At 43.1% G+C, this 72,089-nt stretch overlaps 1 protein-coding gene and 1 long non-coding RNA gene across 2 annotated transcripts; one reads left to right on the top strand and one right to left on the bottom strand.

Moving 5' to 3' along the window:
• Positions 1–14,432: 14,432 nt before the first annotated feature.
• LOC143710590 (polyunsaturated fatty acid 5-lipoxygenase-like) lies at positions 14,433–32,547 on the bottom strand. Its single transcript, XM_077201557.1, has 11 exons — positions 32,439–32,547; positions 32,207–32,316; positions 31,889–32,061; positions 31,576–31,710; positions 31,253–31,456; positions 30,920–31,006; positions 30,378–30,547; positions 30,140–30,252; positions 24,627–24,718; positions 24,348–24,518; positions 14,433–15,311 (listed from the first exon to the last, which is right to left on the bottom strand). The coding sequence occupies exons 1-11, from the start codon at positions 32,510–32,512 to the stop codon at positions 15,132–15,134; spliced, it is 1,509 nt and encodes a 502-aa protein (XP_077057672.1). The 5' UTR covers positions 32,513–32,547; the 3' UTR covers positions 14,433–15,131.
• A 6,897-nt stretch (positions 32,548–39,444) lies between these two features.
• On the top strand, positions 39,445–47,674 carry LOC143710844 (uncharacterized). Its single transcript, XR_013194657.1, has 4 exons — positions 39,445–39,795; positions 40,304–40,408; positions 40,550–40,705; positions 47,388–47,674. It is a non-coding gene; the product is annotated as an uncharacterized LOC143710844 (long non-coding RNA).
• The last annotated feature ends 24,415 nt before the right edge of the window (positions 47,675–72,089 follow it).

Here is a 72,089-nt window from a genome sequence, read left to right as displayed (position 1 = left end):
GGGAGCGTTTTATTAATGCCCTGCGTTTTGTGATAACACTTAGTCTCGCGGGCAAAGCCCTGCGTTTTGTGATAACACTTAGACTCGCGTGCAGAGCCCGGGGGGAGGCTTGAATTCGCGAGCGTGAACGCTCTCTGGCGGGCACGAGACTCACATTCATAACCTGCTTTTTTGACCGTGTAACAGAGCGGGCAGAAAGTGGGCACAGACCTGTGGGCATATTTCTTACATATAACACTCGAGTGGCTTTTCTGCGCTTTATGAGAGTGTGCTCTGTGAATGACACCATATTTGAAGTGCTTGTGTGTAGGGGTGAACACTGGGGCGTGGGCACTTTTACTACACTTAAAACACCTGCGGCGTGAGCGGGACCAGACATTATAATTATACTCTTTTTGAGATTTTTCTGGGTCGCCGAGAAAACGGCGTTTGTGTGCAGGCGAGAGGGTGAATAAACCGGCTCGTTGGCTGCTAATTGAACCACTGTAGTAGCCTGTTTGAAGGGGACTGAAAGGGAAATAAACTTTGACGGCGGTCCGGCCGCAGCGGGACACGCGCGTCTTTTCTCTCTCTTTGTTAGGAGGGCTTCGCGTGCTCAGACTTCAGCGTAATTTTCTGCCGAGGCCCTCTCGGGGGCGGCGGTCTGTGACGGCTGTCTGAGCGCGATCTAGGGCGGCCTCCCTGACGTCGCTGCGAAGGCTGAGGTGTGACGGACGCTGGGCGCTGGCTCGCACAGGAGGCTGGCTTTGTCTTTCGCGAGAGCGGCCTGTAGCGGAGCTCGAGCGTTGCGGCAGGAAGAGATTCATGGCCTGCGTGGTCTTCTGTACCTCAGAAAAACGGTCAACGATCCCGTCCACCGCTGGGCCGAAGAGACCAGTGGGGGAGAGCGGCGCGTTCAGGAAGGTGGCTTGCTCAGATTCCCTCATATCTGCAAGCGTGAACCAGAGGTGTCTCTCTGTAACAGTTAACGCGGCCATGGCCCGTCCGATGGCTTGAGCTGTGGTTTTAGTGGCGCGGAGAGAGAGGTCCGTCGCACTTCTCAAGTCTGTAACCGCGGCCGGATCCCGGCCCTTCTCATCCCATTCGCGGAGGAGATCGGCTTGCAGGATCTGTAACACAGCCATGGAATGGAGAGCAGACGCGGCCTGGCCGGAGGCGGCATATGCGCGGCCGACCAAGGGAGGGCTGACCTTGACCGCCATCTCGCGGAGGGCGGACAAAGGTGCGCTGCGACCGCCTCTTCCACGAGGGGAATAGCCGTGTACCCTTTCTCGGCGAGGAGGCGGAGTGAAGCGACCATTCCTCACTGTCTGATGCCAGGATGGAGCAGCAATCTTTCGTGGCCTGCTCTTCGGCCTCATCCTCGGAAGCGACGGCAGTGAAGCGGCAGCAAAGGCTGCCCTTCAAATTGGTGATATCGTGGGGCAAGTACAGCATGGAAGAGGGGGTTTTGGGCTCAGTTTAGCTCCCCCAGCTCAAAGGAGGAAGCTCGTAGTCAACGAGGTGCAAAAGCAGGAGGAGAGGATGAGGTGTATAAAGGCCATTTCCCAGGCCAAGCAGGGAGAGTGGATGAGATGGGAGAGTGTGGAACAACGCAAGATGGGCTGGCAAGACCTTTGGTCAATGGAAGAGAGTAGGATCAGTTTCCTTATAAGGTCAACATATGATGTTCTCCCATCACCACAGAACCTAAACCTCTGGGTAGGAGAGGATCCCTCTTGTCCTTTGTGTTCATCACCTGCCACATTAAGGCACATTTTGACAGGACGTAAGGTGGCTCTTAGCCAAGGTCGGTTTACTTGGCGCCATGACCAAGTACTCCGATGTTTGGCTTTAGCATTGGAAGACAAGCGTAACATGACCAATAAGTTGCCACCTGTTCTAGCAAAACATTACACACAGAAGACAATATTCCTCCGCCCAGGCGAGCAACCACCAAGAAAAGGTATTAAAACCAATTCTCGCTCAGCACAACTGGAAGCTGCTAGGGACTGTGAAATGCTGGCTGATCTTGATTTTTCCACATGAGATTGCCACACTAACCTCCAACCAGATATTGTTTTGTGGTCTGGATCAGCACGCATTGTTCAACTGATAGAGTTAACAGTGCCATGGGAGGATGCTGTAGATGAGGCATATGAGAGGAAGAAACTGCGGTATGCTCATCTGGCCACTGAAGCAGAACAGCGAGGATGGAGAGTCCGGGTTTATCCAGTGGAAGTGGGTTGTCGAGGATTTGTGGCACACTCCACAACCCGGTTCCTCGGAGACGTCGGATTCAGTGGCAAAGAGTTGCGTCGCACAGTAAAGAATTTATCATAGTAATTACAGTTATTACGTTCCTGTGTATTTTGCGTGAATAAGGATTGGTGTTTGGACAGATATTGTGTTTTGCGGTAGTATGCCATACGGAACCGTTGCCACTGGCCGCTTTAATGTCCGCAGTTGGGCTCGACAGCCTTAGTCAAACGGGTTGGCGTGTATGGTCGGATTGTGGAGAGATTGTGGTTAGGTCAAAGGAGCAGCCTCAGCAGCAGGAGGGATGTAAAGGTCAGTAAGCTGGGCTGAGTTGAGTGGGGGACGGAGGGGGGTGACTCTGGGACGCCAGAGTCACTGTCGAGCCCTCTTGAGGTGTCGTGGGCTAGTCGACGAAACACTGAGGACGGAAGGTGCCCACTTGAAGACACTAGAGATGTCCCCTACTATGCTCAATCCATGAGGGGACCACACTGTGGTTGCAGCCGTTGTGTGTGCAAATACACTGCAGCTATTAACACCAGACAGAAGGAGATTCACATCACCATTTGGAAAGAAGCGTAAATGGATGGAGAAGCATAGGTTACTGTAAAGCTACGTCTTAGTTGGTGCTTATCTTGGCGAAAGCCGAGTACAAATCAGCATGAAGTTTTAACATCTACTCTCGTGTAATGGAAATCTATAGGAGAAATGTGTGTGTGGATTTCACAAATATAAAAAAACAAAAAACAAACAAACAAACAAACACACAAACAAACAAAAACAGAACACGCTGATTCAGATAATACCAGTTCTCTCATTTAGCATCCCGTAACATGAATTCAAATTATAAATCAGGCATGAAATTTGACTTTTATGATATATTTTGTAAGGCAAGGCAAGGCAAGGCAAGTTTATTTATATAGCACATTTCATACACAATGGTAATTCAAAGTGCTTTACATAGAAGAAATTAAAATAATCAAAAGAAATCAGAATAATTAAAACAGTTTAGAATAAAAGAAAAAATACAGAAATAATCAAATGAAATCAGAATAATTAAGATATAAAATAAAATACAGTACAAACAGTCGGACGAGCAGTGGTACAGTGCTCATTCAGTAAATGCACAGCTAAACAGATGTGTTTTTAGTTTGGATTTGAATGTGACTACTGTAGGAGCACATCTGATCTCTTCTGGAAGCTGGTTCCAGCTGCGACTGGCATAGTAGCTAAAAGCAGACTCACCATGCTAGAGTGAACCCTTGGTATTTCTAGCTGATGTGATCCTAATGATCTGAGTGATCTGTTGGGTTTATATTCAGTGAGCATATCTGCAATGTATTGAGGTCCTAGGCCATTTAATGATTTATATACCAGTAATAATAGTTTAAAATCAATCCCATATGTAACTGGCAGCCAGTGTAAAGACATGAGGACTGGTGTGATGTGTTCATATTTTCTGGTTCTGCTCAGAATCCTAGCAGCAGCGTTCTGTATGAGCTGCAACTGTCTTATGATCCTTTTTGGGAAGGCCAGTGAGGAGTCCATTACAATAATCCACAAATAGGATTTACTTGTATTGTAAATCCTATTATGTTAAAACAGATAAAACCTCTACTGTCTCTCCGCGCTCAAGTATGATGGTCATTTCATGCCATTGGTCATTTCTAATTAGTAACTGACTGTGTTATGACCATGTGTGTCTCTATTAAATCTCAAGTTCATTAGTCAGTGCTGAATTGTTCACTTCCTATAAATTCACACTACAGCTGCTACATATGTACAGTATAAGTCAATAGAAATGGAGGATGAACACATATTTTATGATGATACTGCATTTCAACAGCTAGAGTGAAGATGCATAAACAAACGTCTCGGGTTACGACTGTAACCCGAGTTCCCTGAGAAGGGAACAAGATGCTGCGTCGTATGACAACACTTTGGGGAAAGTCTGAAACACGTGTTAACACTAGTCTAATCTCGATTGGCGCTGCATCATGAATGTGACAGTTATAAAAGGAACACAAAGAGAGTAGCTTCTAAAAGATCAAAGCAAGTTACTCCCAAAGCATACATAGTCGTGGCAAAGAGAGTCACGTTCCCTTCGTACGACGACACTTTGGGGAATGAATACACACTAATCCACAACGACCAATGCCTGACCTAGTGTGAACTGTCTAGGCACAGATAGGATGAGAGCACCCGCACACCCGGCTTAGAAGGAAGGTGCAGACTGTAGAATCTCATAAACGTATGCGGGGAAGACCAGCCCAACGATCCAGTTGCTGATCGTTTGCTTAGAGGCTGGTATCCCTTTCTGGGTGACACAAAGCACTCTAATAGTTGGTCTGATTTCCTCCAACGAGAACAGTTTTGAAGATAAATCTCTAATGCTTGAACGGGTCAGAGCAAATTAAGTCACTTCTGTTCCGCCAACACAGGTAGTGGAGGATGGAAGGCCTGTAAAATTATAGACCATGCCACAATAGAAGGCACTTTAGGCACTGTGCCCGGTCTAGGGTGTACGATAACTTTCACCCTCCCGGGAGCAAATTCTAGGCTGGGAGGAGAAATAGACAGAGCTTGAAGGTCTCCGACTCTGTTAAGGGACGTAATAGCTAAAAGGAAAGCTACCTTGAGGGTTGGACATTTCTCAGAAGCTGACTCCAGTGGCTCGAAGGGGGCCAGAGTGAACCCTTCAAGAACCACTGCCAGGTCCGAGGTTGGAACTCTGGCATAAGTCGAAGGCCTCCTCCTCCATGCTATATGGAGGAACCGTACAACCAGCTGGTGCCACCCCAGGGATCCATCACATAATGGGGTGTGGAAAACTGCTATTGCTGCCACGTACACCTTAAGCATGGATGGGGTAAGACCAGCAGAGAAGCAATCTTTGAGGAACTCCAGCACTGAAGCCACCAGGCAGTTAACAGGGTCCAAACCACGCTCCCTACACCACACAATGAAAAGATTCCACTTTAGGCCATACAGTCTCCTTGTGGATGGAGCTCTAGAGTTGAGTATGGTCCAACCACTCCAGACCACTCCGGAAATGCATACAGGTGAAGCCTTGGCCACGTCTGTACCATGGCTTCCAGCCCCAGAAGATCTGAATACGTGGAGAACCAAAGTGGACAGTGGGTCGTCTGAAGAGATGGAAATAGATCCACTGCCGCTGGGCCGAAACTCTCCCATATTCAATTCAAATTTATTTGTATAGCGCTTTTCACAATACATATTGTTTCAAAGCAGCTTTACAGAAAGTGCATTTCAGAAATGTACATACAAAAATACAGTTAGTTAATCATGTATTAATTTAGGGCATAAGATATCGCCGGCGTTGAGTCGTCTCTTCACAGGGGTCGAGTCGTCTCTTCACAGGTGTTTAGTCATCTCATCACAGGTGTTGGGGCATCTGAAGTCTCCGTGAGAGGCTGGATACAAACTGGAGCTGACGAACGCTATTTACCTTGGGATTAGAGTCCCGAGATAACAGCAGAAAAGCAGATGGGAAATAATTAGCATAGCTGCTGTTCATAATATTAATGCATTCGATCTGATTCAACAGTATTATAAAAGGTAAGCATTCTGTGAATGCTTGGCTAAAGAGATGCTTCTTTAATCTAGTTTTAAACTGGGACAGCGAGTCTGAGCCTCGAACAATGTCAGGAAGGCTATTCCAGAGTTTAGGAGCTAAATGTGAGAACACCCTCCCTCCTTTCGTGCACTTAGATATCCTAGGAATGACCAGAAGCCTCGAATTTACTGATCTTAAAGAACGCGATGGATTGTAGGGCGATAGAAGGTCCATTAAATACACATGAGCTAAACCATTTAGGGCTTTATAGGTCAGTAGTAATACTTTGTAATTGATACGGAACTTAATAGGTAACCAGTGTAGAGATGATAAAATTGGTGTTATATGATCATATTTTCCTGACCTAGTAAGAACTCTAGCAGCTGCATTTTGCACTAACTGTAGCTTGTTTATTGAGGATGCAGGACAGCCAGCTAATAAAGCATTACAGTAATCTAGTCTCAAGGTCATGAATGCATGAACTAACTTTTCTGCATCAGAAACAGATAGCATGTTACGTAGCTTAGCAATGTTTCTAAGGTGGAAAAAGGCTGTTCTTGTAACATATGAAATATGTTTTTCGAAAGACAAGTTGTGGTCTAGTATAAAACCCAGGGGCCTCATGTATCAACACTGTATACCAACAAAAACACGGCGTACGCCAGCTTTCACGTTCACGGCCAGATGTACTAACAGTGAAATTAACGTAAGAATGTGCGTTCCTCCACGTAAACTTCATGCCTGGCGTACGTACATTTGTCGTGATTTTTTCCGTTGGCGACTCATAGAGGCAATAAAGTGGCAAACATTACACTACGAATTGTTCTATCACACCACCAGCTGTCAGATATTGCTTATAATTTGTAATTGATAAATTATTTGACATTATTGTCACACGAGCCTTATTAAAATATTCTATTAATTATGCAATTAAGTAAGAACATATATAACATACACATGTGCAAAGTGATACAACCCGTCTAGCAATGGCAGCGTTGGCTTTATTAGAGGATATTTTCAATGGACGAATCCGGAGAGAACGAGTTTTTAGGGACCACAATGATTTTCTGGGCCACGATGATGACTGGCTTATCAGCCGTTTCAGATTTCCAAGGGCTATACTCTGGGAGGGAGCTCTGAAGGGAAGGGAGCTCTGTTAACCCCCCTCACCAACCCACAAACTGACCGAGAGCGCAGATACAATCATGGCCATTCTCGCACAGAGCGGGCGATTGGGCAGCTGAAATGTCGGTGGCGCTGCCTTGACAGGACCGGGGGGGTTCTGTTTTACCGCCCTGACAAGGTTTGCCGCATCATACTGGCCTGTGGAGTGCTGCACAATGTCGCGCACCGGCATGACATACCCCTTGGTGAGGTGGGGGCACCGCCAGATGACCCTGACCCAGGACCAGTATATGTGCAGCACAATCAACAAGCCATTCAGGCCCGTCAATGTGTAATTGCGACAATATAAATTGTACTCCTTTAACAAATGGCTTATTTCTGTGGTTGCGTCAGTGACATTTTTCAGGTGACTGTTAATTTCTCCAATGGCCCTAACAATTTGCTGTTGTGACTCCAGAACAGCATGCGTCAAGAAGCGGCAAGATGGACGGGCTTCAGCACTGGGGGGACCATTAGAGACACCGGAGACGCTGGACTGAATGGGCTCCGGCTGCTCGGGTGGTACGGACTCTGAGTGCGTGCCAGTGGACGTTCCTGCTGTTGTTCCTGCGGTTCCTAAATCCAAATAAACACAGGCACATGTTAACAGTAATTTGAATCTGTTCCTTATTAATGGGTACACGCATTTGCAATAAAAGCAGTGGATACGTAAAATCTCTGGTGTACTTTTTGCTACATTGCATGCATTTTAAAATTAAATGGTGGCTGGTAGGCTATATCTATCAAAGTTAAGGAAATACATTTTAAATTAGTCACCTTGCTGGTAGTCCTGTAGTATATCCGAGTCTCCCACATCATAACAGATAACAGACACAAAATGCAATTAAAATGTCTTTCCAACATGAACAGGACCCTTACATGTGAACAAGATGCGTTTAGCAACTTAGCCATTGTTTAAATTCACCTAAATGGTGTTTTAGATGGCTAGATGTAGTCTCGCGCTGAAGTCCCGTGGGAACTCAGTTGTAGCCGGAAAAAGGTAAATAGCAGTGTGCAGGTGGGATTATATTATATATACAAATATAATTGAAGACATAGAAGCTAGTGAAATAATTAAAGTTTTTCAAATAAGACTACAAAAACATATTACTGCACATCTCTCCTCAAGCCGTGTGTGCCCAAATGGAAGGATAAATAAAGTTTACATTACCTCCACAGTGGTTGCACACGTCTTCGTCCACGGAATGGCTTTTTTCTTCAACCGGCCCCGCTGTGTTGTGTCTGTGTAGTCATCCTTGTCAAATTGTTCGCATGCAAATGCGGTAATCTTTAGCGCGTAGTACTTGTATGGGAGTTTGCACATCAAGTTGAAGCACAACTAGCACAACTACAGAATCTCGAGGTCATGGAAAGGAAGACGATGAAAATTTAAGTTCTTGTATTTTCGCATTCTGTTGCCACAATTCGGAACGGCACAAACGCGAACCATTACTTCTTCACTTGTGAGCAACTCCGATCATCACTCTTCACACACTAAGCTCCTCCCACGTGCACACTGTTTACTTTTTTCCGGCTACAACTGAGTTCCCACGGGACTTCAGCGCGAGACTACAGCTAGCCATCTAAAACACTATTTAGGTGAATTTAAACAATGGCTAAGTTGCTAAAAGCATCTTGTTCACATGTAAGGGCCCTGTTCATGTCAGACAGACATTTTAATTGCATTTTGTGTCTGTTATGAGGCACAAAGACACTCTTTATGTATATACCCCCATAACTGCCATTTTAGCTGGAAGTAGGGAAACAAGATTCTATGAGCTGGGCCAAGCAGTTTCCACAACTCCGGTTGAGGGTGATATGTGCCCCCTGCTTGGGACAATAGGTCCCTCCTGATCGGAATCTCCATCGGAGAGCCGTCGAGGAGGGACAGCAGGGGCCGGTTTCACAAAGATAGACTTTGACGCTTAGATATAGTAGATAGACTATCAGACTTCAGATATACATCTAAATCAGACCGTTGCACAAAGCACTTAAGATTCTGACCATCTTAAGAAGGACTACACTGCAATGCATTCTTGGTAAAATAAGACACTTTTCAAAACAAAAAACATGGCGGATTGAGAAAGTGCATTCAACCGCTCAGTGCAGTTTACCCCAGTAGAAAATACACTCACCTAAAGGATTATTAGGAACACCTGTTCAATTTCTCATTAATGCAATTATCTAATCAACCAATCACATGGCAGTTGCTTCAATGCATTTAGGGGTGTGGTCCTGGTCAAGACAATCTCCTGAACTCCAAACTGAATGTCAGAATGGGGAAAGAAAGGTGATTTAAGCAATTTTGAGCGCGGCATGGTTGTTGGTGCCAGACGGGCCGGTCTGAGTATTTCACAATCTGCTCAGTTACTGGGATTTTCACGCACAACCATTTCTAGGGTTTACAAAGAATGGTGTGAAAAGGGAAAAACATGCAGTATGCGGCAGTCCTGTGGGCAAAAATGCCTTGTTGATGCTAGAGGTCAGAGGAGAATGGGCCGACTGATTCAAGCTGATAGAAGAGCAACTTTGACTGAAATAACCACTCGTTACAACCGAGGTATGCAGCAAAGCATTTGTGAAGCCACAAAGCATTTGTGAAGCCTCCTCCTCATCCGCGCACTAACCCCCCAAATCCTTCTTATCGGTTATTGGCTGGAACAGTTTGTTATGTTTCGTGGTGCGGGTAAGCCCAGTTTGTTTTTGTTGCTGTTTGTGGAGCCTGGGGTGTCTGCAGAGACCGCGTTTTTTTTACAGTGTGTTCAGGGGACAGGCAGCTAGCGGATAGTGAGGAGATGTTTGCTGTATGTGACAAAAAATGTTTTGGCCTAAAAAACGTGTGACATCGCTTAGAGCACCTTTAATGGGGTTAATCCCGAGCCTTGGATACCGTGTGTAATCCTTAGCCACAAACCACTCATCCAGTTTATGGTGTTCTCTTGGATTACGACAGAGGTATGTGTGCGCTAGATTGTTAGGTTCGGTGCAAACCTTTTGTTTTGTGTTTATTTGGCAGATCCTCCTTTGTGAAGTCCTATGCACTTGGACCTCTGACGTAGCCTGGGAAAACCCAGACGAACTTCCGGCAAATTTAGATTTGCTCTGCAAGTTAGTCTGGCGAAGAGCCCATTCAAACTCATTTCCAATCTCTCCAAATCGAGGCATCAATCACAAACGTTGAGGCGGGCTTTACAAGATGACGATCGATCTGATTGGTTTTAAGGTCTATGCAATTGCTTACAGAGGCATTTGACCGACGTCCGTTGGTGACTCCCCTTTGGAAATGAGCTGTGAATGAACCTTCCCCGCACCCTAACTCAGTTACGACTGAGAAGGGTCTGGTTTTAACCAGGCTACCTCTGACGTCTAGGCCCTGCTGTTTTGTTTATGCTTTATTTGCATTGTAATAATCCTAAAGGTATATATTGATTTCTTGCTTAGTTTTATTTGGATTTATTATTTTTGTGTACTGAGTTTATTATTTGAGCTTTGTTTATGCCAGCCGCTGTACTTAACTGTGATCCGTAAAGTGGAGTGCTAATCTTTTATATATATATATATATATATATATATATATATATATATATATATATATATATATATATATATATATATATATTGTCGTAGGAGCCAGCCTGTGTGGGAGTGGTTCTTTTGGGGTGGTTTGGACCTTTCCTTCACTGCAGCTGGTGTGACATTTCCTGCACTGCATGCGTATGGATTTGAGAGTGTAGAGTGATTTGGATTATGCACTAGAATGCCTTTTTTAGAAATTATTTTATCATCTTGAGTATTGTACACGGGTGGTGTGTGTGCTCTTAGTGCGGCGGGTCCGTGACTACTAACTCTTTTCTACTTTCACACAGGTTTGGTTGCCTCTTCTTGTAAGACTGCTGGAGTATGTCATGTAATGATCAACCTTGTCTATGTTGATTACATTTTATTGCTTCTTTTTATAATAAATAACCAAAAACGATTATTTATTCTGAGGATTGCCGTTTAGTATTAATAAAAGGTATTTCAACTTGAAGGTCACGTCTTCGTTCCTTATTAAGTACTGTTTGTCTGAACTTGGGTTACTGTTATTTCCGTTACTGTTACTGTTATTTTTACTGTTATTTGGGTTACTTAGCCCCGGTGGTGTAGTCGGGACGAGTGTGGCGTTTCACCACGGTTACACTAGCATCATTCTATACCAGTTAAGGTTTCTATTTAAAAATGTACTATTTAAAATAAATATAAGAATAATATTAATACAATTCTTAGGTCAAAATTGAAAATAAATCTATTTATTTATTTATAAATTTTTTAAGAAGGTTTATTCATACAGTATACTAATGTGTCTTAATTATATTTAATATTAATTACTTTTAACTATAGTTTTTTTATTCTCTTTGGTACTATTTTCACAAGTAAGGTGTACATTTTTTAAAACTCTTAGTACAAAAATCCACACTTGTAACACAACTGGTCATTCTTTCAAACCCTGACCTCATGCTTTCATTACAGTTAAACACATTTCAGTCCACATAATCTTTGTTTCAAACACAAGATTATTGTAATATGTAATGAGAACATTTGGTTTAATCACCTAAAAAACAACAGTATGATCTTCTTTCAATTAAATAATTTTAACAATTCAACAGAAAACAATGCAATATACATATTTCAATTCACCCTTGTTGCTGAAATAATTACAGTAATACAGGCTACAGTTGCCACATTAGAAAATACACTTACATTGCCTAACTTATGAAATTTAATCCATCATGTTTGTAATAGTATCTAACTAGTGTGTTATCAAAAGGAGTGAAGTATGACACAGCAATGAGATTTTGTGCTAGAACAGTTTGCTGGCAATACAGTAAATATTTTCACTGTGCCAGATGACTGTATACTGTAGTTGACTTTTACAGATAAAGGGTGAGTTACAGTAATGTGGCAGTCTCTACAATGGTAATCAGTTTACAGTATAACATGGCATACATACTGTAATGTATTATATTTTATGCCAAAATAAAATGCCTCTCTTCTTCTGATGCATCTCTGATCAATCTGATGTTATACAGTCATTGCCTGTTCCCTCTTCTTTATACCCTATTTATGTTCACAAATTGCAAATGTCTCACATACACACACGTTGTGTTTTTGTCACGTAATGGGTAGCTGAAAAGGGTGCGAGGACTCAAGTGCAAAAACAATGGGTAAGTTTAATAATTAACAAACAAACACAAACTACAAACAAAACTCCCTCGTGGGGGGAAAACGAGAACATAAACAGGCAGGATCAGAAACACAAGGAACATGGACAACGAATCAGCACAGGACTGCAAACACAGGGAGATTAAATAGGGGAACAAACATAAGAGGGTAGCGAGGCAGGTAGGTAGGGGAAATTAAATAATAACGAGATAACAAGATGGGCGAGGTTTGACAATTGACAGGAGAGCACATGGCACGAGGAAATAACATGACAGTCATGTGCTCACAACAGACCAGACTAAACACAAACACATGACAAACCAGGAGTGTCACAGCTCTGTCACTAAACCAAGAGAAAACACAGACAAGAGTGACAGAACTGTGACAGTTTTCATGTTTTATGGGGACTCTCCATACACATAATGATTTTTATTCTGTACAAACTGCATAGGCCTATTCTATCCCCTACCACTAAATATACTCATCACAGAAAACTTTCTGTATTTTGACATTTTCAACAAACATCACTTACAGTAGTATGATTTATAAGCTGTTTTCCTCATGGGGACTTACAGTATACGCATGTCCCCACAAGGACAAGGATTTTGGATATTGCCATCTTTGTAGAGACATTTTGTTTCTCCAAAATGCAGGACACACACACACACACACACACACACACACACACACACACACACACACACACACACACACACACACACACACACACACACACACACACACACACACACACACACACACACACACACACACACTTTAGAAACTGCTAAGCTACGTAATATGCTATCAGTCTCTGATGCAGAAAAGTTAGTTCATGCATTCATGACCTCGAGACTAGATTACTGTAATGCTTTATTAGCTGGTTGTCCTGCATCCTCAATAAACAAGCTACAGTTAGTGCAAAATGCAGCCGCTAGAGTTCTTACTAGATCAAGAAAATATGATCATATAACACCTATTTTATCATCTCTACACTGGTTACCTATTAAGTTACGTATCCATTACAAGGTATTGCTTTTGACTTATAAAGCTCTAAATGGTTTAGCTCCAGTCTATTTAACGGATCTTCTATCGCCTTACAATCAGATCACTAAATTCGAGGCTTCTGGTCATTCCTAGGATATCCAGATCCACCAAAGGAGGCAGGGCATTTTCACATTTAGCTCCGAAGCTCTGGAATAGCCTTCCTGATATTGTTCGTAGCTCAGACTCGCTGTCCCAGTTTAAAACTAGACTGAAGACGCATCTATTTAGCCAGGCATTCATATAAATATTTTATCTTACAGTTACTGTAAATTCGGCCTCTAGTTCATAAACGCCAGAGGAGAACTGGCCCCCGACTGAGCCTGGGTTCTCCCAAGGTTTTTTTTTCTCCATTGGGTCATCTGATGGGGTGTTAGGACACCATTAGGTCACTGGATGGAGTTTTTCGGTTCCTTGCCACTGTTAGCATTGGCTTGCTCAGTTGGGGATATTCAAATTAATTAACCAATCATACCATAGATTAGCTCTACCAAACTTGGATGTCTTTTTTTTCCAGTAATAAACAAACATTGTTAAGTTGTTTTGATTGATACTGTGAAGCAGCTTTGATACAATCTGTATTGTGAAAAGCGCTATATAAATATATTTGACTTGACTTGACTTGACACACACACACACACACACACACACACACTGAACATAGTGGTTATAATCTAAGAATAATCACTTATCTAAAGAGAATTCATTACATTTGGTTATCTGTATCAGAAAGTAGTCAACCATATAAAACAAGGTATAAACTATATCTATAGAATCTGTTTCTATAGAAATCTATAGGTGAACCAAATGATTAATTGATTAACCATTAAGATCAGTTTGATTAAATAGTAGACAAATGTATTAAACTGAACAAGAAGAGATGCAAAACAAAATTTTGATAGTAATGGCATTATGAAAGGAAGCTACTTTGAATGAAACATATATTTAGATGAAACAGTTATGTTGTGTTGTGAAAAGGATTTGTGATTTTGAGTATTGTACTAACACAATTTCAAACAAATTGAAAAGTGTCCTTTTGATGATCTTTTGTGATATTAGTACTGAGAGTTTTAAAATGTACACCTTACTTGTGAAAATAGTACCAAAGCGAATAAAAAAATATAAATTATAACCTGAATATCAGCCTTTAAATAATGAAAAAGAAAACAGTTGTCATGATATCACAAAGAAAACAATGTATCGATGATAGATTACATTATTTCTATTTATTTTATTAAAGCTGTATTTATTATGAGAGATTTCCAGCGGAAAAGAGCAAATTTAAGAACCATTTGTAGTGCTGTCAGAGATGTTCACAATCTCAAAACATTTCCTTTACAGCATTCATGAAACATTGCATGTGTATACAAGATAATCAACACAAAATGAATATAGATGTAAGATGTCAATATAACTGTAAGATAAAAAATAAGTCAAATGATGATCTAAAATAGACTACAAACAAAAGATAATCTGAATAATAAAAAACATGAATAAATTAATCAAAAGATGAGTAAATTAATACCACAGTATGATATAGGAATATGCAAGTTTATATGATTAAAGAAAAGAATAAAAAAAGAAAGACAATAATAAATGGATTATAACACAAGCTTAGCTCTTTAAAGCATAGTCAAATAAACTGTTCTGCTTTCCTGGCGTGAACCAGACCCACAATCACCCCTCAGATAAGATACATACATGCACAGATGACATAACAAAGTAATATCCCTTACTTCCCATTAACAGTCAAACACAAAAAGAGTTAATGAGACATAATTTCTATAAATCACCTCAAAAGGCAGAATGCTCTGTGTTTTACAATACTTAAGTAGAGTTGTTCTTCTCTCTTATATAAGCACACATTGGCCATAAACATTATATATATGCCTGGCAAAATATTTTCTCAAATTGCAACACTGTTGGGGATTTTGTCTGGGGACAAATAACAATAAGGCAATTTTAATCCCTCGTTCCGGCTCTTGATGATGTTGGTCACCTCTTCTAGTTCCTTGCGGAAAGTCTTTATGGCTTCCTTCACTGGTTGCTCTGTGAAGCACATATCTGGATACGTGCCTAAGAACCGCTGGGGAAAAAAGTATGTTTTTCTTAACAACATCTTTCTTTCTTTTTACAAGGTAAACTGACCCTTTCTAAGCTCCGCCCCCTTGGTTACTGTCAATCATTCGGACAAGCTTATAAAACTAACAAAGAATTGGGGATTCTGGGATTATTCTTGGAATGAAGTCTGACATTGCAAATCATTTTTATTTTCCGTGTTTCTTTAAAGAACTAAAACATAAAAAATCATGGTAACATGATTAAGAAGATCAGCAGAGATCAGAATTAGTGCAAATGCTTTTTACATTCACTTGAACAGAGAGAAGCCGATTACAGCACTGTAAAAAAATTAAATGATCAATAAGTCATATATTTTTCCATTAATTTAACCAATTTTAGCTTAAAGCTACACTGTGTAACTTTTTTAGTTTATTCTTAGCTAAAAACACTTAGTTCTTTCAAAAATATATTTGCTCATTAACAGACATGGGCAGTATTTCAATTAAATATATTTTAAATACGTATTTAATTACTTTAGTGTATTTTGTAATTTATATTTTGCAGGTGTGGGAAAAATAAAATGTAGTTTGTAACAAAATATTTTGAGGGAGTGTATTTAGAGTATTTCAAATACTTAAATACTTTAAAAAAAACATAGTAAATGATTTTGCCATATTTTCGGTCTTATGTTGGCAATGGCAATGTCCAGGTTAGATGCACGAAAATCACGTGACACCCTGTAGACCGGGCTCCCTTCAAGAAGTGAAGGAGTTTTGAACTCTTAAAAACGGCATTAAGGTAAAGTGTTTTGTGAAAAATATAGTCTACACACACACACATATTGCACACTGAACGGCATTATGGAGAAAATAATTGCCTTATGAGACCAATGCACTGTGTTGTCATTCATAAAAGGACATCATAGGCCCTACCTATTATGAAACAGCGTGTCTGTGTAACTCCAATGAAATCTTCATGCTAAGCAAGCGTTCACAATATAACATCCATCTGCAGTTTTTACACGTTTTTAAACGTATTACTTATGAGAAATATTGATATTGATTTTGTATAAAATAATCATCAATCCAATTGTTTTTCAGTAATTGCACACGCAGCGCGATTCAACTATGGAAAAGGCATACGCGGTCAGGACAGTTAGAGTCTCGTGTGTAAAACAAACCCACACATATTATGATCAATATGATTAATCATATATATTATGATTAAAATGGAATTTTGATTTTGTGACGAAAATTCTCGGTCTGTTATTTTTACACAAAAATCGCTGCAAAAGATGCATTCCAACAGGTTTTATCGTAGTTTTTCTCCAACTCCATTGACTTGTATTGGATGTTCTGTGAGGTACGGTATTACTCCGCCGCCGGAGATGTAAATGGGGTTGTTTGTATTCTTTCTGTAGTCTTCCAGTCGCAGTATCGTAGGCTACGCTATCCAAACATTGGCAAAGGTGCATTATCGCCACCAACTGGGCTGGAGTGTCTATTATTCAAGCTCTCAGCGGAAGAATGTCCGGTTGTGAGGCGTTTCAAAAAATAGGTCCACAGTTTTACAACGAATGGTAAAACACCTGTTGGAAAGCATCTTTTGCAGCGATTTTTGTGTGAGCATATCAGTGAACACCCCAGACCACTCGGTGAGTTTCACGTCTTTGTAAACTAAAGTTTAATGCGTTTTATGAATGATTCTTCCAGTGCCCCTATGAAACCATTGTGGAGGTGGGGGCTGCTACCACAGAAACCGAAAATTATCGGGACAGCAGCATTTGTCCAAATTTCAATCTTAACCGTTCTATTTCATCAGAAACGATCTTAAAACAGGGCTTTACGTGTAAAATACCGAACTTGTCCTTTAATGCACGAGTAGAGTAACGGTGATTATATGGCTACGTAGCCTACATCAAACACGTTTTGCTATTAAGGGCAGCCTACCACACCATTGATGTGAACTTAGCTAAACATTACATTTACGTCAGAGGGAGCTATTTCAGGTCCTGTAGAGATTTAGTGAAATGCCCATACTTTTTTATTTTGCTACTTCGCCATTTTGAATTTACACATTTCTCATATTTGTGTTATTGCTACAATTTGTGTTATTGACCTGCCAGTAATAAAAAAAAATACTTAAGATTATTGTGGGAGTATTTTTGTATTTTCAAAATACTAATTACTTGTATTTTATTTAAATACATTTTTCACATCAGTATATTGTATTTTATTTTGTTACATTTCATGAGCCAGTATTTGTATTTTGTAACAAAATAGGTTTTGATGTATTTGTGCCCACCTCTGCTCATTAATGTATATTTACTTTGTTCAAGTAATAAAGTATTCTAGTGAGTGTATAATATGCCATTGAAAATACATACGGGTAAGGGATTCTAATGTCGGCACGTGCCCCCTCAGATTTTTCCTCCCTGATAATTTTTTTGTCACAACTTTATTCCTATTATACTCCATAATTACCAGAGCCTATAACGACTCAAATATATTCTTCTGGATGTGTAATAAATCGGTCAGCATCAGCCCGCACCTTTTTCCTAATATGGTGTCTGTGTATATCAAATCTAGAGTGCTACGCGCGTACCGCTCTATAATCTTTGCTGTGTATGTTCAAGCAACTCACTCGTCTCGCACGTTGAGCTGGCAATGTTTTACAGATGGTCTTGAAGTGGTAAGTGGGCAAAGCAACAAATCGGCATTGAATTAGTTATCGGATGATATTAAAAGGTAGTGGGATTAGTTGTGGTTGACATGGAAATTTTAACTTGATCAAAAAGTTATGGATTTGATATTAGCTGCAAATTCAGAGCATTAACTTAAGTTGTGTCAGTGTAACGTTATCGATAGCTAGCCTAGTCTAACCGTAAACTAGTTGGCTAACGTTACCTGCCATACAAAGCCAATAAGCCATAGTAACGTTATCTGATCGGTTTTGAAACATCTGTTCTGTTTTGTCTTTTGTCAAAGTCTTCAGCTGGTTCAATTGTTTTCAGTTCCCTTTCAAGGGAACTCGAACTGCGTCAAACGCTGTGGGAACGCCCCTGCGTTGTGCGTCATGAAGCACGTATGGAATCAGCCCAATGGAGAGATGGAAGGTCATAGGCGGGTGACGTCATCGAACAGGAAACTATAAAGCACCCCTTAAACACAAGCGCAACAGCTTTTGATAGGCCTGAAGGAAGCGCTATATGTGAATCTGTCCCTGTGTGAATATTGTCTGTCTTTACATACTCTGCACCACACAAACAATTTATATATATATATATATATATATATATATATATATATATATATATTAAGAGAGATATGGCGAACGAACAGCAGTTTAGGAAGTGTGTCCTTCCCTGCTCGCGTTATTTTACGAGTGGGGATACACACGTTCTTTGTGTTGTTTGTTTGGGAGTGCAGCATGCCCAGTCAGCTCTCGAGGGAGCTGATTGTGAGCATTGCGAGCGTCAGCTAATTAAGGACGCTCCGCTCCCGCCGGGTGCTCTTCTAGGAGAGCGGTTCGATGCGTGCTCCCCGCGGTTCGGGTCCCGCTCTTGCCGAGGCAGAGCGACGACGCGTATCGTGGGGATCGCAGATGGATCTCTCAGCGGGGTTAGAGACGGGCTCTGCTTATCTCTCCCTTCACCTGTGAGATCCAGTGCCTCAGTCCCGTGTTCGGAAGCACGCGCTGCGGTTTCTTCCGCTCGGGCTGAGGCACCAGTTATAAATGAGGGAGATGTGGAGGATTCGCCACCTTACACTCCCGAAAGTGATGAGCTAGTGGAGGTATTAACAAGAGCTGTAGAAAAACTCAGCATTGTATGGCCAGTGACTAGACAGGAGTCTGTTTCTAAATCAAAATTAGATGAGAGATTTTTGCCGTCACGAGTGCAACCTCCACGCCGGTGCTTGCCGTTTTTTCCCGATCTCCACACTGAGGTGTCGAAATCGTGGAAAAAAACGGTGTCATATAGAGTGTTTAGTCCCTAGACTTCAACATATTCTAATATTGTGGGGGCAAAATCATATGGTTATTCGGCTATGCCTCGCGTGGAAGAGACGCTTGTGAGTTTTCTCTCCCTCGAGGCTGCGTCATCTGTTAAGGCACCGGCATTACCCACCAAGCCTCTTAGAAATATTTCGGTTTTTATGGGTATTCGTAAAGCGTATTCGTAAAGCGTATTCGGCGGCGGGTCAGGCTGCGTCATGTCTGCATACTATGTCTATTATCCAGGCATAACAGGCTGACCTGCTGAGGGACGTGAGTGAGAGTGAGGAGGTCAGTGCTGACGTGGTTCGCGAACTGCGTCAGGCTGCTGATTTATCCCTGCGCGCAACCAGAGAGTCGGCCAAGCTAGTGGGTCGATCTATGGCAGCTCTGGTGGCCGCAGAAAGATATCTGTGGTTAAATCAGACAAATATAAAAGAAAAAGAAAAAGCTTTCCTTTTAGACACTCCTCTCTCCCCCCTGGGTTTATTTGGCGATGCTGTAAATTCTGTCATCGATAAATTCCAGGAGAAGGAAAAGCAAACAACAGCTTTTAAGAAATTTCTCCCTTTAAAAATTCATGTCCCTGGGGCTGCTGGGCGGGAGCAGCCCCGGCCGTCTGCGAGCTCATCATATAGGGCGCTGAAGCAGAGTGTCGCGTCTCGTGCTCCCCCTGCTGGACAGTGGGCTCAGCCGCGGCACTCTCAGCCGAAATCTCCCAGTAATAGAACTGATCTGAGGACAGTTATATTAGCTAAGAAGGCTTCGGCTAAGAAGAAGTCCTGGCGCCACGGCGCGCAGGACACTGAGGGTGGTCCCCACCGAGGCGGAAAGGTGTTCACCTCTTTCTACGGTGCCCATTCTTCCTCGGTGCCCTCAGGGGCCCGTTCTGCCAACCCCGCCTTCATGCCGGGGCGCAGACGGTCCCAGCGAGCGATTCCCTGAGGGACGCTCGCTCCCTCTGAGGAGGGTTTCAGAGCAGTTAGACCACTTGTTCCCTGCCGGTGTGCTGTTACAGGGCGCTGCGTTTGCTGCTCAAGTTACACCAGAGGCCAGTCTCGAGAGACTGGTACCCTTAGTAGAATTTCTGGCAGAGTGGAAAAGCCTTCCAAAAATATCTCATTGGGTCCTGCAGACAATATAAAGGGATTATGCTATCCAATTCAGGTGTCGTCCACCAAGATTCAGAGGGGTTCTGCCTACAGTGGTGTGCCCCGAGCAGGCTCTGGTTATAACAAGAGGTGAAAGCACTCCTTCAAAAGGAGGCTATAGAACGGGTTCCTCCTCCCAGTGTGGAGTCAGGCTATTACAGCCGATATTTCATCGTTCCAAAATAGGATGGGGGGTTGCGTCCAATTTTAGACCTGCGCCTATTGAACCGCTCGGTAGGGAAGCCAAAATTCAAGATGCTCACTATCAAGCAGATCGTGTCACAAATCAGATCAGAGGACTGGTCTGTCACGATAGATCTAAGGGACGCGTACTTCCACATTTCCATCCTTCCACAACACAGGAAGTTCCTGAGGTTCGCCTTCGGGGGCGAGGTGTACCAGCACAGGGTTCTTCCGTTTGGCCTAGCTTTATCTCCCCGCACTTTCACGAAATGCATGGACGCAGCACTAGTGCCCCTGAGGCTTCAGGGTGTTCAATTACATCAACGATTGGTTGATTTTAGCTCAGACAGAGCAGGTGGCGGTTCGACATTGAGATGTCGTTCTCGTTCATATCAGGAAGTTGGGGTTGAGGCTGAAAGCAAAGAAAAGTGTATTATCTCCTCAGAAGACCACTTTTCTGGGTGTCGTTTGGGTTTCGGTTTCGATGCAGGCGCGACTCGCTCCGACCCGCATCGTTTCGATTCTCTCAGCTGTGAAACAAGTAAAGCTAGGCCAGCTACTTACTGTAAAACAGTTTTAGAGACTGTCGGGTCTGATGGCAGCAGCGTCCGACGTTATACCTTGCGGCCTGTTGTACATGAGATCACTACAGTGGTGGCTCAGGACCAAGGGATTCTCCCCGAGGGGAAATCCGCTCCGCACGGTCAAAGTCATGCGGCGCTGCCTTCGTGCTCTGGTCATGTGGAACAAACTTGGTTCCTATTCAAAGGGCCTGTGTTGGGGATGCTTCCCTCACAGGGTGGGGGGCGGTCACGAGTGGTCGTCCAGCCCAAGGGCTGTCGCAGGACCATCATCTATTACGGCTTATAAATTGTCTAGAGATGTTGGCGGTGTTCCAGGCTCTGAAACACTTCCTAGCAGACCTGAGAGGTCATCATGTGTTAGTTCAGTCAGACAACACGTCGGTGGTCTCTTATATAAATCATCAGGGGGGCCTGCGGTTTCGCCGGCTTTACAAGTTGGCCCGTCAGATCCTCCTGTGGTCCCAAGGGAGGTTACTATTTCTGAGAGCAATGTATCTTCCTGGGTATTTGAATTTGGTAGCAGACTCCCTGTCGAGACAGGGGCCGAGGCCGGGGGATTGGAGACTCCATCCCGAGGTGGTGGAGCTCCTTTGGTTGAGTTTCGGTCGCGCAGAGGTGGACCTATTCGCTTCCAAGGAGACCACGCATTATCATCTGTGGTTTTCCATCAGCCATCCAGCCCCTCTGGGGTTGGACGCTATGGTGCAGCCGTGGCCGAGGTCACGTCTGTTTGCCTTTCTCCCGATTGCTCTGCTACCTGGAGTTCTGGAGAGGGTTCGCCGGGACGGGGTCAGCCTACTATTAGTAGCCCCGTTCTGGCCGGCCCGAGTATGGTTTGCGGACCTGATATCTCTCCTGGACGGCTCTCCCTTGGAGCTCCCGGTCAGGAGGGATCTACTCTCTCAGGCGGGCAGCATGACATTTCACCCCCGCCCAGTATTGTGGGCTTGGCCTCTGAGGGGGCCCAGCTCATGAACTCTGGTCTCTCAACCGAGGTTGTTGAGACCATTCTTCACTCCAGAGCTCCATCCACGAGGAAGCTTTATGCCTTGAAGTGGAAACTCTTCACTTCTTGGTGTGGAGAGCACCTGCAGGACCCAGTTAACTGCCCAGTGGGTGCAGTGCTGGAATTCCTGCAGGAACGCTTCTCCACAGGGCTATCCCCATCCACACTAAAGGTGTATGTGGCGGCACTGGCTGCTTACCACGTCCCTTTCAGTGGAGTTTCTCTTGGGAGACACCCGCTTATAACTCGTTTCCTTCGTGGCACACTGAGGCTGAGGCCAGCAGTTCGTACGAGGGTGCCGGCCTGGGATCTGGCCATCGTATTAGAAGGTCTTTCTCTAGCTCCTCTTGAACCTATCGAAGAAGTTCCTGAGAAGTTTCTCACGTTTAAGACTATCTTTCTTCTTGCTATCTCCTTACTAAAGAGAATCGGAGATTTGCAGGCTCTGTCGGTTTCACCCTCGTGCCTGGAATTTCCGCCTGGCATGGTTAAGGCTTTTCTGTATCCTAGACCAGGTTACGTTCCCAAGGTCCCTACTAATGTTGTTAGACCTACAGTTCTGCAGGCATTTTGTCCTCCTCCATTTCTGTCGTCTGACCAGGAGAAACTTAATTTACTCTGCCCTGTTAGGGCGTTAGACGCCTACGTCCACAGTCCTGCCCTGTGGAGGAAGTCAGAACAACTATTTGTGTGCTTTGGGCCACCCAAGAAGGGGTGTCCCGCGTCTAAACAGAGAATGAGCAAGTGGGTGGTCGAGGCTATCTCACTTGCCTATGAGTCGGCTGGTCAGCCTTCACCTTTGGCTGTACGAGCCCACTCTACCAGGAGTATGGCGGCTTCTAAAGCCTTACTGTCAGGAGTTTCCCTCAGTGACGTTTGTGATGCGGCTGGATGGTCTTCACCGCATACTTTCATTAAGTTCTACGACCTAGACTTAAGTTCTACCCCTGGGGCACAGGTGCTCTCGTCCTCTGTGCGCTAGTTCTCACATGGCCGTCACTTGGTCCTATGGCGACGTGGGTATTAGCGTTCCCACAGCGTTTGACGCAGCTCGAGTTCCCTTGAAAGGGAACGTCTCGGTTACGTATGTAACCCTAGTTCCCTGATAGGGAACGAGACGCTGCGTCATTCCACCATACTCCCGGCATTCCCAATAGCGCTTCCTTCAGGCCTATCAGAAGCTGTTGCGCTTGTGTTTATGGCGTGCTTTATAGTTTCCTGGTCGATGACGTCACCCGCCTATGACGTTCCATCTCTCCATTGGGCTGATTCCATACGTGCTTCATGACGCACAACGCAGGGGCGTTCCCACAGCGTTTGACGCAGCGTCTCGTTCCCTATCAGGGAACTAGGGTTACATACGTAACCGAGACGTTTCATAGAAACGAGGGTGTTAAATTTGTTGTAGGCTAACTGCAAAATCCAACCTAACGTTATCAAGGCATCGACTTGATATTTCTACTTAATAAAGTAATGTTACATATTATATTTGATTTGATTACTTTTTTACATTTCTGTCAAATATTAACCATTTTCAAATAAACGGGGTAGTGTTAACCTTATTCAGCACTGAAATCTGTAAAACTTCTTTCAAAGTCCTTCATCACATATTAATATTAAAATAACTTAATTTTAGAGCACCACAAAGTCAGACCTCAGCACCTTTATGTACCTTTAATGTAAGATCGTTCTTAGGTCACATACCAATTTAAAATCATAACATAAAAACTGCAAGGGTACTGTTTTTAAAATCATGTATAGTAGGCCTAAGTGTACAGTAAGTGTGTGTGTAAACATGCTTTAATGAAGTAGACTTCAAAAGCTTTTGAATTTGAGCTTACAGTTCTTTCATCAACCTGTCTTTTGCATAAACTTACAAAATAGATACTTTAACTTAGTCCTCAGATAGAGGAGGGTTGCTGCTAGCTCCATTAAGGTATTTCTGTCCCTCCCAAACTGCATTGAAATGGTATGTTTAGCAGCCAGAATTAAAAAGAATTTAGGGGGAGAAACCGCCTGAACCCTCCTAACATATCCATATCACCCGTCAGAAAACAATTGCAACGTCTCAGATTGTGCCCCCCCAGAATTTTGGCTTGCATGACGCCCCTGCATGTTCTCTATCCAATCAGACATCAAACCTCGTTCTCCTCGAACCGAGTGAGGGTCCAAACTGTTCCTAGAGCCTTGCTGGAACATACACGATCAGGCAGACTCTCCATGATATACTCCATATTCACTTTGCCCTTCTGTTCGGGAGGCGGCTTGCGCATGGTGGAAGGACTGTTGGGGATCCAGCCATACCAGTCAAACTGCAACATGAAAGTTTACTCACAGATTTTAGCTTATAGATATTATCCATAATGTTGCCTAGCAATTTTTGATGCTCTTGTTGTATGTAATGTAGTGTGTAATCTCACCTGTCCAAAGTTGACAGCAGCATGTTGTGCTGAAGATATGAATATCAGACTGGTCAGGTACTTGATTAACTCCTCTCGAGTTTCTAGAGACTCTGGAAACAGTGACAGTACGCATTCAACTTGTGCACACATTTAAGGGGGACTTGAAACACACAAAGATGCATATAGAATATACAAAAATACAAACAATCATGCTTGCTTGCACAGACCAACACTGACATTTTGGCCCTGTTTACACCTGATAGTAAGATGTGTTTTGGTTGATTGGATCACAAGTAGTTAATGGAGACACGTTCCCGTTTACACTTGGGGCCTCATTTATAACCGTTGCTTACGCACAAAACAGGCCCTGAAAGAGGTGTACGCCTTCCGACGCATAAGTTGTGATTTATAAAAACAAAGTTGATGGGAAAATTTGCGCACCTGCACGCAAAATCTTACCCATGCGTACAAACGTTTTGGAGATGGATCGGTTTGGCAACACCGATGGTGCGCTGGAGTTAAATATCTTTTTGGTAATTTTTAGACAGAAAAAAATACTATACAAATATAATTTCACTCACCAAGCCTATCACTTGAAGCAAATATCCATCCATTCTTAAATGTCCGCGCCAGTTTAGTGAAACCTACACATATATAGCCTATCTAACGGCAGATGAAGTAAAACCATAAATCTTCATTATGAGTCTCAATCATAAATACAGTGCATGTTCACAATAACATTTTAAACTAGAATGTATATTTCCTGAAGAAAATGTGAGTGGTGCTTGCAGTTGCAACTCAATTGCTAAGGTGTTGTACATGATTGTATACGGGCCAACAACCATGCCTGTACGATGTTCTGGTGCTGAGATACAACTTATTCATGTGTTTGTATGGTTACTAGGGTACTCTATATTGTTGCTATGGTGTGCTTATACAGTTTATGGGATGATATATAAAGACTATACGACAGACATTTAGATTAAATATGCCATTATCATTAATGGAGTTAGACACTTAAACTACATGAAATCATTACTGAGAAGTTACAAAAAAAATTTATATTTAATAAATAGAAATATTTATTGTGAATGCAATGCTTTTGAACACTTTTCCTCTGGAATGCAGTGATTTAATGTTTTAACTACAGAGATAATTGCTTATCATGATAATAGCAGATTGTCTAAAAAAAATAGTTTCGTGCAAATAATGCACAACAAGGTCTATCTGTTTGCATTAAAAATATAAATCAATTAAAAATACTATTTGGCCAGTGGAAAATATTGAGAAAAACTTTCTCTGACATGTATTTTACACTATTTGATTTATTTATTCAAAAACAAGGCAAGGATAGACTACTAAATGATTTTTATTAATGTAATGTGACGGCACATCCGTATCTCAAATTTTCCTAATGTCTTGTACCGTTAAACATGTTATCACGTGGATGAATAGTCATATGCAAATGATATGCTAATGAGGATATGTATAGTAAAACTAGGCATTGCAAGCTCATATATGATTATTTCAGGGAGGAGACGCATATGCGCACAATCTTCCGCTGACTGGGATTTATAAAGTAAATTCTGCGCAGGTTCTAGTCTACGCACGGTTTTATAAGTCTGAATATTTTTTTGCGTACGCCATTTTTGGCTTTCGGGCGCACGTACACTTTTAGTAGGGATCCTACGCACAGTTTTATAAATGAGACCCCAGGTGTTTTAATCCATCTCTTTTGTCTACTTTCAACCACTTCTGTCCTGAATTCTTCAAGGGGAGTGTCTATGGGTGGGTAAATGAATGGGCTTTTTCAGATATTTTAATTTACATATGAACGCGACCAGAGACGACGGAAAAACATACAGAGAGCAGCAGCTTTATTTTCTGCTCTGACTGCCCCAAGACCACGCCGAATGCTGAAAGCGCATGCAGAGGTTGGTAAAGTACATTTACTCCATTACATTTACTTGAGTAAATTATTGGATATTTTAATTTTTTAAGCAGGGTTTCGAACCGGTTCAAGGAACGAAAACTGGAAAAGAACAAAACTTTGACAGGAACAAAACCGGACAGACAGAAACGGAAACAAAATCAAATTTGATCGTTCTGAACAGATACGCTTATTTAAAATTAAACATTTGGATTTGTGCCGAATGAGTGGGGTAGGCTTCAGTTTCACTTTAAATTCGTAAAGTCGTGGCCTCAAGATCCTATGTTAAGGGAACAATATAATTTTTCTTGTGGCTACGACTTCATATGTTGAGGGGACGACATCTATTTTTCGTGGCCACAAGTTAAATGAGTAAACAACCTGCGCGATCATGGTAGCCTCGAATTTTCAGAAATGGATAGGCCTATGATAATATTTATTTTGAATTCAGAAAAAGTGTGGAATACAGAAATGATTATAATAGCATATTGCCTATTATATTTTATTGCGCATGATGGTGCCAATAGACAGCAAGCATTCAAATTAAGTTTGTTATTATCAATAAACGATAAAAGAATATGTAATTACATAAAATAATATAGGCCAACAAGAAAACATCTCAGGTTATGCATGTAACCATGGTTCCCTGTGAAGAGGAATGAGACGCTGCGTCCCCTAAAGGGCGCTATGGGGAATGCCTCCAGCGTGACCGGTGACCGGAGTCTAAACATGACAATGAACTTGACATTGGCAGGCGGCAGCCTATGACGTCACCACTGTTGTGATCGTAGGTATAAAAGGGCACCTTGTAAAATCCGCCATGCACTTCTTGACGTGTGCAGGAATACCGGAAGCATGGCAAAGGGAAGCGGCGTCTTGTTCCCCTTCTGAAAGAACCATGCTTACATGCGTAACCTGAGACGTTCCCTTTCGGAAGGGAACTTGTGCTGTGTCCCCTAGAGAGCATTATGGGGAACGGAATACACACGCCACCATGCTGAAGGGATGAGCGCCCTATTGCCTGAGCTAAGTCAAAGGAGTCCTCATCCCTAAGGAGTACACCAGCAATACAATCATAGGCCGGAGCTTCTCAAAGAATGGAGGCCTCAACAGGATGACTCTAAAGAGAGGAAGCCTAACTACGTCCATATTCAGGCCAGCATCCAAGATGCCTCCAGAAAGCCTAAAAGCCCTGAAGAGTGGAGGCCTAGGAACTCTCTAACCCAAGGGCAGTACAGAGAAAGCTCAGAAAGAGCTAAAACCTCAGTCTAACTGACCCGTGAAGCTTTGCAGATTGAAGGCCTCAATACAATGACTCTCATAATGAGAGGAGGCCTAGCAACACTCCACACTGAGGTCAGTAGCCAAGGAGGCTCCCAGAGGGCCTACTGACCTAGCATACTACCTTACCGGCTAAACAAGCTCTAGGAGCGGAGGCCTCAGTATGACGACTCTCTAAATGAAGTGGAGGCCTAACAACACCCCATGCTCAGGACATCTTGCAAGGAGGCTCACAGAGAGCCTACCACTCGCAATTGCTATCCTAGCGGAGCTCTGGGAAGCGGAGCCCTAAATAAAGATAACTCTCTCTAGCGAGAGGAGGCTTAACAATCCTCTGAGTAGCCAGGAAGGCTCACTTAACAACTTAGCAAACTGCCTGGCCGAGCTCTAGGAGCGGAGGCCTCAACATGACGACTCTTTAAACCAAGAGGAAGCCTAACTAAGCCCCACTCTCAGGATATCTTGCAAGGAGGCTCACAGCGAGCTTAAAACCTGCAATTGCTGTCCTAGTTGAGCTCAAGGGAGAGGAGGCCTTAGTAAGATAAGTCGTTCTGGCGAGAGGAGTCCTAACAACGCTCGAAGTGGCCAAGGAGGCTCACAGAGAGCCAAAAACTTGTCTGAGCTCATAGGATGAATACACTATGGGTGCTTCTCAATTCTTATTTGTGCATCCTCATTATCTTTCCTTGTTTCCATTCCTCGCGTCTCAGCTCCATCCCCTGTAGGATGCGATGGAGGCTACAAGGAAAGAAAAGGAGGACGGAGGAGTTTAATGAAAGCTTTTTTTATACATTGGAATACTTGATCACTCGAGCGTCACTTCACTGCATCATCAGCAGTGCTCAAAGGATCTGTCCTTATGAATTTCTTAAATAGAGAATTGAGAATTGATATGTGCGTCACGTTTAGTCAATAAAACTCTCCCGCAAAGGATACAACTGTGTATCCTCCCTCATGACTCCTCTGGAAGCCTCCTCACTCCTCGATCCTGACCTCCTTGTGGTGCAATTAGAGAATTGAGATGTCCTTCAAGATGGCTGTGCTCGATAGGTTTCCGGGTCATAGGATGGAGGAGCGAGGAGACGAGGAGGTATATTGAGAAGCACCCATTGACCTACGCCTGTCAATGAAGCTACATAACAGGGCTAACAGCCTGACACAATAATGTGTGAAGCTCAGAGGAGCGGAGGCCTCTAATATAACAACTCTCTATAGTAAGAGGAGGCCTAACAACGCTTTAATTCAAAAGCATTGACCACTCCTCACCCAGATGCACCAAAGGAGGCTCAGGAGCCTACAACTCAGTATTACTATCCAAATCTGGCTCTAAGAATGGAGATAAGGTAAAGAGGCAGATGTTATTTTGCCTCTGAGACCCTATAACGGTCAGAGAGATTACTCTGGATTACCTCCCTGAGATCTTCTCTTCTCCCTCTGGTTTCACGTCTCGTCCACGCTCTACCCCTTGAAGGAGGGGGAGCACGAGAGGCGGTGTTCACCTTCTGGTCTCGCTTCCACTCCTCAGATTAGGACGGCCCAGCCCCCTTCGTGGTTTAAGGCGTGTAAAGGTCTTGAAAGCTGTGGAGCAAGCCTTCAACAAGGCGAAACTGCCCCATCAAGGAGAAAGTTTTTCTCCTTCTCCCCGATGTCAGCCAGGTTTACCCAGAGATGTCTCTCCATAGCCACCATGGCCACCATGGATAAACCGATCACCACGACAGTCTGTTTGTTGGCACGGAGAGCCAAAATTGTTTAATCTGGTCATAGACTATTTTTTCCATTCCATTAATAGAAATAGGCCTATAATTAACCATATTTAACTTACAACCCTTTTTATATAATGGAATAACTCTAGCACTATTAAACTCACCAATTTTCTTTGTTCAATTGATCAATTTAACATATATAATACAAAAGGAGCAATTAGTCTAGCACACTCCCTAAAAAATGTTCTAGGAATATTGTCAATCCCAGGTGCCTTATTTCTTTTTATTTCACTAATACATTTAAAAACTCCACTTTTAGTAACTGATCTCAATCTAAAAGAATCATTAACAATTCCACATTGCCCATAAAAAGACTGGTCAGTGGACGGAAAATAGGTGGTGTTTTAGTGACTGTTCGAATGCATTCGACAACATGAGCATCTACATTATGAAGCAATCCAGTCAAATGGGTTTTCGACAACCTCTGGAAGTGGTCGAAAGTGGACAAGCTCAAAACATTTAGACCCTGTTTACACCTGTATTTAGCATCATCCTCTTGTGATGCGATTGACCAGGTGTAAACAAGGACTTTGATAAGTTAAACCTTTTCTTACTGTGAGATTTATTCAAGCCAGAGTGACAATCCTTAACAAATCCTTGAATCTCCACATCACTTTGAACGGCCTCATCGCTGTCATAGTAGATTTCAACCACAGCAGACACAAAACTACAGAAAGATCAAAAAGATGACAAATTAACAAATTAATGAAAGTAACTTCTTATTGGAGTGTATGTGGACTAATTTGTACTTTTGCACTAGTAGTACAGGATCTGAACTGTTGCAACACCTACTTGTGTATTGCATCCCAGATCATCATGCCATCATCTCTATAATAGTACTTGGGTGCATCTTTCATTCCTCGAGCTTCTATGTCTGCAGGGAAGCACAGGGACTCGTAGGATAAAGTCTCCATGCCACGTTTAATCACTTCAGCTATCCCTTTTCCACTGAGGCTACTAATCTGTGGATACCAATAATTCAGTTAATATTTTGCCTAAATATTTTCAGCAGTTATTTAGCCTACTCGTTTACTTTTTGAAATTTAGGTTCAAGTGAGTTCAAGCAAACACCAGTTAACTAAATACAAGGTAGTCTATGAAATAGAAGTAAGAGCATTCAGCAAAAAGACAGAATATCACAAGCCAGAAAGTCAGGTAATGGCTCAGAACATTCTGAAGGTTTGTTAACACGGTGTGTGTCTTTAAACCAATATCAAGGACAGAAATTATGGTTTGCCAGACAAAAGACTAAATATTCAAAATGAATAGAATTGCTTTGAATCCTAGCAATATGCTGTTTATGTATGGATATATTAAATTAGGTGTAAAGCTACCATGGTGATGATCCCGTCATCATTGATGAGTTTTTCACGAGCCACTGCATTGATTGCAGTTGTGAAACGAACATGAGGTTTCAGTAACTGTAAGAAGCATTTAAACATGTGCATTAAATCATAAAAACTGATATAAAATCAAAACCTGAAACAGCAAAAGTGGTTTCCATGTCATTCACAGGAGGTTTTTGGTTAACATTAAACCATGGATGAAAAGAAGTTAAGGATATCAGAATCAGCAACCCTTCATCAAAAAATGTAAACATGTGAAACTACAATCTTCAGTTTAGCCCTGAATCTAAATATCATGACTGTGTATTAAGAGACATGTACCTTGTATACAGGATGGACTGCTGGGAGCTGTCTGTACATGGCAATTTCAAAAACCTCTGATATCAGATGTGTCCTGAGAAGGTGCGTGACCAACTGGTGGACAATGAAGTCGGCAGATTTCACCCACATCTTGGCAAGCATCCAATCATGTTCATTATCACTCGGGAGAAAGATTGGGCTCTTTTCCCCTGGGTTTTGACTGAGCTGATTCAGATATAATAAAGCCAAGTGAGTATATTCGTAAGTACATGTATATTCACAGTAAAAGCACTTCTATTTCTAATTTGTTTTCATTTGATACTGGTTATATATGGGACAGATACCTGAATGGCAATTGGCACAATTTGGTCGAATCTGTTCTTGTACAGGAGGCAGAGGGGTGCAGTCAAATACACCTGATCACTGGATGCTGGAACTCCGTTCAGTATTTCATAATCCACTATGTAGATGTTTCCGGCCTGTAAACATGTACACAGGTGCAAAGTTTAGCACTAATTATCTGTGGGTTAAAATAACATGGATTTTAGTCATTTATGTAAACTAAATTATGTGAAGGATGTCAGAATACACGCAAGTAAGTCTTGAATTTGATAACTGAACGACTGTTCAAGTGATTAATGTCTTAATGTATCTGACCATTAATTCCTCTTGTAGTGTGACTCCTTTCTTCAGAGAGCCCTTCACCATCTCATGTGTGACTGGAAATTTGTCTGGGATTTCCATGCACTTCCTGATCATGACAGGATTGCAGCCATTCAAAAACTGATAGCCGAACATGTAATCCTTACTCCAGTCTTGCATCACGTTCTCTGTCCAGATTTCAAGGGGGAAAATTTAGTCAACTGTCAAAGGCTTTACAGGTATGAAAAAAAGTGCCTCTGCTTTGTTGGTTTCTTACAACAATTGATTGTTTTTTGGGGGATATATAGTATTTGTTTAAATGAAGAAACAAACCTAGTGGAGTGTTCTTGATCTTATAATTTCCCAATATATTTTTAAAATCAGCCACGTCTTTCCAGGAATTAACGAAACCTTTAACTTGGTCAAGATATGATTCCCCAATCCTGAAAAAGAGTGCATACAGTATAATTATAGACATGAACACTATTTGCACAAATTTCATTCTGGAGAACTGAGGAAAATCTCAGTAACAAATCAACAAGGACTGTGGTCATGACAAACTTACACTTTCAGGAAATTGAAACCAAACTCAATATTTTTTGCTGAATCGAACTGAATTTTTTTAGGAAGATCCTCCATGCTCTTAGGGAAGCCTTCGCGCCACTCCTTCCAGCTTCAACAAGAAAAATTACAACATTTAAGTTAGTTTCACTTTCATGGACTTTTACTTTGTTTATCGTCAGTTTCCTGTTTCCTTTGTCTTAGTTTCCAAAAGTCTGTCATCACACCAGTTAGGCTTTAAGTTCGTTATCTTGTTTATATATGCTCTCTTGTTTTCAGTTCCCTTAATGTCTGGTATTGTTTGTGCACAGCACACTGTTTGTTTATGTTACATTGTTGTAAGCATGACCTGATTCTGAGTTAGTTAATAAACCTTGTTATTTTGATCCTTTTTGGCATTTCTTCTTCTAGACTAATGTGACAGATACCTGTTTCTGCCACGGGTGGTTGCTGGAAGAAGAATACAATGCTATACACAGGTTTATTCACAAACGCTCCAACAGAATTGTTGACACACACACACACACACACACACACACACACACACACACACACACACACACACACACACACACACACACACACACACACACACACACACACACACACACACACAGCTAAGGACCTATGTATATGACAACATACTGTAAATGTGACAATATATTTACAATATTATTGTGTCAAGCACACTGAACTGTATATATGGAGGAATAAAGAAAAAACGGCAACAAATGAATATTGTTCAAGAATGTAATTGTTTCTTCAAACCTGTATAGTTTTTGTCTAAATTCCAGTTGTTCTCTTCTTTTCTCTTTAAGAAATTTGTTGTCATCCTGAGCCAATCGAGCTTAAGGAATGCACAAAGAGATATACCATACATTTTACACATAGAAAAGACAGCATTTAAGATCATGATTCAATAACAACATTTTTAAATAATAATGCTTCATTTAAAATGAATGTAGCCTACCAGTGCCTTCTCGGAAAAACCCTGCGTTTTCGTCAACTAACCAAGAATGACAAGGGAACTCAAGGCATTTTCCAGAGGGTGTTTCCAATGTGATATGCTCACAAAACCACGGATGATTGACATAGCAGTTCTTTTCAAGTTTCACCAGGACAATGTCTTCAAGGTCCTTCTTCACACAGACGTCGAAGGAGATCTCCTTTAATGACAACTTTTATTAGACACATAATATGGGGGGGATAAACAAACCATCGAGGGGGGATAAACAAACAAACAAACAAACAAACAATAAACAATAAACATATCTCCACTAGAGTGAACCGTTTATCTCAGTGTTTACTGTTGCAGATTATCAAAGTTGTGACGACTTGAATAATACAAGAATAATACAACCTTGATAAATCGATTTATTACATTTGGGAAATGGGTAAATATTAAACCCAATATCCACCCGTATAAAACAGACCTAATGCCCAATATTGCATTGTTACAAAACCTTATGAACTAAAAAGCTAAGCGCACCTATTGAATATTTGAAACTCTTTCAATAAATACCCATCATTCATCCTCTGACAATGTAATGTTTGTTATTTATTAGGGGCCAAGCACAGCTTGCGGGAAACTTATGAAATTTGGCAGACATATAGAGGGCAGTTTCATTATTAACCATAGGACGTTTGGGGTGTCTATCTCAAACCCTCTAGCGCCACCTACTGTCCAATGTTGCACTCCCATTTGGTAACACTTTACTTGAAGGGGTGTGCATAAGACTAACATGACACCTTCATAATCATGACATGACACATGTTATGAATATGAAGGAGGTTTTATGCATGTTTATGACAACTGTCATTAAGTGCCATTCGCTCAATTATGACATTTTTAATGCAAATATGACATTGTTTGATATGTCTTTGTTATGACACCTTGACATAAACCAATACATCATAACCTGTCAGTGTCTTTGTCATGACAACTTGACATTAATAAGATAACACAACCTGTCATAAACATGACATAGCAGATTAATTATCAAACTTAAGAAACCACTTAGCTTTATTGGTTAACATTACATTAAACTGTCAGGTGGTTGGTTTTGAGATTGGCTGTCATGAAGCCATTATAACTTTTTAATGACAAATTCAATTTTTACCACTGTAGTTGAGGTCACGAAAAATATTCATGACACAGTTATAATGGCCTCATGACAGCCAATGTCAAAACCAACCACATGACAGTTTAACTTAATTTAATGTCAAGTTGTTATGACAAAGACACTGACAGGTTATGATGCTATGGTTTATGTCAAGATGTCATAACAAAGCCATCTTAAACAATGTCATATTTTGCATTAAAAGTGTCATAATTGAGCGAATGACACTTAATGACAGTTGTCATAAACATGCATAAACCCTACTTCATATTCATGACATGTGTCATGTCATGGTTATGAAGGTGTCATGTCAGTCTTATGCACACCCCTTCAAGTAAAGTGTTACCTCACAGTTATTCTAGTAACTTTTCAATCATAAGGTCTAGGCCTATAAACAATTTTTTGACACTGATAACCAGAACATAATATCAAAACTAGCAATAGTAGTAATAATTGGGCTTAAGCCCCGAATGTTTTGTCAAAAGCCCCGAATCTTTTAGGTTTAATAATTTCAACTTTGTTTCATTTCCTCTCAGTCTTTCTGACTGGAGCGGCAAAAAATGAAACAAAAGCTCTATTACCGTGCGTGGTGGCGGACGGTAGGCCTAATGCATCGCGCATCACTCAGCTTGTTTGCCAACTGCCAATATAGGCTACAAACGAAGAAGAATATAAATGTTCTTCTTCGCCGTTGTCATCAGGGGCTGGCCGCTGGCGGGCTGTTGTAGGCGTCGTAGCGAGCTTACTGGCTAACCGGCTGAAGTTATTATGGACATTACAAAGTTTTTTATACGGAACACTAACAGTAAACCTCACAGTGCGGAGAGAGATTCAGAAGCAGCGTCAGACAAACCACGGACAAGTGTCACATGTGAATCCGCTGTTGTAACACTTGAGTTAAGTGATGACAACAATTCCAAGTACAGATGCATCAATATCGTCAATAAGTTATTTCCCCCCCCATACTTTATTTTAAAAAGTAAATCTTTAATATATTCTACATTCATTACATAAAAAGTAAAATATTTCAAGCCTTTTATTGTTTTAATCTTGATGATAAGGGCTTAAAGCTCATGGAAATCAAAACTCCAGTACACCTATCTAAAAATGTATTAGAATTTTAGAACAAACAATTTTTTATACGACCTGACAAGATCTCTAATCAGCTAATCAACTCAAAACACCTGCAAAGGTTTCCTGAGAATTTAATCTGTCAGTTTTGTTCTGGTGGTGCAGCACAATGACCCTTTCAACAATATTCAAAATTGTTGAGATGCGCCTGTAATAATGTAATAAACGTATTAGTATTTACATAATTAAAGGAATTGTTATGGTGAACAGTAATAATGAATAAATGGTAGCAGCAGAGTATTGCCAATTAAATTAATATCTCTGTCCACAATTTTATATGTAAGCTTTTTGGACAACGCATCATTATTTTACTGTAACATATTACACAATATCATCTATATCTAATGCAGCAATTCTGAACAAAAAGTATACATATTTAATAATAAGACACAGGTCTTTGGAACTTGTATTGCACACATGAGTCTTAAATTATTATCAGCGAGTTATGGTGGCATTTTGGCCCCAGTCTAAAAGGGCTGGAGAACAATTAAATACAAAATAGGTTAGGCTCTACTGGGTGATTTTTTATTTATTTTTATTTTTACTGAGTAGGCCTAACTATCATAATTTTCCCAGATAGTGTATAGATTTTTAGGCATTCTATTATCTCAAACAGCCTGAAAATAGTGCATTTAGCTGACGTAATGGGAAAAAGAATCTCCTCGGGGGAGTATGCCCCTGGACCCCCTAGGTTTGGGCTAAGCCCCGAATGTTTACATCGTCTGGCTCCGCCGCTGGCCTATAGTGAGTGTTAATATTTGAAACTATTTTCATCCCGTACATACGCAGATTGAAACATGAACGCAATGCGGGGGTGATAAATAATTGGACCTGATGTCACAGTCACCGAGTCGTTAACCGGTTCAAGTCGTTGTTAACCGGTTGACACACTTAGGCCTATTAGAAAACTTGAATCTTTAAAAACTATAACATAGGGCTTTACAGAACCAATATAGGCCCTCGTATTTTATTATGGTAAACAAGGAAACATGTGTTTGCATTTAACATTTTATTTGCACTTTAATGCAAGCCTTCGACAACAAATCTCGTAAAAAATAAATAAATAAATCAACAACAAAAAACGGTCGTACTTCAGAATTTAAAATCAGCTGCTTGCGTTCGGTTTTGTCCGATGTCTTTAATACAGTGAATTGTCATAATTTGTGTAAAATCCCGTGTTTGAACTGATCTACCGATCTTGAAATTTGAAGAAGCCAAGTGAATGACAGCTCTATCAGCCTTACACTGAGGTGGAGTCACCAAGCGTTCGTTTTTAAACCATAACTTCATCTATTCTGTGTTTTAAGTAGCAATAAGACATTAGCCAATATATCTGTACTTAATTTACCATGGTAAACCGATAATAAGATAGGGCCTACATTTAAAGTTAGCATTTAATATTGATTTAATACGACCAAATCAGTCACAAAAAAGTAGGCTACATAAAGGACTGTCATGCTCAGGCCTGAATCGTCTACAACCAATGAGATTGCTCATTGCTGTATTATAAACCAATTAAATTGGGGGTGGGCCCAATGTGTAGCCCCGCCCCATCGTCCTGACTGCACTCTGGGGTAGCCTGCTACATTATGATCGCGATTGTGTCGGACAGTCGGAAAGTCCTTGTCTATGGAATATATTTATTCCACGCAAAAGGAATTATAAAATTACATAGGAACGATCATCCAGTGTTTAACCAGAGATTTTTTTTAAATATGTAAATGTGCTGCGCGCTTTGAAATGCAAATTAAATCCCTTGAGATTAACGTTCTAATGAAAAAACACACACACACACACACACACACACACACACACACACACACACACACACACACACACACACACACACACACACACACACACACACATATATATATATATAGCATTGAATGATACAAATAACAAATAATATGTTGTCAAATAATAAGTTGATAACAAACGATAGCCTATTAATTAGCCTATAGCCCACACTTTACATGAAAAATAGATCGTTATTCAGAGAGCACTGTCTCTCTATAGGCAGACTTTTTCCTTCTAAATATTTTGAAATTGAGTGTAGCCTATAGCCTACAGTTAACTAATTATATCCGATTTCGAGAGTTTTAGACAATGGTGTGAAAAGCAACTATGATGAACAAACATTTACTTGATGCGTAATTAGTAATTAGTTTTAATGCCATTTTTATTGTTGAAAATGTCTATCTTAGCTATATTAGAATGAATGCTTATGTAAAATAACGCATCAACAGCATTAAACAGCATATAAAACAAAACGGCCTAATGTTACTGAATGAAATGTCGACCGAGGGCGAGCTTTAGGGCTGTTTCTGAATCTGATGCAGATGTAGATTTTAACACGTGATTTACTCAGTTTTTGCTCATAATATTGCTTTTTTGAATGAAACTTACCCACATCCATGTGTTGATAAAATAAAATAAAAACTTAAAAAATAGTAATGTTTTCCAACTTTTGACCAATAATGTATTCTATATAATAATGGGAAAAAAATAAAAAATAATAATAATAACTTAAAATAAAAATAATCAAGTCTTTAAAGTACTTACCCTATTAAACCAAAAAAAACCACCAAAATAGGATTTGTTGACCAGGATTCTGTCACTGCTCTGATTTTTTGAGTCTATCAGCGTCAGGTAAATGCTGTTCGTTTTCTCAGCAATAATCTGTCTATAAGTAGAAACCTTCACCTTGTAGGTCGACATATTGCCTGAATGAAAGATGTACAATCTCTGGATCCTCAGTTTATTCTTAAGCACCTTTATATGAAGTTCACTTCCGGCGCTACTCTCCACCTCCTGTGACATTATAATGTGGGTTTGGTCTATCAATCAAAAATGTCATGCGCATTCCTGCATATGTAATCTATCAAGTTTCTGAATTAATAGGAGATACATGAATAGCCTAGAGGTATTCCTGTGGTACAGACAATCCCCTTTCACTGATAAACTTTTACAATCACAATTGCTATTTACAATTTACCCTTCTTAATAATATCATTAATATAAAAGTGAGGAGTAAAATAAGAGTGTACATTAAATCTAATTTAATTTGGATACTACGTTTAAAATGCCCTCCCACAATGTAGCCTACAGTAAATGTGGGTCAAAACAAAGGGTAAAAATCTCCGGCCGAATAACTTACTGTTTTTTTTGGGGTCAAATACCAAGGTCGTATAGTAGCCTAATTTATAGGAGAACTCCGGGCAATTTTTAAGTTAATCTTGATCGTTACACCTTTGTGAGTAATGTCTATAGAAAAAAAAAAAAAAAAAACGGATTGGTGCTTGCAACACAGAGCTGTTCCCGCAAATGCCCAGAGCTCCAACTCAGCTAAAACGGCAGTTATAGGGGCATTTACATAAAGAGTGTTTTTGTGCCTCATAACAGACACGAAATGCAATTAAAATGTCTGTCCAACATGAACAGGCCCCTTACATGTGAACAAGATGCGTTTAGCAACTTAGCCATTGTTTAAATTCACCTAAATAGTGTTTTAGACGGCTAGCTGTAGTCTCGCGCAACTTAGTTGTAGCCGGTAAAAGGTAAATACCAGTGTGCAGGTGGGAGTATATTATATATATAAATATAATTGAAGACATAGAAGCTAGTGAAATAATTAAAGTTTTGCAAATAAGACTACAAAAACATAACTAAATTATTAATTCAGATATTAGTACATGATTATTCAGGCTGTTAATCCAATAGCGTTCCTGACTCACATATATTAGTTAACTTTACTCAGTTATATAAAATACATGCTTCTTACTAGGTTTTGTTGAGTTACAGTCAATTGCAGGATGAAAATAACAAGTTACTCAATAATTTGAGTGACGCTTACTTGAAACAAGCAAGTAGCAACAAAGGATGCAATGACGTTACTAAACCAATGAGAGGCAGCAGTGCATTAAAGCGTGCCTAATGTGCAGAAAAAACCAAGAAGAAGAAGCGGCACTTGTGAGAGCATGCGCGATAGATTCTGTGTGTATTTTCAGCGCCAATTTTGAAGATGTGGAAAGACGTTGACCGACTGCCTACAGTTTTTATCTGGAGCTTCGCTACGTTTTTGGAATAATAATATGAGATAATAATAAGGTGAGTAATCAAGCTTGCGACTTTTGTGTGAATGTTTTTTTTTACTCTGTCGCTAATCTTTACTGATCTCCTTAATGTGTACCAAATAATTGTGATATTCGGAGCTTGAAGAATATGGTCAGGCATAACAGTCCCTGGAATGCCTGAAAAGCTATTTATTGTTCCCAAATGTAAAACTGATGCATTTTCACTAATGCATTCTCCTCTGTTGGCATGGTTTATAAATTATTAAGGTTACAAATCTTGTGAAATGGCGCACATTTACAGTTAAAGGTAACGTTAACCTGCAGTTTATGCAGAGATGAAATTTGTGATGATTTTTGACAGTATTTATGAATTCACAATAGCATTATACTTTTATTTTTAAATTGAGTACATTAAGAATGTTATGCAAGCACTGTAAAAGTGATTTTCTTTACTCAAACTCAACTGCTTTATCACTGCTGATAAAATTAGCCATCTTTTAACAAGATGAGAAACTTAGTAATGTTAAGTAATGTTACCCTAGTGGAACCTCTGATTGCATCAAAGATGGACCAGACCTTCTCAATGTGAAAATGTGAGATTGTGGATGCAGATGGAGCAGTGGCCAGCTCTTTTTACAGAGAGACAAGTAAGAACTTATTCATATCCCTTTTTCCACCATGAGAAACCACATTCTTTTTAGGTTTGGCTTTAGAATTGGCCTGTAGGCCTGACCATGCATTGAAAAATTTCCACACTTTCCCATGCATTTTTTTTGCCTGTGTTGTAGGTGTTTGCAGAGTTTGACAGGATAGTCACCACAGATCTGCAGACTGCAGAGTAACCTTTATGGTGCTGTGGATCGCTACACACCACGTTTTGTCACAAGTCTTCAAGAAGCATTGGAGAGAAATTTGATGATCTTATGCAGCAAATTAATACAGGGGTGAGTTTACTGCAGCCTTAATTTTTTTTATTATTATTCTGAGTTGATTATGGTTTTGCTTACAATCTATTTAGGCTAGCTGTTGTCTAACGTGTTGTGGGGTTTTGTTGATAAACCCTTTAACTGTGGGCTGTTATCTTAATAGTCACTTCTCCACTTAAAGACATAATGGTAATGACACTTTTCTTTAATCTTCATATCAAAAAATTATGATACTTTTAATAAAATCCGAGTCCTTTCTGTTCCTCAATAGGCAGCAATGAAAGAAATCATTAAAGTAGCTCATGTGACTCCAGTGGTTTAACCTCATTTCATGAAGCAACATGAGCACTTTTTTGTAATAATATTTATATAAAATAATATAAAAATAATATTTTGTATTTACTAAATCTTATCGATTTGTTCAAAGGATAACAACGTCCTGGTTGCGTATGCAACCCACCGTTCCCTGAAGGAGGGAACGGAGGACGTAGTCGACGGTGGACTGAATTGGGATATCGCTAGAGAGCCTGTCTTCTTCGAGTACTATTGAACGAGCCAATGTAATTGGCGTGCGTGATTCGCATCACACACTCCGCCCCCGCGGCGCGGGTATAAATACGGAAGTGGATGCACGCACTAGTTGCTTTTCGCTGAGGAGCCGAGAGTAACCCGGGGTCAGCGGTGGTCCAGCGGTAGTGGCAAGGGGACTACGTCCTCCGCTCCCTCCTTCAGGGAACGGTGGGTTGCATACGCAACCAGGACGTTCCCTTTCAGTCGAGAACGTCAGACGAAGTCGACGGTCGACTGAATTGGGATCACCCATTGAACACGCCACTAACGCTGCCACCTTCCAGTGCCTAAACCAAAGCCTCCTGATGCCCCCGCAAACTTAAGGCGGGGAAGGACAGGGCTTAGGCCAGGGAAGTCACTGCTGTTCCTACAGGACCACTGGGAAAGCGTTCCCCGTACGTTGGAAGGAAGGGACGCTGCGGAAGCCACATCCAACCCAGAGGGAGGTAATGTGGAGAATACACATATGAACTGGGCGGAAACCGGGCAGTCTAACATATGGAATGTCACTGGGGTGGCTCCAGCCTAAGACGGGGGGAGACACACCGGACAGTGACGGCAGAGAGACTCTGCCGAGGGAAGACACGGGCTCACCGCAGGGAGCCGTATCGTGGAAGAATACACATATGGGGTCACCGAAGGGACCGCAACATATGGACCCAGCCTAACACAGGTTCCACACTGCTTACGAGTGGTAGGCCTAACACCAGCAATCCGCACGTCCGACGTCGGAGGGGTGTGGAGGAACTCAACAGGGTTCAATTTTAAGGGAACTCAACTGGAGTAGAAAGGCGCACGTATCTAGTCCATAGGAGGGGAATGGCGCAGCAAGCCGACACTTGAACCGGGCTCACGGTGAAACTGGCTTCATGAGAAGGGAGCCCACGAGAGGCAGCGGTTCAACTAGGTGTCGTCCAGCCCCCAACTCTAGAATCTGTTTTAGCAAAGCATATCGTCAACGCCCAGGCGGAGCACTTTACACTCATCATAGAGGAGCTCAACACCTAAGTGGACATGTTGCATCTCGGATCTTTGCCGAAATGAAGGCAAGCACTAAGTGCAACTTTGCATGGAAACAGCCTTCCCTCTCTGCTGAATTCCAACAGATATTTGAAGAGCTGGTCTGAGGTCTATGACTTGCATTCTGTACACGTCCAAGCGAACGGACAGAGAAGCCAGGGCTGGATCTGCCTCCTCCAGGGCAGCGCTTGCAGGCTCACCACCTGCTCCTATTACGGGAGAGGTAGGAACCTTGGGCACAATCCGAGCCGGGGTCTCAACTTGTGAGAGTTAGCCGGCCCAGACTCCAGGCACAATACGTTGACCGAAAGCGAGCAAGTCCCTACCCTCTAGTAGAGACCACGCGAGCAGGAGAACTGATATAACAGAATTTTTAACTCACTGCCTGCAGTGGCTCAGGGGCGGTCTCTGCAGTGCAGTCGCACCAGGGACAAGGCCCAAGAGGATAAAGAGGGACACAAGGATTTACAAGACCTTGCTCCTCAGGAACCTGACGATCAGAACGTGCTTCTGCATACTTCTGCAACACGATGAGCGTCGTTTAAACACCGAGGCAACATCATTTTGAGGGTGAAGGAAAACAGCCTATTGCAACCCATTTTGCAGGAAAGAGAGCACTGAAGTGATCGAAAGCTTTCAGGATCTCCTCTGGAGAGAAGACGCACTCAACGACTAGGTTCCACTTCTAAAGGCGTAAGCACGCTACCCAATTCTAGGGGGTGCTCGCAGAAGTGATGGTAACTATCACATGTTCTTGTGATAGCCACATGAACCTCCGCGTTCAGATGTAAGACCGCCCGGAATCCGCGGGGGAAGAACGCGTGTGCCATCGTGCCCCGTCCCCGAAGAGTTTTCAGGGGAAGTCAGGAAGTCTTGCTGTTGATGGGAACCAGGTCTAGTTGGGCCAATAAGGGGCAACTATGAAGACCTGTTCCTCTCCTGACTTGGCACGTAGGTGCAAGCGACGGGCGCAAAAGACAGGAGCATTGCTCAACACAACATGTGAAGATCACTGGGCTTCAGGAGCATTTTCTGCTCAGCACTTGGGTGTGACAAGTTCACTGAGCTTCAGGAGCATTCCTGCTCAACACCTTAGTGTGATAAACTCACCGAGCTTCAGGAGCATTTCTGCTCAACACTTGAGTGTGAAGAACTTCACTGAGCGACAGGAGCATTTCTGCTCAGCACTTGAGTGTGACAAGTTCACTGAGCTTCAGGAGCATTACTGCTCAACACCTGAGTGTGATAAACTCACTGAGCTGCAGGAGCATTTCTGCTCAACACTTGAGTGCGAAGAACTTCACTGAGCACCAGGAGCATTTCTGCTCAGCACTGCGTGTGACGAATTCACTGAGCTACCTGTGATGAACTCACAGAGCTACAGGAGCATTGCTGCTCAACACCTGAGTGCGATGAACTTCACTGAGTTTCAGGAGCAATTCTGCTCAACATGAAGAGTGATGATTTCACTGACTTGAGCAGGCGCAAGGCGACCATGAGTCGCAGTCACTTTTAGAAGGCTCACTGGGGTTAAACGCATTTCTGCGGGCCCCTGGGGCAGCTGGGACCCAGTGTTTGTCCAAGGGTAGTCCGCTCGGTTTACCCAAACACTGGCGGAAAAATAAAACCGGGGGGGGCAACTGAGCGGCCCCGGAATGGTCATGACCCAGCCGGACCCAGGGGATGGAGTCTCCACTTGCCCTGGCTATAACTGTCGTGAGGCTCGATGGCGGCACGATTGAGTAAGCGGGAGGAGTGGAACAAGGCGCCCTCAGAAGCGTCTGACTCCAAGGAGGAGGTGACGGGTGAGTTTGTGACATGCAGGGGAAGCTTGCGCAACGGTCGCAATGTCTAACAACTCGAGGCACGAATGCCCGTGTAGTCGGGGGTCGCCCAGGCCCCCGTTAAAACACGCCCTTTGTACATGGCCCCTCTGTTGAAGAGGGTTTGGCAGCAGACCGGGATGAACTATAGTCACACAGGGTGAGCTGCTCTGCCACGGTCACCTCGGGACTCGATCGTGAAGCTAGCGCTGAAGCGGTCACATATGGAGGAAGCCAAAGGCTGCGACTACCATATACCCCAGGAGCCTCTGAAAGTTCTTTCAGTGGGACCCTTTCTCACTTCAACACCAGCTGAACACATTCTCATTGGAGAGACATGTTGGACCGAGTACCTCTCCAAAACTAAAAAAGAGATACTCAGCCCGTGGGCGAGATTACTCTCTTCCAGTTGACCTGAAGACCCAACGGGCTCTGGAGCACTCGAGGGGAAGGACACTGTACTGATACTCCACCCTTAGACGCAACACACAGGATGGCCTGCGGTGCAGGAGGTAGAGATCTGAAGCACATGTCTTTCAGGTCAAAGCTGCAGACCAATCTTGGGCCAAGATGGTCACGACCCACCACCTAGTAGCACGAAGAACGAGTTTACAACTGGCCTTCGTACCGGCTGGAGGAGCGGCTATATCAAATCCTTCGCCAGCAGGATAAGATAAGCACGCACAAGTCAGGAGCAATGCTCAACACTCGGTGTGATGAATATCACTGAATTTTCAGGAGCACGTCTGCTCAACACCTAATGTGATGACTATCACTGACTTGAGCGGGGTAGCCGAGCCTGAGGTGGGGCAGCAAAGTAGAGAGAGTGGTGTTAGTGTGCTGTGCAACACTTACCTGTCTCCACAAGCGGCAGGGGGCGCGTGAGAAGGCGGATGACCGGGTCCTCGAACGCACCAAGCTGCCTGCTGGCGACCAAGGGGGAGCTGAGGGGTGTAAGGCTATACAGGGTCACACCCGCCAGACTGGCCCTCTTGGGACCCAGGAACAGATGAAATTGCTCTCTCTTTGAAGTGTGGGTACCGCTTGCTCCGCTTTTTTTTTTTTTTTTTTTTTTAGGGAGCCAGCGGCGGAACAGACACACACACAAACAAAAGGCTCCACCCGGCCCTCACCCGGGGGGAGGGAGTGATCGTGCCACTCCAAGAGCATCTCCTCCATTCCTGGGCGGCCCGCTCCGGAATGCTTTCGCTGTCGCTTGCCACCTGGCTTGGCAGCGCCTGGAGCGGACTGGGCGTCTCTACTGCGGCCGGCTCCATGCTAAGGCCTGGGTCGAGGCTGCTGCGGCGGGCCAGCAGGAGCGGCAGCCGGGGAACGCCCACGGCGACGAGCAGGCGGAGGAGCTGCCACCGGCGGCGGGTGGAGGCAGCAGCTGGCCACCGGGGCAGGATGTGCCGGATGACCTCCGTCTGCGCTTGAGCGGCAGAGAACTGTTGGATGCAGTTCTGCACCGCGTCGCCGACCAGCCCAGCCTGGGAAATTGGGGAGACCAGGAACCGAACCTTGTCCGCATCCGCCATACCAACCAGGCTGAGCCAACGAAGGCGCTACTGGACCACGAAGGTGGACATCGCCAGACCGATCACGCACGCTACGACACCCGCACCCCGGAGGGTGAGGTCGGATGCAATGCGGTGCTCACCTATGAGCGCACGGTCTGGATTACCCTCGTGCATGCCATGGGTGCCCAAGCCTGCAGCAACGCCATGGCATGCAAGAGGAAGCGGCTTGTCCACAGGCTTTGTAAGCCCTGCCCGTCGGAACGGACAAAACCTCACAGGCCCTAGGGGGGAGACGAGGATCCCCCCAAAAGGCAGCGGCCGCCGGACACAGGTGCACCTGTGTCGACAGACCGCTCCAATGGAGGGACACCTCGCAACCCTTCACCGTTCCTCCATCAAGGGTACTGAGGGGGAAAAGCTATTCAGGCAGTTTCTGGCAGAGAAAGGTGCTGTTCACCACCTGATAAGCTCTCCATGCATTTCGGGAAAGAAAGGCACTGGGGCGGCGAGCTGAGAACCAGCGCGGCCCGCCCCAAGATACCAAACTCCAGATTACAACCGAGACTGAACGGGACACGGTGGAGGTTCCACTCGAGCCCGGCAGCCTCGGCGGCCCGTTTCAGCATAGCTGATAATTCTGGATCCGGCTCGGGCAACATTGAACTCCCGGAGGGAGACAATGCAGCCGAGTCATCATCTCTAGAAGTCAGCTCACCCTCCGATGCTGCAATCGGCGTCCTGTCCTCCAGGGGAGCCCCGAGTGAAATCGCTGGCCCACCCATTACAGATGGACCAGCAGACAACACAGGAGGCTCCAGTGGTTGCAGTGGAAGGGAGGAGTGAGGAGCCCACAGGGAATGGTTACCGGGCGGGACATCCAACACTATCCTCCGGTCACCCATCCCACACAGCACCCGAGGGTGGGGCATGGTAATGGGGACTCGCTCTCCGCGAACGAAGGCGAGACTCGCCCTCAACACTGCGACAGTCATGTTCCCACAGTGAAAACATGAGCTGTCCACAAAAGCTGTCTCAGCGTGCTGTAAGCCCAAACACGTGACACAACAGTTGTGACCATCAGAGAGAGACAGGGAACGACCGCACCCAGAAACGCACGGGCGGAATGACATCTTGAAAAAGATGCAAACGCACCCGTGTTGCTCTCTCAGAAAATAGGACCGTCACCAGTGCCGGAGCACACAGGGGAATGACCGCGGCAACACTGAACAGAGAACTGAAACAGTGAAGCACTCACTTTTCCGCCCTCTAACCAGCCATCAACACACACAAACATTTAGAAATTTGTTGCTGTCAAAACAGCAGTTGAGAGCTCAAAGCTCGCGATCACCGCTGCACTCGCGCTGTAGAACACCAGCACTGGGAGAGTCTTCCTGAAGAACACCGACACACTCGCTCGTTGTAGACAACAGCACTCTCAGAGACATCAAACGATCGGCTCCGAAGCGAAAGGTAACTAGTGCGTGCATCCACTTCCGTATTTATACCCGCGCCGCGGGGGCGGAGTGTGTGATGCGAATCACGCACGCCAATTACATTGGCTCGTTCAATAGTACTCGAAGAAGACAGGCTCTCTAGCGATATCCCAATTCAGTCGACCGTCGACTACGTCTGACGTTCTCGACTGAAAGGGAACTGGCTGCTCATGCATGAGCAATACACACATGTATGCAGGGCAGATAACTGACAATTAATCATACCTTTTCACTTTTCCCTGTTGTAATATTTTTATTGTTTGGTTTCATTCAGGTTTGTGATGTTGATGAAGCCTGGGCACAAGTATCTGTTGGGTTGCTGACTGTCATTGACGAAGAAAAACCTCTCTCTCTACCTTTGCCCAGTGTCTTCTGCCATCATTGTTGAGAGAGGTATTGTAATAATCTGCAGAACCTGCCTCATGCAATTTGCATCTATTTAGGTCTGTCTTATGCTTTAAATTTGGATTACACAAAAGACATGAAAAACACTGATGCTTGGTTTGGGACAGAACAAACTCCCACCAAAACTGCAATCTCTGAAAAATCTCTTGAGTAATGAAATGTGCAAGATTAATGATGTTTGGCATTAGATTACATTCGTTTATGACAGTGGAATGAGATTAGTTAATAGAAAAATAAAAGGGAAACTAAGCCACTTGTTTAAAATTGTCAGCCCATTAGTTCATGAGCAAGTTAAAAGGTTAGTTCCCCCAAAAATGACAATTCTGTCAGTAATTACTCACCCTCATGCCGTTCCAAACCCGTAAGACCTTCGTTCATCTTCGGAACACAAATAAAGATATTTTTGATGAAATAAGAGAGCTTTCTCTCCCTCCATTGAACGCAACGTCATTGAAACTTTCAAGGCCCAGAAAGCTAGTAAAAACATTGTTATCCATGTGACTACAGTATTTCAACCTTAATATTATGAAGCGATGAGAATACTTTTTATGTGCAAACATAACCCCAAATAACGATGGAACGAGATTCAGTTGTTATGGGAAGAAGGAGGAACAAATACAAAACAAAAGTATAAGCCAGCTGCCCCTCGAGGACGACTGCTGGCCACACAAAACACAACATACAATCCAGGGATGGCCTCTCTCGATCTCTACTGTCATCGCTCCTCCTTTATGCCTCTGCTTCTCCGTGAGAGATACGAGACCGGTGCGTCTCACAGGTGTCTCTCATCAACAATCACGCCAACGGCCTAGCGCCGCTCTCTCACAGCCCTCGGCCTCGTCCTGCTCGCCACAAACTGCATTCAACAATCTCTTCTCTTCCACGTCATTCTCCTACACTGTTGACTTAGAACCTAGAAGCACTGTGCTGTTTACACTATGTCAGAATGTAGGCTTATTATTGGCCAGCATCACACATGACCAGCGTCGGCCAATAATAAGCCTACGTTCTGACATAGAACCTAGAAGCACTGTGCTGTTTACACTACGTCAACAGTGTAAGAGAATGACGTGGAAGAGAAGAGATTGTTGAATAATGTTGTTATTTGGCGGGGTTTTTACACACAAATACTATTCTCGTCGCTTCATAACATTAAGGTTGAACTACTGTAGTCACATGGACTATTTTAACGGTGTCTTTACTACCTTTCTGGGCCTTAAAAGTCGCAATGACGTTAGCCTTTGTAGGGACAGAAAGCTCTCATATTTCATCAAAAAGATCTTCATTTGTGTTGCGAAGATTAACAAAGGTCTTACGGGTTTGAAACGACATAAGGGTGAGTAATTACTGATAGAAATTTCATTTTTGGGTGAATAACCCTTTAAGATGCTGTCAGCGTATTCATTTCTAATGTCTATGTGTGTCGGAGACATTGCTTTTTCATTGTTTAGGCTAATGAATGTTGCCACTTTTTTTGCACTTCTACCAAGTTTGGTCTCCGAAGTGTTGTTGATTAAAGTGAGTAATTGTTATTTATTGAATTGTTAAAGCTGTTTGTTGAGGATGTGTTAGAGTCAGGGTATGGTCTCAAATTTATTTATTTTTATTCAGATTTTATATAAAACATTTTTACTGTAAAAGGTTTTTGGGAAACACTTAACAATAAGGTTAATTAGTTAACATTAGTTAACATGAACTAAGAATTAACAATACTTCTACAGCATTTATTAATCTTAGTTAATATTAATTTCAACATTTACTAAAACATTATTAAAATCAAAGGTTGTATTGGTTAACATTAGTTAATGCACTGTGAACTAACATGAACAAACAATGAACAGCTGTATTTTTATTAACTAACATTAACAAAGATTAATTAATACAATAGCAAATGTATTGCTCATTGTTAGTTCATCTTAGTTAATACACTAACTAATGTTAACTAATGAACCTTATTATAAAGTGTTTCCGTTTTTTGTTTTACATTTGTTTTTTAAAACCTAAAGTGATTTAAATTGTATACCCCAATGCAAACTTGTGTGGAACAGCCCGTGTCAGTTTTTAAGAAAACAATACAATAAATTTACCTTTGAACTGTATCATTGCCTTACATTTATTTGTCCAGTTGTAAATGTTATCTTTATAAAATTGTGAAACTATTCTCAATGATTTATAATAGATGTGTACACGTGTAAGTGTACACTACTAGACATGCACTTGTTAGTACTACATATTTTTCCTATTTCACTTTACTCAGTTTTTAGAGTGCAATCGGTTTGCATGCTTTTTTCAAGTAAGGTGTACTAATTGGATTTTACATCAGAGTTTACACAACTAGCATAAATGAGTACATCTTAAGTAAAAGATCAAGTATGGTATACAAATTATTTTAAGTTACTGGAACTCTCTTGTAAGTGTACACTACTAGACATGCACTTGTTAGTACTACATATTATTACTATTTCACTTTGCTCAGTTTTTTGAGTGCAATTGGTTTGCATGCTTTTTTCAAGTAAGGTGTACTAATTGGATTTTACAGTGTGTAACATGTTACTACACACGTTCTTTTGAAATATTAGGTTCATTGAAATATTACAAAAAAGCGAAAAACCGCACAAAAAAAATTTAGAATAGTCACCGATTCACCCCAGACAGTAATATGTGATTTAACATAACCTTTAACATAATATAAAAAAAAAAAAAAAACTATTAATAATGGTTTTACTCTACAGTTTTGGGGGGATATATGGTAGGCCTCACTCCAAACTCTTACATAGTTTAATCTCATTTTAATTCAGGTAACATCTACTAATAAGACCAATCATTACAGCGTTGCAATTATTGATGTCATGAATTTCACTGCATTCCACGATGAGCGCATATGCTGTAATTGAGTATTTAATATTTGAAAAGCAGTATTACAAATGTCAGAAATGTGGCTTTCAAAAAAAAAAAGGATTGCTATCAAAGATCACTTCTACACTCTACAGACAGGGATCTGACAGACAGTTAGTAGGTCAGGGGTCAATTAGGGGTCAGTCAGCAAAGTAAAGTGTGTGTGTTTGTTTGGTGTATATGTTTATATGAATATGAACATTTATACATTGTAATTAGTAGTAGTATTTTTTCTTCATTGTTTGATATTTGTTTATTTACAGCAGACAAACATTTTTAAAATTCCAAGTTAAATTCCAAAGTTCCCTTTCGAGGTAACTCGCGTTGCGTCGATGGCGTTTTGGGAACGCCCCCGCGTAATTACGTCTGAAGCACGTATGTAAACTAGTCCAATGGAAAGAATGAATGTCACGGGCGGGTGACGTCTTGACCAGGAAAGGATAAAAGCAAATTTGATGCAACCGGCGCTAGCTTTTGTGCCTCAGCAAAGCTCTCTGTGTTGTGTGTTTCAAGTCGTGTGTTTCTCCCTGCCCTCGTTTCCTTACAGGTGGGGATACACGCTAACTTTGTGTAATGTGTTTGGGAGTGGAACATGCTATGTCAGCCTTCGAGGGGGCTGCCTGTCAGCATTGTGAGCAGATAGCGTTTCGCATGCTCCGCTCGCGCCTATCACTGTTTGATGAAAGTGGTCAGGCTCGCGAACCTCAGGGTACGGGACCCGCTGCTGCCGAGGTTCGCAAATGGATATCTCTTGCCGGTGTCTGAGGAGTTAGATGCACTGAGCATTGGAGATAGTGACACAAACATTAGGGAAGAGGATTCGCCATCTCTTTCCCCAGCATGTGAGGAGCTTGTGGAGGTGATAACTCGTGCTGCAGATAAATTAAAGACTGATTGGCCACCCGAGAGAAAAGGTGCTCGTCCCAAAAGCAAGTTAGACGAGGCCCTTCCATATTATCCCGATCGTGGAATAAACCATACTCTTCCCATCTCTTCAGTCCCCAGGACCATACATATTCAGATATAAGGGGACTGAAGGAACATGGTTATGGGTCGATGCCCCCGGCTGAACGGACGCTCGCGAGCTATCTTTCCCCCGGTTCTGCATCGTCCCTGAAGGCTCCCGTGCTGCCCACAAAACTTTTAAAAACTACATCTAATTTAGTGGGCAAAGCTTATACGGCAGCAGGTCAAGCCGGAGCATGTCTTCACACTATGGCAGTGCTTCAAGACTATCAGGCAGACCTGTTGGGGGATCTGGATAATAGTAAGGGAGTGGGTCCCGATGAAATTCAAGAACTTCGTTGGGCCACAGATTTATCTCTCAGCTACGAAGGAGACAGCTTGTGCTATCGGCAGTCCATGGCAGCCCTTGTAGCTACTGAGAGGCACCACTGGTTAAATTTAGCAGAAATAAAAGAGAAAGATCTGACTTGTCTGTTAGATGCTCCAATTTCTGCTTCTGGTCTTTTTGGGACTCAGTAAATGCAGTCGTTGAAAGATTTCACGAAACTAAAAAACAAAAAATGTCTCCCTCGCCTGGTCCAGCCCCCGGGGATGTTGGGTGTGAGCATCCCCGACCGAGCTCCTCATATCGTGCTCAACAGAAAGAGAGTGTTGCATCTCGTGCCCCTCCTAATAGTCATGGGGGCCGAGCCGACACTCTCAGCCGAAGTCTTCTTCAAAGCCGACACTTCTTCAAAGTGGCTGTTACAGTAACATCAGAGGCCAGTCTCAAGAGGCTGGAACCCTTAGTAGATTTTCTGACAGAGTGGAAGAATCTGCCGAATATATCTCCATGGGTCCTGCAGATAATAGAGAAGGGTTACAGAATTCAGTTTGGTTCTCCTCCACCTCGTTACAATGGGGTGTTACTCACGTTAGTGCATCCCGAGCAGTCTCTGGTAATGGACCAAAAGTAGAGTTTTTATTAACAAAGCGAGCTATAGAGCAGGTGTACTCGCCCGACAGAGAATCAGGGTTTTTCAGCCGCTACTTTATTGTTCCATAAAAGGATGGGGGATTGATCCCATTTTAGATCTTCGGCTGTTGAATCGTGCAGTCATGAAACTCAAGTTCAAGATGCTGACACTCAAACAGATCTTGACTCAAATCAGATCCGATGACTTGCTTTCACGATAGAACTAAAACAGCGGTTCCAAACCTTTTTTTGTTTGAGACCCCCTTTTTCCCAAGAAAATATTTTAGGGCCCCCCTTCACATTTAATGATATTATCGCTCTTGTAAGCTTGCAGCAAGAATGACAAAAACATTTGTTTTCAAACAAATGGTATGTTTATTATCATAACCAGATATATTAATGCAAAAATAATAGCCTATACTATTGAAAACAGACGCATCAGCACCCGCCCTCTGGACAGCCAACTCACGTCAGTGTTCATCAGCAGGGTATGGTAATCAGCACCTACCTATTCGCAGAGCGCAGTGAATATCCGGGAGTTAGTGGCTCTGGCTTTCACAAAGTTCACGATTTTTACGGCCACATCTAAAACTCCATGGAGACTGGGTTCCATTTATTTTGTAGCAAGCGCCTCTCTGTGCAGAAATCAGTGCGTTGAAATCTGAAGTGCTGTTAGTGTCTGTGATGGAGAACTGTAAAAGCACAGAAAAATACAACCACACAATGTCTCTAGTAATTCATGTAGCTAATTTAGTGTTGACATATATTTTTAAATATTGTGTGCTATGAAAAAAAAAAAAAAGAGTATCTTGGGAGATCCAGCCAGGAATAATAACACTCCACTCAAGAATGAGAATTCTGTCATCATTTTTACACAACACTTCGAAACCAGTATGACTGCTTTTCTTCTGTGGAACACAAAATAATTGTGCCCCTTGGCTTCCATTGTATGTACAAAAAAACATTAACACATTTCGTTTTTTTTTTTAATTAGTTTTCATGGAAGAATGAGTCATACAACATGGGAGCGACAGAATTTGTATTTTTGAACAAACCTTAAAAAATGGACCCCAAAAAGGGTCATAAAAAATATCATTTTTTTCATTATTGTATTTAGTTTACAAACATACACAGAGCCTTGTTTAACAGTTTAGAGAATCTGAGATAAATAACTTCTACTAATTATAAATATTGTATCAATAAGCATTAGCAGAAATTAGTTAATGCTGGAGGTAAACATAAAGCTGCTTGGTTTATATGTTGTAATATTAGTTCATTTAATACATATTTTAAAATTGTATAGCTTTTCTTTTACTCATTTTGTTCTTAACAGCACTGAAGCAACTCGTAATGTAATAAAGCATAATATAAAACTGCACATATTGTAATTACATTATTAATGTAATAAAATGTTTATAATGTAATAATTTTGTCAAAATTTTTTAAAATATTGTGCTCATTGTATAAGAAATCCATCATTGCACCAATAATGTTGATCTGGGCTTTATTTTAAGTCGAGTTGTTTTGCACCACTTAATTTTAAACACATATTAACAAGGTAAATCTCTTTTGAGATGTAAATCTGAGTTTAAACTTCTGGAGCATTAGGATTAAAGTTAAACTATTTTAAATAAAAATTAAATCCAAGATCAAATATTTGTAACCTGCTTATTTTAAACAAGCTTTTGTTGGACACATTTTTTTCATTCAGTCATTCATTTCATTCATTCATTCATTCATTCATTCATTCAATCATTCATTCATTCATTTATTTATATATTTATTTATTTATTCGTTCATTTATTCAATCATTTAAACAAATATTATTATTATTATTATTTATTTCTATTTTTTTGCATTTTCATATGTTGCAAGTATAATTGACACAGAGTGGGTGTACATTTGTACTAAACTGAAAATTTTTCAGTTGTATTTCTCAATAATTCTACCTAAAGACTTACAAGAGAAACACAAAGGTGTTAGGCAACAATGAAATGCCATATATTGTGTAATGGAAAGGCATAAACTGTCAAAACGTTCATTCTTCTGTGTCCTTTTCCATGAAGATTTAACGCTCTATGGCACGGTTTTGCCCTCAGGCAACACACTTTTTGGACCTCACACCACCATATGGTGCATTCAACCTCTCCTTGGAAGTTTGTTTTTTACAAGTTCAGAAAATTAGAAGAATGCACATTATGTGTGCCATTTATGTTTTTATTTTTTTATATTTTATGTTATTATTATTGTTGTAGTTGATATTATTATTATTATTATTATGCTGCCCCAGAGAATGATGGGAAATGCAGTTTGCCAGTTATACTGTCAGCATTCAGAAATAAATTTATCATGTGGCTGCAAGGTATTTTTCACCAATTACAGGAGTTAAGCTGCTATCCTCACAGCCACGAAAGAGCTAAAGCTAGGCCAGTCACGCACTGTGAAATAGTTTGAGAGACTGTTAGGCCTCATAGCAGTGGTGTCCAATTTGATACCCTTTGGCCTCCTCTACATGAGGCCTTTGCAGTGGTGGCTCAGGACCAGAAGTTTCTCCCAGAGGGAAAACCCACTTCGTACGATCAAGATCACGCAGCGGTGTCTCCGCGCCTTGATTATATGGAGGAAACCTTGGTTCCTATCCCAGGGTCCGGTGTTGGGAGCTCTTTGCCATCGAGTTGCCATCTCGATAGATGCTTCCCTCACTGGCTGGGGAGCGGTTATGGAAGGCCGCTCAGCTCAGGGTCTGTGAAGGAGACATCATCTTTCTTGGCACATACCGTAAAACTTCAAATAATAGCCCGGGCTTTTATTTTCTCAAATCGTCTAACTGCAACGGCTTGTATTTGAGACAGGTGTCTATATGAGACAGGCCTTTATAATTTAGTGTTGAGATGTTGTTCATTGAGATGTTGTTCCTAGAGTATCTAATGTCTAAAAATCTCCAAATGCTCCATGTGAAACTGTGGTCTTCCGACCTTTTACTATTGTGCCCATTGATTTTGATTAATATGTGCGAGGGAGAGAGAGCAAGACAGCGCTCGTGTTGTTTGAAGACGTGAGAGTGCGCGCACGGTAAACACGGTTTTGCAGTAAACTGCCTGGAGATGATGGTAGTCTTCAATGCATTGAGACATTTCCTCCCAGACCTGAGGGGCCATCATGTACTTGTCCGTACAGACAACACATTGTTGGTCTCTTACATAAATCATCAGGGGGGTCTACGTGCGCGTCCACTCTACAAACTGGTGCACCAGATCTTCCTATGGTTTCCTAAGCTAGGGAAAATACTCTCTCTGAGGGCAATGTATATTCCAGGGTCCCAGAATATAGGAGCAGACACCCTGTCGAGGCAGGGGCTGAGGCCAGGGGATTGGAGACTCCACCCCGAGGCGGTGGAGCAAATATGGGAATTTTACGGCCAAGCAGAAGTGGATCTGTTTGCGTCTCAGTACATGACGCACTGTCCACTATGGTTCCCCCTACTGGGGCTGGACGCTATGGTGTAGACGTGGCCGAGGCTATGTCTGCACGCATTTCCCTCCTTTTTACTAGTCTACTGCTAGTAACACCACGCTGGCCGATTCGAATTTGGTATGCGGACTTAATTCATCTCCTCAACGGGCCTTCCTTGGAGATCCCGAGGAAAGGAGAGACCTTCTGTCTCAGGCAGGGGGCCCAACTCATAGAGAGTGGTCTCTCAACTGAGGTTGTTGAAACCATCCTAATCTCCAGAGCTCCAGCTGCTAGGAAATTATATGCACTAAAGTTGAGAGTTTTCACTTCTTGGTGTCACCAACATCAGTGGGATCCAGTTTACTGTACAGTTAGTACAGTACTTGAGTTTTTGCAAGATTGCTTTGCACCAGGTCTATGTTCTTCCACCTTAAAGGTCTACGTGGCGCCCATTGCGGCTTTTCACGCCCCGGTGGGTTGTTCATTATTGGGTCAAGACCCCAGATCATATGTTTCCTTTGTGACAGCTTGAGGCTGAGGCCTGCAACTCGCACTAGGGTGCCGGCCTGGGACCTTGCAATAGTTTTGGAAGGCCTGTCAGGGGTTCCATTCGAGCACCTAGAGTCGGTTTCAGAGAAATTTCTGACATTTAAGACCATCTTTCCCCTTGCTATTTCATCCCTAAAAAGAGTCGGAGACCTTCACGCCCATTCGGTTTCTCCCACCTGCCTTGAGTTTGCACCCTGGATGGTCAAGGCATTCTTATAACCTAAACATGCTTACGTCCCTAAGGTGCCGATCAATATTCCGAGGCCTGCTGTGCTGCAGGCTTTCTGTCCTCCGTTTGCGTCTTCGGACGAGGAAAAACTGGATCTCTTGTGTCCAGTGCGAGCACTGGATACTTATGTCCACCTGGCTGCCCCAAGAAAATCAGAATAGTTGTTTGTCTGCTTTTGGATCACCTAAGAAGGGTCTTCCGGCCTCTAAGCAGACAATCAGCAAGTGAATAGTTGAGGCTATCTCTCTAGTCCTTTGGCCAGCCGTGGCCCTTTGTGGTCAGAGCTCATTCTACTAGGGGTATGGTGGCCTCTAAAGCCTTGTTATCAGGGGTTTCCATTCAAGAGGTTTGTGATGCAGCAGGTTGGTTCTCGCCGCTCACATTCGTGAGCTTTTATAGCCTGGACTTGGATGCTGCCCCAGGATTTCAGGTGGTTTATACTTAGATTGCCAACAGTTTTCCTACAGGCAATTGTAAATATGGCATATTGGTATTCTCGTTCCCAAAGCGTCATCGATGCAGCGCGAGTTCCTATCAAAAGGGAAGTTGCACCGGATACTTTCCTGTTCATGACGTCACCCGTCCGTGACGTTCATTCTTTCCATTTGACACCACGTGGGGGCAGCATCTCATTCCCTTCTCAGGGAACAAGGGTTCCCTTTTGTTATCACTCCGAGTTATGTCGGATGACGATGAATGGGGTTTCGCTTAGAAGGCCTATCAACTTCGAGTATTAAAAAACGACCCAATGGCAAAGAAATGCCATGGGTCTGCGGAATTTGCATGGCGCAACTCCGCCCCACCTCGTGGGTATAAAAGGAGGACGCCGGCAACATGCAGATATGTTTTCGCTTCGGAGCCAAGTTGATCCTTCGCTCCACAGCCGTCTCTGAACTGTCAGCTTTTGCAAGACGAGCGAGATTCTCCAGTGTTGATGTGACGGCGATTTCCAGCGAGTGCATTTCCTGCTTATCTGTGCAATGGTTTGCCAGTGAGTGTGTTTCTACCTGGGCGCTTCAACATTTGAGTTTCCTCTCATAAAAGAGCTTGCACGCGGCACGTCTTTTTAAAGATGCCTTGCCCGTGCACTTCTGGTTGCAGTAGACTCGTGCCTGACTCTGATAGGCACGAGCGCTGTCTAGTGTGTTTGGGCATTGATCACGCTACAGCAGCGCTCTTGGATGACTCATGTTCTCTCTGTGGGAACTTGACCATTGGAACACTACGGTCGAGACTCAGTGATTTCACAAGAGTGAGAGTCACCTCATCCACACCCCAATCTAATGTCTCTCCGAGAGGCAATACTTCGGCTGGTGGCCAGGGTGACCTGAGGGTGACGGTGTGGAACAAGGCGCCGGTTATTCGTCCGTGCCCCACACCCCCCTCTCAAGTGTTGCAACCCGCAAGTGTTCAGGGGGTTTCCGCGGGACCATCTTAGGATGCCCCACGGGTTTCCTTTGGCGCTCCAGAGGAAGACCAAATGTCTATCGCTGCATCACAAGGTGGGCAGGATTCTTCTGGAAGTGAGGACTCATCACAGCTGCCACCTTCCGGTGTGCATACGGCTGTGCCTGACTCTGATCCGGGTCGAGGATTTTACCTAACAGTTCTCGACTGCTCAGAAACAGACTGAGGCCATCAAACACATTCTGCCCCGTCGGCCCGCTGCTGCCTCCACCCAGCCAACCGGTAGACTCCTCAGTCTGTTCCCCGCCGAGGGCGCCCTCCTGCGGCTCCCGCCCCTCCCGCCCGGCCCAAGCAGCAACCTCCACCCGGACCCGGTCGTAAAATGCATAATTACATAATAACAAACATACACAGAGCCTTGTTTAACAGTTTAGAGAATCTGAGATGAATAACTACTACTAATTATAAATATTATATTAATAAGCATTAGCAGAAATTAGTAAATGCTGGAGGTAAACATAAAGCTGCTTGGTTTATATTTAGTAATGTTTATTTAATACATATTTTAAAATTGAATTGCTTTTCTTTTTCTCATTTTGTTCTTAACAGCTCTGAAGCAACTCATTATGTAATAAAGCATACTATAAAACTGCACATAATCTCATTACACCATTAATGTAATAAAATGTTTATAATGTAATAATTTTGTCAAAAAATAATAAAATATTGTGCTCATTGTATATGAAATGCATCATTGCTACAATAAGAATTAAGCACGGTTTAAAGCTAATCTAGGATTTGTTGATCTGGGCTTTATTTTAAGCCGAGTAGTTTTGCACCCCTTAATTTTAAACACATATTAACAAGGTACATCTCTATTGAGATTTAAATCTGAGTTTAAAGTTCTGGAGCAACAGGATTAAAGTTTTAAATATAAATTAAATCCAAGATCAAATATTTGTAACCTGCTTATTTTAAACAAAGCTTATTTTAAACAAGCTTTTGTTGGACACGTTTTTTCATTCAGTGATTCATTTCATTCATTCATTCATTAATTAATTAATTCATTCATTCAATCATTCATTTATTTGTTTATTTATTTATTTATTTATTTATTTATTTATTCATTTATTAAATCATTTAAAAATATATTATTATTATTATTATTTTTTTTGCATTTTCATGTTGCAAGTATAATTTACACACTGTGGGTGTACGTTTGTACTAAACTGAAAACTTTTCAGTTGTATTTCTCAATAATTCTACCTAAAGACTTAAAAGTGAAACACAAAGGTGTTAGGCAACAATGCAATGCCATATATTGTGTAATGGAAAGGCATAAACTGTCAAAACTTTCATTCTAATGTGTCCTTTCCCATGAAGATTTAACGCTCTATGGCACGGTTTTGCCCTCAGGCAACACACTTTTTGGACCTCACACCACCATATGGTGCATTCAACCTCTCCTTGGAAGTTTGTTTTTTACAAGTTCAGAAAATTAAAAGAATGCGCATTATGTGTGTCATTTATGTTTCATTATTATTATTGTTGTTGATATTATTATTATGCTGCCCCAGAGAATGATGGGAAATGTAGTTTGGTCACTCATGCCCATCAGCTCATAAACTGGCTAGTAGTGATTTCTGGCAAACTTTATCTGTCTTCTTCATTAACAGTCCACATAATGCGTACAAACTACATTATACTGTCAGCATTCAGAAATAAATTTATCACGTGGCCGCAAGGTATTTTTCAGCAATTACAGGGGCCTGTACCATGATGGTAGTTGAACAAACTCAGGGTTACAGGATTAGTTTCGAGTTGACAAATCCAAACCAATCCAACCAGGCTTTGTTGGTACCATGATGCTGATCATCAACTTTCTTTGTCAACTCAGACTTTGATCCTGAGTTTGGGAGTTTAGGTGTGACATCAGTAGCGAACAGCCAATCACATGCTGAGAAAGAGTGAAACGGTGATTCATATCTCACGAGAGAAGCAGTAAGATTCACTTCTCTCTTTTGCAAGAATATGAGAAGATTGAAAAATATTAAGAATTGGTGTTAGAAAAGGTGCTACTAGATAGACTCAGTGGGCTCATTTACACCACGGAAAATCAATTTGGCTTTAAGTCTCAACACAGTACTTATCTATGTATCTATGCATTGAAAGAAGCTGTTGAATCCTATAGAAGGCAGGGCTCTACAATGTTTATTGGGTTTATTGATGCGTCCAAGGCATTTGATAGAGTAAATCATCAGATGCTTTTTACTAAACTTATGCTTAGGGGTGTGCCGGGATGCATCATACGTATACTGGCTTACTGGTATGCAAAACAAAGCATGCAGGTTAAATGGGGAAATAGCTTATCGTTACCATTCAGTGTAAGGAATAGAGTACGGCAGGGGGGGCTTTTGTCTCCGGCACTGTTTAACGTATATATGGACAACCTTTCAAAGCAGTTGGGGATATGTAAGACGGAATGTCTTCCTGATATTGTCCGAGACTCAGACTCGCTGTCCCAGTTTAAAACTAGATTAAAGACGCATCTCTTTAACCAAGCATTCACTTAATGCTTAACCTTTGATACTGCTGAATCAGTTCGAATGCATTAACATTATGAACATCAGCTATGCTAATTATTTCCCATCTGCCTTTCTGCTGTTATCTCGGGACGCTAGTCCCGAGGTAAATAGCGTTCGTCAGCTCCAGTTTGTATCCAGCCTCTCACGGAGACTTCAGATGCCCCAACGCCTGTGAAGAGACGACTCGACGCCTGTGAAGAGACGACTCAAAGCCGGCGATATGTTATGCCATAAATTAATACTTGATTAACTAACTGTATTTTTCTATGTACATTTCCGAAATGCAATTTCTGTAAAGCTGCTTTGAGACAATGTGTATTGTGAAAAGCGCTATACAAATAAATTTGAATTGAATTGAATTGAAATGTGTAATAGGGAACACTCTGTTAAACCACCTGATGTACGCAGATGATTTGGTTGTTATGTCCCCCCTAGTACTGTTGGGTTCCAGCAGTTGTTGGATATATGCTCTAAGTATGGGGTTGAGTTTGATTTACAGTACAATGCAAGGAAGAGTGTTGTGTTGGTTTGTAGGACTAGGGAAGATCAGAAGCTGCACTTTCCTATGTTTTACCTGTCAGGGCAATGTATCCGTTTATCTAACTGTACAAAATATCTTGGGCATATCATTACTGAAAAGATGGAAGATGATGCTGACATGAATAGGCACAGACGCATGTTGTATGTACAAGTTCTGATGATGTGAAAGTGCACTTGTTTCGTGCTTACTGTACCCCTATGTATGCAGCCCCATAATGGGTCATCTACAGAAAGGAGACCATGCGCAAACTGCAGGTTGCATATAATGATTGTCTGAGGATACTGCTGAAGAAGCCCAGGAGCAGCAGTGCAAGTAAGCTTTTTTGTGACTTGAGGCTAAGCTGTTTACAGGCCCTCTTAAGGAACCTAAGGTTTAAGTTTATGGGGCGACTTGATGAGTCACGAAACTATGTTCCCTTTCGAACGGTCACTTCGTATTGCGTAGCTATACGCAGTGGGGGAAACTCCTTTTCCTCGATTTACTGAAGCCTTTATGTAAAGCGCATTTGCAGCTGCACAGCTAGAACATGAGCGTCTGGCTCGCTCATAGGCTGCGCTGCGGCAACTGCACATCCAATGGCGCAGGCGCCTCTGACGTGCAACCAATGAGATCACTCTGCGTCATACACGTCAGAGCCCGCCAAGGGGGCGTGACCTCAGTCTATAATAGTCCCCGAATTCGCCATTATAGCAGATTTTACTCCTTCAGCGACAAACTTCACGTCTCTGACCATTTATTGAGCCTTCGCCGTCGAACAAGCCTTCAGCCTGAGCGAGCTACAGTTCAGCAGACTACACATCTCAAACGTGTTTCTCCTGACGCCGTCTCTCCTGTGGCTATCCGGCGATATCCTTTTCAATATCTGTTTATTATGTGTTTATATCTGTATCAGCGTTGTTCCATATGCCTCGTGTTATACGAGGCCTACGAACACGCGAGCTGCATTTCATGCCTGGGACTCTACCACGCAGAGAATGCACTCTCTGTCGGCGGATGTGCGGCCTGCGCGTGCATGCCTATCTCCGTGCTGCGAACTCGGCTAACGTTAGCTCTCTCTCGAGACGGCGGCGCCGCATCACCCGCGCTCCCTTCTCCGGCCCTACTTCAGCCGAGGAAGAAGAAGCGCCGCAGCCAACGGCATCCAGAGAGCACGGACGTTTGTGAATGCACGCCGGCCACGTCCCCGCGTGCTTCACTCACTCCAGCTCAGTCATCTCCGGTCCCGTTCGAGGGAGATCAGCGCCCCCCCACCACCACGTGGCGGGCCTCGTCTCTTTCGGCGGACCCAGCGAGGCAGGACTAACTCCGACGCTGAAATGCTTCGGATCCTAACACAGGCCGTCGCGGACCTCGAGCTCGAGTGGAACTAACCGTGCTAGCTGGCGCCGACCAGCAAAGCCGGCGAAACAGGCCTCTCAGCCCCGCCCTGCGGCTGATGCCGAACGCTTCCCGCCAAAGCCGTCCTAGCACGCAAAGGAAAGAGAGGGCACGTGTCCCGCGCTTGCCGGACCACCCTCAAAGAAGCCAGCAAAACTTCCCACAGCCCCCTGTACAGTTCAGGCGGCTGGGGATTTTATTATTGTAAACAGGCCCGCAGCAGTGAGCGCGTCTTTGCAAACAAACGCCGTTTTCACGGCGACCCAAATAAAGCACACGAGCACAACACATGGGTTCACGGTCCCCCTTCACTAGGCGGCCCCTCCCTTGTTGTAACACTGACTTCCCCACACGCAAATGCTTGTGCAGTCAGTCCAACATTCAATGTGTGCACTAATCACAACACATGGGTTCACGGTCCCCCTTCACTAGGCGGCCCCTCCTTTGTTTTAACACTGACTTACCCACACGCAAATGCTTGTGCAGTCAGTCCAACATTCAATGTGTGCACAAATCACAATATATGGGTTCACGGTCCCCCTTCACTAGGCGGCCCCTCCCCTGTTTTAACACTGACTTCCCCACACGCAAATGCTTGTGCAGTCAGTCCAACATTCAATGTGTGCACAAATCACAATATATGGGTTCACGGTCCCCCTTCACTAGGCGGCCCCTCCCCTGTTGTAACACTGACTTCCCCACGCGCAAATGCTTGTACAGTCAGTCCAACACTCAATGTGTGCAAAAATCACAATATAAGGGCATCAGGTCCCCCTATGTTAGGCGGCCCGTCCCAATCAGTGTGTCAAGCCCTAGCCACACGGGTTATAGCCTGGCAAGCTATCCCCGATGTGTCGAGTTGAGTTATAAACGCTATAAAGCGAGGCAACTCGCTCCAATTCGCTCGCAGACCCCCAAAGTTTCAGGCGGTTCTCGAGACTTCGGTGAGAAGCAACGTGGGTCACATGCTTCGCACCGATGTACAGAATTCATTAGCAAAAGGGGTGATAGAATTAGTCCCTCCTGTGCTAAAACATACGGGTTTTTACAGCCGCTATTTTCTAATTCCGAAAAATGACGGCGGCCTCAGACCCACTCTAGATCTGAGACATTTGAACAAAGCTCTCATGAGACGGCCGTTCAAAATGTTAGCTATCAGTTTCACAAGCACAACACATGGGTTCACGGTTCCCCTTCACTAGGCGGTCCCTCCCCTGTTGTAACACTGACTTCCCCACACGCAAATGCTTGTGCAGTCAGTCCAACATTCAATGTGTGCACAAATCACAATATATGGGTTCACGGTCCCCCTTCACTAGGTGGCCCCTCCCCCGTTGTAACACTGACTTCCCCACACGCAAATGCTTGTACAGTCAGTCCAATACTCAATGTGTGCACAAATCACAATATAAGGGTATCAGGTCCCCCTACGTTAGGCGACCAGCCCCAATCAGTGTGTCAAGCCCTAGCCACACGGGTTCTAGCCTGGCAAGCTATCCCCGATGTGTCGAGTTGGGTCATAAACACTATAAAGCGAGGTTACTCGCTCCAATTCGCTCGCAGACCCCCGGAATTTCAGGCGGTTCTCGAGACTTCGGTGAGAAGCAACGTGGGTCACGTGCTTCGCACCGAAGTACAAAATCTATTAGCAAAAGGGGCGATAGAATTAGTCCCCCCCGCGCTAAAAAATATGGGTTTTTACAGCCGCTATTTTCTGATTCCGAAAAAAGACGGCGGTCTCAGACCCATTCTAGATTTGAGACATTTGAACAAAGCTCTCATGAGACGGCCGTTCAAATTGTTAACTATCAAACATATCCTCGCGCAAGTGCGCCCGGGGGATTGGTTTGTCACAATGGATCTGAAAGATGCTTACTTTCACATTCAAATAAATCCTCGTCACAGGCCATTCTTGAGATTCGCCTTCGAGGGCCGGGCTTATCAATACACCGTTCTGCCGATCGGTCTATCGTTGGCACCCCGTACATTCACGAAGTGTGTGGATGCAGCGCTTTCTCTTCTGAGATTTCAGGGAGTGCGCATGTTAAATTATCTCGACGACTGGCTGGTGCGGGCACAGTCGAGAATCGAGCTATTAGCTCACAGGGATTTGATTCTCGGCCATCTAAAATGCCTGGGTTTCACAATCAATGTTTCAAAAAGCAAACTAACCCCCAGCCAGAGCATGATCTTTCTGGGCACAGTTTTAGACTCGAGAGCTATGACAGCGTGACTCACACAGAGCGCGCGCTCTCGGTGCGAGCGCTTGCAGGCACTTTCAGATTGCGCGAGCGCGCGCCACTGAAGAAATTTCAGAAACTGCTTGGTCTCATGGCAGCAGCATCGCCAGTACTCCGCATGGGATTACTGCGCATGCGCCCGATGCAGCATTGGCTGAAACGCTGTGGGCCAACTCATGCATGGCAGTCAGGCAGCTTGCGCGTTATGGTGAATCACGGTTGTTTAAGAACCCTGATTCCCTGGCGGGCTCAGAACTGGCACCACGAGGGGGTGACAATGGCAACAATTTCCAGGAGGAAAGTGGTTCTTACAGATGCGTCCAACCTGGGTTGGGGAGCGCTGCACGAGGGCATGCCTGCATCCGGCCTCTGGTCGAGCACGGAGCAGAGCTTACATATCAACTGTCTGGAGATGAAAGCAGTTGGGTTGGCCCTGAAGGCATTTCTGTCGAACCTCAGAGGTCACTACGTCTTAGTCCGCACAGACAATACGTCAGTGGTGGCCTACATGAATCGCCAGGGGGGCATCAGGTCAGGGAACCTGCATGCGATGGCGAGAGACCTCCTCTATATGGGCACAAACCAACCTGAGCTCTCTGAGAGCAGCGCATATCCCGGGCGTCCAGAATGTGGGCGCGAATATGCTTTCATGGGACAACACTCCCCTCGGCGAGTGGTCCCTGAACCCACAGACGGTCAGTCTAATATGGAAGGTGTTTGGCGAGGCCGAAATCGACCTTTTCGCCTCGAGAATCAACACCCACTGCAAATTGTTCTTCTCGAAGAACAGGGACGCGCTGGCCCATGTCTGGCCCAACCGTCCCTTTTATGCCTTCCCCCCCCCCCGTCTCGATGATTCCACAAGTCATCAAACGGGTCAGAGAGAGCGGGTGCCCAGTCCTTCTGGTGGCCCCTCTCTGGAAAACCAGATCGTGGTTCCCGGAACTAGTTCAGTTATCGGACACAATCCCATGGCCTGTCCCACTGAGGAAAGACCTCCTCACACAGGTGAACGGGACATTGTGGCATCCGAGACCCGATTTATGGGCCCTTCATGTTTGGCCCCTCAACGGGTACCCAAGGACCTTCCTGAGAAGGTTTTAAGCACTATATCTGAAGCCAGGGCCCCGTCGACTCGGCGCCTGTATGCTTCAAAATGGTCAGGTTTTTCCAGCTGGTGCTCGAAAAATCAGGCTGACCCAGAGTCATGTGTGATATCAGTGGTTCGCTCATTCTTACAGGAGCTGCTGGACGCGGGTTGCTCCCCGTCCACGCTCAAAGTGTATGTGGCAGCCATAGCAGCACATCATGTTCTGACGGCTGGCCAGTCACTGGGAAGAAACGACCTGGTCGTAAGATTCCTGAAAGGTGCGAGGAGAATGAACCCCTCCAGGCCTCCGTCTGTGCCGCCTCTGGACCTCTCCACGGTCCTGGGGGCTCTGAAAGGTCCGCCTTTCGAACCGCTCCAATCGGTTGATCTAAAAACCCTCTCGCTGAAGACCGCTCTCCTTATGGCGTTGGCATCTATCAAACGAGTGGGAGATCTGCAGGCGCTCTCTGTGAGCCCTGCATGTTTGGAGTTGGGTCCAGATGACTCCAGAGTCATCCTCAAGCCCAGACATGGTTACGTTCCTAAAGTGCTCTCAACACTGTTCAGAGCACAGGTGGTGACATTATCAGCCCTCCCTCCTTCTGCAGAGGATGGAGAGGTTAATCTTCTCTGCCCTGTCTGAGCGCTGAGAATCTATCGGGAGCTTTCTGCGTCTTTTAGACAATCAGAACAGCTTTTTGTCTGCTTTGGTGGTAGATCCAAGGGGGATCCAGTCACTAAGCAAAGACTGTCTAGATGGATAGTGGATGCTATTTCTATGGCTTATACCGCAGCGGGTCAAGTTTGCCCTATAGGTATCAAGGCCCATACGACCAGAGGTATGTCTCGTCATGGGCTTGGTCATCTGGCATTCCCATTAGTGATATTTGTGATGCGGCCGGCTGGTCCTCGCCTTCCACATTTATGAGTTTCTATAATAGGGAAGTGCCTTCCCTGCAGGCGAAGGTGCTTTCGGTATGATTAAGACCCGTCGGTGGCTGGTCTTGTCATATATTACTGTGCACTATCACATTCACATATATATATAAAACCCGCTGCTGGCTGGTTGTATTCATGCATAAACTGCTGTTGCCGGTTATATTTACATATATATAAAACCCGCTTTGGCCGGTTATATGACATATATAAAACCCGCTTTTGCCGGTTATATTCCATACATATATAAAACCTGCTTTGGCCGGTTATAATTTCATATATAAACCCACTTGACTGGTTATATGTTCATATACCAATAACCCCGACAGTGTCTGGGTTCATTGGTGTAGTATGTTGGGTTATTTCTAACTGATGTGTACTATTTTAGACCTGACGGTGTCTGGTCTATTTATACATAATTATGCGGTTATGGCTTGTTCTGTATGCTCAGGGGCCTGAGTTGCAGTGGCAGCCAGTTACTCAGTGCGGCGTTTTGCATGGCGTCCCCACTGCGTATAGCTACGCAATACGAAGTGACCGTTCGAAAGGGAACTACTCGGTTACTCACGTAACCTCAGTTCCCTGAGTTAGGGAACGAGTATTGCGTAGCCAGCCGCTCTATAGTAACATGGCAAGTTGTCGCTTCAGTCGTTAAACCTGCTATAATGGCGAATTCGGGGACTATTATAGACTGAGGTCACGCCCCCTTGGCGGGCTCTGACGTGTATGACGCAGAGTGATCTCATTGGTTGCACGTCAGAGGCGCCTGCGCCATTGGATGTGCAGTTGCCGCAGCGCAGCCTATGAGCGAGCCAGACGCTCATGTTCTAGCTGTGCAGCTGCAAATGCGCTTTACATAAAGGCTTCAGTAAATCGAGGAAAAGGAGTTTCCCCCACTGCGTATAGCTACGCAATACTCGTTCCCTAACTCAGGGAACTGAGGTTACGTGAGTAACCGAGTAGTTATAGTAAGGCTCACAAGTCTCAGGTGTAGCTCGGTCCGATATCAATCACACCTATGGAAGCATTGGTATGAGTGCCTTTTAAGATTTTTGTGAAAAAGGGTGTATTGTATATGTTTGTTAATTTTTTTCTTCTTTTTTTTTTCTTTTTGTGTGGTGTATGTCCTGTTGTTGGGCCTAGAGCCTGTAATAAAGTTTATATAATTGCCACCTGAATCCACATCACTGTGTTTGTGTTTACAAGAAGATATCAATTCAAAATTCATTGTTTAAATCCTTTTTGACCACTGCCGAGACCCGTGGGGTAACTGTTGCACTTCGCTGTAATTTGCATTTTAAAGACGTACACTTTTATTACTGAAATGCTGGAAAGTATTTACAAGAACAATATTTAATCACGGCTCCACCTCAGTGAGTTGGAGCTGTTAAGAACAAAATGGAGAAAGAGTAAAATAGCAATACAATTTTAAATATTGTATAATATTCAATTATAAGCATTAAAAACATAAACCAATCAGCTTTATGTTTACCTCCTGAAAATAAGAGGTTACATTAACTAATTAATAATCCATATTTTTTTTAATTGGCATCCATCATTTTGAGAGAAAAAATGCAAGAGAGAAAACCATTCCAAGTTACTATAGCATGGCTGTTTTCCTATTTTTTATTTAAGTAAGAGATTTAAGTACTAATCAAATAATAAATATGATTATATTAAATTTGAAGTTATTATTTTTATTCAAACAGTTTATTTACAGCAGACAATCGGTGTTGGAAATCACAATTTTAAAATTTCAAGTTAAATTTACACGTTTTCCATTTAAAAATAGAGCAGAGGGCGCAATTATAAAGAATTTTGTAATTATAGGGTAATTTCGATGAGGCGTGAACGTGCCTGAAGTGCTGTTAGTGTCTGTCAGGGAGAACTGTAAAAGCACAGAAAAATACAACCACACAATATCTCTAGTAATTGTCTAGCTAATTTAGTGTTGACATATATTTTTAAATATTGTGTGCTTTGACAAAAAAAGTGCTTTCACTCTTTGAAAACAGAGTATCCACCCAAAAATGAGCATTCTGTCATATTTACAAACCCGTTCGAAACCAGTACGACTTCTTTTCTTCTGTGGAACACAAAATAAGATATTTTGAAGACTTTTGGGAACCTGTAGAACCGATATTGTTGCTCCTTGATTTCCATTGTATGTACAAAAAAACATTGGGACATTTTTTGTAATTATGTTCCATGGAAGAATGAGTCACTCAACATGGGAGTGACAGAATTTGTATTTTTGCACGAACTATCCTTTTAAAATGGACCCCAAAAAGCGTAGGCCCATATCATGTTTTTCTTTATTGTATTTAGTTTACAAATGTCATAGACATTTTAAACTGTATATTAAACTAACCATGTTTTTAATATTAAACCTCATTTAACCTGCTAAATCTCTGAGACAATGTACTAAGACATTCTGTACTTTAGATGAATGTATGTGTGTCAAACGCCTGACTGTGTAAATAACAAATATGGGAAATGGAACTAGACAGATTACTAAGTTAGAACTTGTCATCAATGAAGTAATCATTAAAACAAAGTCTCCTCTACCCAGTAACAGAAGAGAAATGAAGAACCAATCATATTAATGTCATTTGACATATCTCCCTATTGTATAAAAGCTGTTGTATCAGTGTTTTCGGGGGGATTCTCTATGGAATTTGTCTGAGATCCACCGGCCTTGTTTTTACTTGGGAGATTCTCTGAGTATTGCTTGAGAACTCTCCTGGCCGTAATTAAAAGCATTGAAAGGACATTTGCTGAAGTCTGTCTGTCATTTAAGCTGCGCAGCAACAATCAGTCAGTTAGAATTATTAGCACCCAGCCGACGTCGACAGGAGACGCGCTAGGGTTATAGGATTAGTACCCGGGCGACGTCGACAGGAGACGCGCTAGGGTTATAGGATTAGTACCCGGGCGACGTCGACAGGAGACCCGCTAGGGTTATAGGATTAGTACCCAGCCGACGTCGACAGGAGACGCGCTAGGGTTATAGGATTAGTACCCAGCCGACGTCGACAGGAGACGCGCTAGGGTTATAGGATTAGTACCCGGCCGACGTCGACAGGAGACGCGCTAGGGTTATAGGATTAGTACCCGGCCGACGTCGACAGGAGACCCGCTAGGGTTATAGGATTAGTACCCGGGCGACGTCGACAGGAGACGCGCTAGGGTTATAGGATTAGTACCCGGGCGACGACGACAGGAGACCCGCTAGGGTTATAGGATTAGTACCCGGCCGACGTCGACAGGAGACGCGCTAGGGTTATAGGATTAGTACCCGGGCGACGTCGACAGGAGACCCGCTAGGGTTATAGGATTAGTACCCAGCCGACGTCGACAGGAGACGCGCTAGGGTTATAGGATTAGTACCCGGGCGACGACGACAGGAGACCCGCTAGGGTTATAGGATTAGTACCCGGCCGACGTCCACAGGAGACGCGCTAGGGTTATAGGATTAGTACCCGGCCGACGTCGACAGGAGACGCGCTAGGGTTATAGGATTAGTACCCGGGCGACGTCGACAGGAGACCCGCTAGGGTTATAGGATTAGTACCCGGGCGACGTCGATGAGGAGACGCGCAAGGGTTATAGGATTAGTACCCGGGCGACGTCGATGAGGAGACGCGCTAGGGTTATAGGATTAGTACCCGGCCGACGTCGATGAGGAGACGCGCTAGGGTTATAGGATTAGTACCCGGCCGACGTCGATGAGGAGACGCGCTAGGGTTATAGGATTAGTACCCGGCCGACGTCGATGAGGAGACGCGCTAGGGTTATAGGATTAGTACCCGGCCGACGTCGATGAGGAGACGCGCTAGGGTTATAGGATTAGTACCCGGCCGACGTCGATGAGGAGACGCGCAAGGGTTATAGGATTAGTACCCGGCCGACGTCGATGAGGAGACGTGCTAGGGTTATAGGATTAGTACCCGGCCGACGTCGATGAGGAGACGCGCTAGGGTTATACCCGGCCGACGTCGATGAGGAGACGCGCTAGGGTTATAGGATTAGTACCCGGCCGACGTCGATGAGGAGACGCGCTAGGGTTATAGGATTAGTACCCGGCCGACGTCGACAGGAGACGCGCTAGGGTTATAGGATTAGTACCCGGGCGACGTCGACAGGAGACGGGCTAGGGTTATAGGATTAGTACCCGGCCGACGTCGATGAGGAGACGCGCTAGGGTTATAGGATTAGTACCCGGCCGACGTCGATGAGGAGACGCGCTAGGGTTATAGGATTAGTACTCAGCCGACGTCGATGTGTATACGCGCTAGGGTATAAGTATAAGACTTGGCCGACTAGAGTGAGTATTATTGTAGGATAGTCAGGTTCAGGAAAAATCCATTACACAAACATACACAGAGCATTGTTTAACAGTTTAGAGAATCTGAGATTAATAACTACTACTTATAATAAATATTATATTAATAAGCATTAGCAGAAATTAGTTAAGCCTCTTATAGTTGAGTGCTAATCTAGGATTTTTTGATCTGATGAAAAACTTGTTTATATTCTAAAAAAAATTGTAGCTTTTTTATCACGTATTGTCAAGAATCTTATCAGGTTTCTGGTTCAAATGTGATTGCTTCATGTTAAATTGACTTGAAACGGTTACTTTTTGACTTAACTCTATGTTTTCATTTTGAAATAACATGTTTCAATCAAGTAACCCAATCATACAGGACTTTCACTTCCCTTTGCAAATGGGCTGAATTGGGAGAGTAATTGTTGAAATAAAAAGTATTAATTTAAGCACTTTTCTAGCAAGATGAGAAATGGAGGTCCGTCAGTGTTTTGGGGCGTTGCTACTGTGGTGAAGTGTGGAGCTTATTGTGTGGCGTGAATTTTCACGTGAATAAATACAAAGAGACCAGGGCCCGTATTCATAAAGCTTCTAAGAATCCTCTCAGAAAACTCTTAATTTAGCTTTAAATCTTTTATGTAGGAGTCTTAGCTTAAGAGCGATTTGGGACCGATCTGAGAGCAACTCTGAGTAAGGAAAAGACAAAAACACTTTCATCTTCGTGAGGAGGCGGGGTTGACCCCGTTGCTATGTATGACACAATCTTTTGAAGACTGTGATTGGTTGGTTGTACAAGAAGGAAAAAAAATAATGGCTTAGTATAATCATAAGATAATAAGATCAGTCACAAACATGATCCCTGCTCGATCTAATCTATAGTGTCTTATTAACTCACTGTCATCCATTGTCTGCAACACATTTCCTCTCCCTGTTCGTCTTTCTGCCATTTTCTTCTCTGCTAAAGAAACTCTTAAGCCTCTTAAAGGTCCTCGTCCGTGCTCCTAACAATTTTGACCTTAAG

The sequence above is a fragment of the Siphateles boraxobius genome, unplaced genomic scaffold, assembly GCF_051911475.1.
Source record: "Siphateles boraxobius isolate OS27281-9 unplaced genomic scaffold, OSU_SipBor_1 48, whole genome shotgun sequence".
Classification (NCBI taxonomy): domain Eukaryota; kingdom Metazoa; phylum Chordata; class Actinopteri; order Cypriniformes; family Leuciscidae; genus Siphateles; species Siphateles boraxobius.
This window is presented reverse-complemented; position numbering and strand designations above follow the sequence as displayed.

What these genes read in the sequence shown, in the direction of transcription:
- LOC143710590 (XM_077201557.1), bottom strand. Translation starts at nt 32,512, where the DNA reads ATGGAGGATCTTCCTAAAAAAATTCAGTTCGATTCAGCAAAAAATATT. An exon ending in GGTTTCAATTTCCTGAAAGT is followed by an intron (nt 32,317 to 32,438) that starts GTAAGTTTGTCA and finishes ACTCTTTTTCAG; the next exon opens with GATTGGGGAATCATATCTTG. An exon ending in TGGCTTGAATAAATCTCACA is followed by an intron (nt 24,719 to 30,139) that starts GTAAGAAAAGGT and finishes CACTGTTTCCAG; the next exon opens with AGTCTCTAGAAACTCGAGAG.